The sequence below is a fragment of the Cornus florida genome, unplaced genomic scaffold (assembly GCF_030987335.1).
Source record: "Cornus florida cultivar Cherokee Brave unplaced genomic scaffold, ASM3098733v1 CherokeeBrave_3.0.0_Hap2_Chr03, whole genome shotgun sequence".
NCBI classification, from domain to species: domain Eukaryota; kingdom Viridiplantae; phylum Streptophyta; class Magnoliopsida; order Cornales; family Cornaceae; genus Cornus; species Cornus florida.
The window spans coordinates 17,916,811-17,988,899 of NW_026775573.1; the positions used below are offsets into that span (position 1 = coordinate 17,916,811).

General features: G+C 36.2%; 5 protein-coding genes, 1 non-coding gene and 1 pseudogene across 9 annotated transcripts; 2 read left to right on the forward strand and 5 right to left on the reverse strand.

Moving 5' to 3' along the window:
- Positions 1-23,275: 23,275 nt before the first annotated feature.
- Positions 23,276-28,597, reverse strand: LOC132299764 (sugar transporter ERD6-like 5). Of its 3 annotated transcripts, XM_059796580.1 has the most exons (19): positions 28,346-28,407; positions 28,178-28,250; positions 27,616-27,678; positions 26,764-26,853; positions 26,601-26,660; positions 26,084-26,149; positions 25,944-26,009; positions 25,797-25,872; positions 25,647-25,711; positions 25,330-25,422; positions 25,119-25,199; positions 24,944-25,028; positions 24,802-24,845; positions 24,674-24,736; positions 24,529-24,588; positions 24,397-24,450; positions 23,849-23,908; positions 23,624-23,738; positions 23,276-23,551 (listed from the first exon to the last, which is right to left on the reverse strand). In XM_059796580.1, exons 3-19 carry the CDS (start codon positions 27,643-27,645, stop codon positions 23,427-23,429), a joined length of 1,233 nt encoding a protein of 410 aa, XP_059652563.1. In that variant the 5' UTR covers positions 27,646-27,678; positions 28,178-28,250; positions 28,346-28,407; the 3' UTR covers positions 23,276-23,426. The 3 variants fall into 3 exon arrangements, with proteins under 3 accessions (XP_059652563.1, XP_059652561.1, XP_059652562.1); XM_059796578.1 differs by lacking the exon at positions 28,178-28,250 and having other exon boundaries at positions 28,346-28,597; XM_059796579.1 differs by lacking the exons at positions 24,529-24,588; positions 28,178-28,250 and having other exon boundaries at positions 28,346-28,597.
- A 5,872-nt stretch (positions 28,598-34,469) lies between these two features.
- On the reverse strand, positions 34,470-38,697 carry LOC132299763 (disease resistance protein SUMM2-like). Of its 2 annotated transcripts, none has more exons than XM_059796576.1 (2): positions 38,628-38,697; positions 34,470-36,411 (listed from the first exon to the last, which is right to left on the reverse strand). In XM_059796576.1, the coding sequence occupies exon 2, from the start codon at positions 36,404-36,406 to the stop codon at positions 34,610-34,612; it is 1,797 nt and encodes a 598-aa protein (XP_059652559.1). In that variant the 5' UTR covers positions 36,407-36,411; positions 38,628-38,697; the 3' UTR covers positions 34,470-34,609. The 2 variants fall into 2 exon arrangements, with proteins under 2 accessions (XP_059652559.1, XP_059652560.1); XM_059796577.1 differs by lacking the exon at positions 38,628-38,697 and adding an exon at positions 38,348-38,621.
- A 15,163-nt stretch (positions 38,698-53,860) lies between these two features.
- Positions 53,861-53,941, forward strand: TRNAL-AAG (transfer RNA leucine (anticodon AAG)). Its single transcript has one exon. It is a non-coding gene; the product is annotated as a tRNA-Leu (tRNA).
- Positions 53,942-56,503: 2,562 nt separating this feature from the next.
- On the forward strand, positions 56,504-58,456 carry LOC132301212 (probable LRR receptor-like serine/threonine-protein kinase RKF3). Its single transcript, XM_059798487.1, has one exon. The coding sequence runs from the start codon at positions 56,504-56,506 to the stop codon at positions 58,454-58,456; it is 1,953 nt and encodes a 650-aa protein (XP_059654470.1).
- Positions 58,457-58,962: 506 nt separating this feature from the next.
- Positions 58,963-60,941, reverse strand: LOC132301213 (probable LRR receptor-like serine/threonine-protein kinase RKF3). The gene has a single exon (XM_059798488.1). It carries the CDS (start codon positions 60,939-60,941, stop codon positions 59,196-59,198), a length of 1,746 nt encoding a protein of 581 aa, XP_059654471.1. The 3' UTR covers positions 58,963-59,195.
- Positions 60,942-62,465: 1,524 nt separating this feature from the next.
- LOC132299765 (probable LRR receptor-like serine/threonine-protein kinase RKF3) lies at positions 62,466-64,822 on the reverse strand (annotated as a pseudogene).
- An 851-nt stretch (positions 64,823-65,673) lies between these two features.
- Positions 65,674-66,603, reverse strand: LOC132301215 (uncharacterized). The gene is made up of 2 exons (XM_059798489.1): positions 66,108-66,603; positions 65,674-65,876 (listed from the first exon to the last, which is right to left on the reverse strand). Exons 1-2 carry the CDS (start codon positions 66,601-66,603, stop codon positions 65,674-65,676), a joined length of 699 nt encoding a protein of 232 aa, XP_059654472.1.
- Positions 66,604-72,089: the final 5,486 nt, after the last annotated feature.

Below are 72,089 nucleotides of genomic sequence, written 5' to 3' on the forward strand. Positions count from 1 at the left end.
CATAATCAGATAAACACGTAATCATATATACACATAAACATGCTTACAAGGCAAATAATAGATAAACATGTGTTGCCCAAGAATTGACTGTAGAGGGGGGGTGAATAGAGTCAATTGCAAACAATGGATAATTTTCGCAATAGAAAAGCAATTTCAAGTAAAGTACTTAACACAATTGTGCAACTATAAAGATATGAAATTAGCAATTAACTAGCACAATTATAAGAGAGAAAGAGAAGATAAATTGCAAACATTGACTCGGCAATTTTAGCGAGGTTCGGAAACTCCTACTCGTCGGCTCAAAACTCCTCTTGAGACTTCCCAATCCAGTATGGCTTCTCCTTACGGGTGGAGAACAAACTTTTACATGAAGCAAGACCTTGCTTCTTTTCCATGCTAGGAGAACACCCTTCTCTTAGGCTTCTTTTGGGTCACACCAACCCTTACAAGTTTGTAGAAAAGATTGTAATTGAAGTACAAGATTGAATCTCTCTCAAGATAGATATACAAGTGCAAGCTCACAAGAAATATCTCTCAAAGATTGATGTACAAACTTTAGCTCTCAACTAGAGTATATATGAATATCAATGAAGCTCAAACTCTATAAATGAAATGAATAAGAGAAGATAAAATATGTGAAGAATAAAAGCTCTAATGAACTCAATCAGATCTTTCAAGTGTAGAATAGAACAAAAGCTCTATGAAGATTCGAAATAGAGCAAAAGCCCTTTGAATTCTTAGTTAAATCTCTCAAGATTTGTATATGAGTGAATGAGAGAGATGAAGAGAAGATTGAGAACAAAAGCTCTCTTTAATGCAATGTGAAGGCTTTCAAATGATGTCTCTTGATTATTAAGACTTTCCCCACTCTATTTATAGAGTTTGCAAGCTCAATATAGCTATTAGGAGTTAAATGCACAAAGGTCAAGGAAATAGATCCATTGCATATTGAATTCTGCAGATCCGACAGGAACCGGTCGACGTATGGCATAAACCAGTCGACGTCTTTGCAAACCAGTCGACATCTCTTGCAAACCAGTCGACATCTTTGCAAACCAGTCGACATCTACTGAGTTCCATTTAGACATATGCTATTGCCTAGATACCGGTCGACATTTTCTGGTGCATTGACAGTTTTGACAGATGACAGGTTTATGCTTAGGACTTTCAGTTCAGGTTATGCACACAGCTTATTTCCATTGAAAACATTTAATTTACTTTAAGTTTACAATGTAAATAAGGAAGTACCCCCCATTTGGATTCAATAAAAAATAATAGAAAATTAAAATCCAACTAAATCAAAATGTAGAAATTCAGTTTTAGTACAAATTTGGATTTTCGACAGTTTTGGTAAAAATGAATCCTTATGTAGACCAATGTAGACTTGGTCAAAAATTCTGATAAAATCAGTTTAGGCTAGTTGAAGTATAAAGAGTTATTACCGGGAAAAATTATTTTGAAATAATCATTATTTCAAAAATTCATTTTTCACACTTAGCCAAAAACATAGTTTTTCATGACGCGCATTCTGAGGTCCTAATGTCCGTTACCAACACATGGTAATAAAAGCTTCTCATGCCTTAAATGTTGACCAACATGAATTTTATGATTGATGTGCATGGTCTTAGCATTTTAGCTCAAGTGTTGAATTCTTTTCAAAGCTTATACAAGCTTAAACTAACTCACTCTTTAGCAATGACTTCTTGTGTCAATTGTATATGAATGAAGTGCATAGTCTATTGCTAATGGTCATAGGAACTTATGAATGATGTAATGACATGCATAGTCCTATAGAGATGAGCTTCAAAGAGATTCATAAATACTTTGACATTTAATCCTAAACACTCACCATTCTATCTACCCCTTTCTTCACGCTTTGTTCATGATCTTTAGGCTTTAAGTTAGTCTTGCTTTCTTCCTTCCTTTGAGTTGCTTTCTTGCTCATTGTAGTCCAAGCTATCTTTCTTTGCAACTTCAACTCTTGATGTGATCTTGAATAATAGGATACTTGGAATGGTCTTTATGATCTTCATTGAGGTTCTTCTTTGAATATAAGTCATCTAAAACACTCAATGTGAACATTAGTCCTTAAACACCATTAATGGTTTGTTATCATCAAAACAACTAGATTGTCATTGGATGAAATCCTTAAGGTCAACAACATATAAGCACATAAAACAATGCAAACTCCTACACACACAGCTATAGACAGACCTCTACCCGTCGCCCTAGGTTATAGGAACCATGCTCTGATACCACTTCTGTCATGCCCCTAGACCATAGTCCGGATTGTGAACACAACAAACAAATAATCACAGTCTCAAAATCAAGAATATCCCTATAACCTATCTCAACCACACATCCACCTATCTATTTCCCTTTACAAAACAAGACTGAAAATAAATAGATACAATGCACATATTACAACTTTAAAGTTTTAAAGTCTGAAAAAACATTTATTACATGCCTGGGATATTCTAAGAAATATAATACAAAACATAGTCTATTATGCGGAACAAAAACACTACAACACCAGTCCCGACTCTATCTACAACTGAGGAGGAGCACCCTTCACACCATCCGTGCTATGACCTAAAAAAATGTGTATGAAATAGGAATGAGCAACTACAGCTCAATAGGAATTACTTAAAGTGCACACCTTAATACCTCCGTGAATCCAAATAAAGAATAGATAAAGGATAATAGGATCATATAAACTCGGGAAAGAAATGATGTCATGTAGGATAATAAAATGAAGTGCCATGCAATGCGAATGCTAATGCTAATGCCACTGACACTTCTCACTTTTCCAAAATCCCATTTCCATCACAAAAAGTTAATGTAATCCGCCCAAGGCTGCTCCCCAGTACCACGAGAAGAGAGTTGGTCATATATCCCTGATACAAGGCAACTCCTTGTAATCATTTGGGGCTCTAGTGACATAACTACGCATAGAGCCGCTCCCTACGTCTCCTCTAGATTCCCATTAACTGCACAGACAAGGTAACTCCTTATCCGATTTTGAAATCATTAATTCAATTCCCTTTTCTTTTCTAAACTCACGAATACAAGGCACCTCCTTGTTATCCAGTTGTCAAAACCATTTAATGAAACATTTGCACTTTCCTTTTTATTCTAATCGCCATGCTCATGTGAGATGTATGTACATTTGTATAACATGATGTACTAGTAATAAAATAAAAATTGAAATCTCAACTCATACACAATATCATGGTATTACATTTTATTCCACACACAAGCATGTTAAATTAACAATCTAACTAAGAACAATTGTAAAACACAGTAAAACATGTTTTATAGCTCACATTTTCCACATAACAACTTATCCAGTGCTTCATAACATTTAGAAAACAAGTACCCAACTTCCTATTTAAAGAAATACCCATTACAGTGTTAAGTTTCAATTTTCTATAGTGAAGGCTCGAGCTCCAGGAGTTAAGCTTGAGCTCCAAGCATAAGGCTCGAGCCCCAAAAGTCCGGCTCGAGCTCTGGAAGCGAAATTCCAGAATTTTAAAGAACAAGTAGCAGCCTATGTTTGAAGGGTTATAACTTTTTCCACAATTGGAATCTAAGGCTGAAATTGGTACCATTGGAAGGCTTCTTTCGAGCTAGTTAATTTAGACTCAAAAATCACCCAATTTGGATTTAAAATGAGTAACTTATGGTCCTTGAAGTTCAGGTCGCTGTGTAGAATTTTCTGCAGATTAAGGCTCGAGCCTTGGGACTGAGGCTCGAGCATGAAGAGCCCAGATTCATTTTTCAGCATTGTTTTATGCACAAAACACATAGAATTGATTCCTTAAAGGGAAAGGGTGTGAGAGTTAAGTAATCCTACCTCAAAGAAGCTTAAAAACCCTTGCAAGAACAATTTAAAGCAACCCAAATGATGAATCAAAGCTACCCAAGTTTGTAAAAAGATAAAGAACACCTCTTGAAATTCAACCAACCCTTTCCTTTTCAAATAAGATTTTACAGCCCTAGCAATGAAGAAATAATCACAACTTTGATACCAAAATGAAGCCCGTGAAAGTAGGAAACTTTTTCATTCACAAGACCTCCCCAAATTCTCGACACAAGCATCCTAAATTTGCAAGATAAGAAGGTGACTATATGACAAAGGAAAGAACGAAAATGGTATCTGCAGAATTCTGTTACTATATCTATCACATTTCAATTGCAAAATAATAAAAATGAAATACAAAACATCCTCATCACGCATCTAGGTGTCAAGCTCTCATGAAGTCAAAAAGCAAGACCTAGTGAAATGACTAAAATACCCTTCCTTCTTTACCAAATACCGAACATGCCATTTGCATGATAAAGGACCACAATACCCTTAAACAAATACCAAATGCCAAATATGCCATTTGAAATAATAAAAGTCAATAAAAACCCTTTATGAAATAAACAAATGACATTTAAATAATTTAACCACATTTGCAAAATAATCATAAATACGACAAGAAAAATAAAATGCATGCATGCCACCATGTGCGGGAAAAATGAGAAAAATGCAAGTCCTCACAGGTTAGAGGTGAGATAAGGGAGGCAACTGGCAAAGGATCATTCTCCTGAGCCTCAGCTGAGTTATCCACCAACACGGGTGTTTCCCTTCTTGAGACTATTCGCTATTCAGTGGAATTTTGAGCAGGCAAATCATAATGAGAAGGGGTTCCCTCTTTAACTGATGGGCAAATGGAAGAGGTATGTCCAACTTTCTTACAATAGGTATAGTACTTTGGTACACCTTGGTACTCTACCATAATTTGTCTAGTTTTTTCATCCCTTGTTTTCACTAGAAAGGACCTGATAAGTGTAGAATTAAGATCAATCTTAATGTATATCTTTGCAAATTTATGCTTTTTCCTAGTTTCAGTTATATGATCAGCATGCAGAGGCCTTCTAAGTGCACTAGCGATATGGCTAAGGCCCTTGGCTGTCCAAAATTACAAAGGAACATTGTAGGGTTTTACCCAAATATGCACTAAGTGACTATTTTGTTTATTATGTGACAGGTTTGAATGTCATTGCTGCAGCTGGATAGGCTTCCCTACAAAGAAATATGGCCCTGTGGCAAGAACTAAGTCCATAAAGGATTCACAAGCAAATTTGAAGTAGAAAAATCCACTCCCATCAGCATAAACCTGCTGTAATCCTTTCTCCCCCCATAACTTCATTGTTATTTACTGGACCACACTAAAGGCCAACTTTTTGGTGGAAAAAGACCCAGCCAAGAGTCCATTCCAATATGAATTACCCTCCTCCTCAACCTCTATTGGAGGGTCCACCAAAGCTCCTGTGTCAGTCTTTGTAGGCTCAAAGAATTCAAAAACCATTTTTTGTGAGGATGGATGTGGTAGAGGTTGCTTAGCTATGTTAGCCCACGGTCGCTTTAATGGCTAGTGGGGAGGGGGGTTGGTTGTTTAGTCCCATGGATAAAGGAGTGTTATAGTCCATATGACTCAAAGTGGGTAAAGGTGTATTCTTATCCTGACACTCAGTGGTGATAAGATTAGGGGATAGTGATGGTCGGTCGACGATCTCAATAATAATCAACCCTTTGCAATAGCACAAATCATTATAAAATAAAACTATTGTTCAGGTAAGTCGAACCACTGGAATTGCTAGTTTATGGCAACCAAGGTCATTAAAATCACTTAGTTTGATAAAGGGGGTGTAGAGTTTTGATTGGTTTGTCACTTAATACTTGGAATTAAATTGTGCTTAAAACAATAAATTGAAGGAAATTAAGAGGAAATAAATTTAGGTAGAGAGGACTAGGGAAGTGAATCAACTACCAACCCTATAAACTTGCTAAGACTGGAGTTAAGGTAATCATTTTTCTTCTAGAAATTGATCTTAGCTGTTGATATCTAAGGCATGACCTACAGAATAAATATGCATCCTGAAAGAGTGAAGGCCAAAAGAAACAACACTGAAGAATTTTAGCTGCGGTTTTCTTTGCACTGAAATGACCTCCACAAGCCAAACTGTGACAGAAGGTCAGAATACTATGAAACTCACTCTCAGGAACACATCTACGAATGATTTGATCAGCACAGTATTTAAATAGCTGAGGATCTTCCCAATAGTACATCCTAATTTGGGAAAAGAATCGATCTTTTTCATACTTTGACCAAGACAAAGGAATTTTGCCTATTGCGAGAAATTTCACAATATCAGTAAACCAAGGCAAATCCTTATGAGCAACCTCAAACAGTTGTTCATCCGGGAAGGAATTACAAACTGGAAGTGAAGTTGAAGTATCCTCAATTAGAATTCTAGAAAGATGGTCAGCTACAACATTCTCTAACCCTTTCTTATCTCAGATTTCATAATCAAACTCTTGAAGCAAGAGGATCCATCGAATCAACTGGGGTTTGATTTTCCTTTTTGGAAAGAAGATGTTTCAAAGCAGAATGATCAGAGTAGACTATAACTTTGGAACCTAAAAGATATGATCTGAATTTATCCAAAGCAAAGACAACTGCAAGTAACTCTTTTTCAGTAGTAGTATAATTCAACTGCGCATCTGAAAGAGTTTTATTAGCATAGTAGATAACATAAGGAAGTTTATCCACTCGTTGTCCCAAGACAGCACCCATAACATAATCAGATGTGTCACATATAATCTCAAATGGAAGAGCCCAATTTGGAGGATTCATGATAGGAGCTGAAGACAGGAGAGAGCGAAACTTCTGGAAAGATTCAAGACATGATTCATCAAAGACAAAAGGAGCGTCCTTTGCAAGTAGATTACACGAACGACAGAAAATTTTGCTAAAATCTTTAATGAAGCATTGATAGAACCTAACATGCCTAAGAAATGATCGCACTCCCCTTATGGAGGTAGGAGGAGGCAATTTGGAGATTAAATCTACTTTAGCTCTATTAACTTCAATACCTCTCTTTGAAATGATATGTCCTAAAACAATACCCTCTTGAACCATAAAATGGCTCTTCTCCCAACTAAGAATAAGATTCGTTTCCCTACAACGCTGAAGCACTAGGGAAAGATTTTGAAGACAGTTTTCAAATGTGGACCCAAAAATAGAGAAGTCATCCATAAAGACTTCGAGAAACTTTTCAACCATGTCCGAAAAGATAGACATTACACACCTCTGGAATGTTGCTGGCACATTACACAATCCAAAAGGCATCCGTCTATATACAAACATACCGAATGGACAAGTGAAAATAGTTTTCTCTTGATCCTTAGAATCAATGGCCACCTGATTATAGCCAGAATATCCGTCTAAAAAGCAATAATAGCTCTGGCCAGCCAAATGCTCTAGAATTTGATCAATGAATGGAAGTAGAAAATGATCTTTTCTAGTAGTAGAGTTGAGTTTCCGGTAATCAATACACACACGTCATCCAGTGGTGGTGCACTGTGGAACTAATTCACCCTCAAAATTCTTAACTACTGTAATACCTGTCTTTTTAGGTACTACCTGAGTAGGACTCACCCACTTACTATCTGAGATGGGATAGATTATTCCCGCATCTAGCAACTTCACAACTTCCTTCAACACTACCTCCTTCATATTAGAATTCAATCTTCGTTGGAGTTCCCGAGATGTTCGAGAATTCTCTCCAAATGAATCTGATGCATGCAAATTATAGGGCTAATTCCTTTCAAATCAGCCACACTCCACCCAATAGCCTCTTTATTTTGCTCAAGAACTTTTAAGAGACTACTTTCTTGGGAACTTGTAAGATTGGAAGCAATAATCACCGGGAGGGTGTCATTTAAACCCACGAAAGCATACTTGAGCTTTTCCGGTAGTGGCTTAAGCTCAAGCTTAGGTGGAGACTCTAAAGAAGGAATAGGCGGAGTACTAGAAAGTGGTGGAAATGGCTCTAACCTAGATTTCCATGGAGGAAAATCTGTGATAGGAGTGGAATCTAGGAAAGAATTCACTTCAGCTATTGAAGAATCAATATCAAAATCTTCATAATTGAAGTGATTCAGACAAGCTTCTAAAGGATCCTTGGAAAAAATAGTTGGGAGTGATTCCTCAACCAACTCATCAATAACATCAAGGAAGAAGCATTCACTATTATCGTGGGGATAATGAATAGCATTGAAGATATTTAGCTTGACTTTTATATTTCCAAAAGATAAATCCATGGCTCCAATCCTACAGTTAATATAAGCATTTGCTGTGGCTAAAAAAGGTTGCCCAAGAATGAGTGGAATATACTTTTTGGAATCGTGGATTGGCTCTGTATCAAGAACTAGGAAATCGACCGAAAAATAGAACTTGTCTACTTTTATGAATACATCTTCAACAATACCTCGTGGTTGTCTGACAGAACGGTCAGCAAGCTGTAGAACAACCGACGTAGGTTTTAAATCTCCCAAACCTAATTTCTCATACACCAAGTAAGGAATAAGATTAACACTCGCTCCAAGGTCAAGAAGTGCTCGCTCTATCACATTGTTTCCAATGGTGCAAGAAATTATAGGAGCCCCAGAATCTTTAACCTTTAGAGGAGTGTTGTAGAATAGCACTAACATGTTTGGTAAGATAAACTTTCTTAGGAACTTGGCTTCTGGATTTTCTCTTACGAGTGCACAAGTCCTTTAAAAATTTGAAATAGGCTAGAATTTGCTTTATAGCATCAAGTAAAGGAAGATTGATTTTGACCTGTTTAAAGACCTTCATTATAACTTGAATTTTCTCCTATTGTTTACCAAAGTGGGAGGGTTCCATGAGACATTCAGGATAAGGTGATTTTGGCTCATAAGTTGTCTCAAGGTTAGGAGCAGATAAAGAAGTGACTCTATCTTCAACTCCTTTTGTGGATTATGGAATAACACTTGAGGAAACATCCTTGGGATGTAGATTATGAATGATAGGAATTATGGGATTCCTAAGCCTTTCTTTTTCCTCTTGTCCTTTCTCAACTTGGTTGTCAACCACTCTACCACTCCTCAATGTAGTGATAGCTTGAACTTACTCATGATGAATACCTGAGGAATTGGTTCCATCAATTATATAAGTTTGCCCTTTTGGGTTGGTTATTAGCTGACTAGGCAGCTTTCTATCCTCTCTTCGAGATAGAGTACTCTATATTTACCCAACTTGTGCCTCTAGCTTTACTATAGCTTGAGAATGAGAATTAAGAAGTTGGGTGTTGGCTTTAATTTCACCAAGAGCATTGAGTATTTAATCCTCAAAAGCATATGAATACTTAGGAGGAGGTGGAAGATTAGGAGCTTGAGTGGGTTGATTCCTACACTGAGGTGGATGGTAAACACCAGATTGGTTGAAAGAATTATTTTGTGGCATAGGATTGGATGAATTTTGATACTGCCCCTAAGATTGGGGAACAATATTTCCTTGATTTGGATTTTGCCATGATAGATTGGGATGATCTCTCCAGTCAGGATTATATGTAGAAGAATATGGGTTATAAGATGGCCTAGAGAATGCAGCATTCACTTGTTCCTGTGGAATCTCAGATGATTGTCCTAGCATAGGGCAAGCATCAGCAAAATGGCTAGGATTAATACAGATGGAACAAACTTCCTTTGGTAAGGCAGTTTAATGATTAGCAACAGGAACAAAGCCAGGTGATAGGATTTGATCGAACCTACGGTTCAAGGCTTCTATTTGAGCAGCTAACTCACTAGATTTATCTACCTCAAAAACTTTTTCAAGTTTATGAATCCTAGGTGAAGACTTAGACCTAGAGGAAGAAACACATTGCACTGAGTTTTCACTTAGGGCCTCAAACAGTTCCCAAGCATCAGTCGGACTCTTACGCAGAAAAGCTTCATTACTGGAAGCATCAACCATATTTCTATAAGAGTCGGTAAGACTATCATAGAAATTCTGTATTAAGTGCGATTGAGCAATATCATGGTGTGGACACTTTCTTAAAAGATCATTATATCTTTCCCATGCATCATGGAGCTGTTCTCTCGGGATTTGGGAAAATACCATGATTTCTCTCCTCATTTGTGTGGTTTTACCCACAGTATAATATTTCTTCAAGAACTCCTATTGCAACATGTCCCATGAAGATATGGAATTTGTTGGAAGGGACTGTAACCAAGTTCTTACTTTATTTTTGAGAGAAAACTGGAAAAGACGCATTCTGAATGAATCATTGGATAGAGTGGTCAACTTGGTAGTTGAGCACAATTCCAAAAACACATCCAAATGCTTAGAAGGATCCTCTGTTGCAAACCCATGGAAAGTAGGAAGCATTTGGATCATAGCAGGCTTGATCTCAAAATGGGTTGCATCAGCATCCCGAAAAACAATACATGAAGGGGAAGTATATGTGGTGGGAATGAAATGATCCCTCAATTGTGGTTGTTGTGGAGGAATAAGTGGAACCCGTTCTCCATTACCATTACCACCCGGTGCATCACGTTGCTCAGCCATACTTTCAGAGGAACTATCAATGTTATTCAAGTGTTTTTTAAGCTTTCTTAATTGACTTAAAGTTCTCTCTATTTTAGGATCATGCACTAAAGGTCTTGACCTAGTTTGGCGAGTTAACATGCACTGGTTCCACTAATCCTAACAGTAGCAAAAATAAACTATTCCAAGCAACAAAAATAAAAAAACAATAAGAACTCACAGAAGGGTTTATTAAACCGAAGCTTTTTCTCCCTTAAGCGTCTTTGTCCTCACTGCTAATTTGTACCTGAAAAGAAAAAGAAATAAGGTGAGATATCAAAAAGTCCGAAGACCGGTAAACCAAAATAACTAATTAAAAACTAAACAAAAAACAATCTCCCCGGCAACGGTGCAAAAAATTGATGTGTTATCTCTCGCAATCATACGATATCGTGTAGGATATAGCTCTATGCAAAGAGGGTGTCGAACCCACAGAGAGATGTGATTTGTATTAGCCTTTAAATTAGTTGCATGGTTTACAGAAAACTTGGTTGTAGAGTTTGTTGGTTGTCACTATCTAACAAACTTGAATTAAACAAAATACTAAATTAAAACAAATTAAACTAAAGTGAATGATCAGAGAGGGAAAAATCTTAGGGCTTTGACTTCACCACAATCGTTATACTATGGTCAATTAAATCAACTCTGGGATTTTAACCAATTCTATTTTCAAATGAACTGAACTCAATAACATTCATTCAGTTCGCAGTTTAAAGAAAGATGTTTTACAAATTTCGCTAACTATAACCTATCTGCGGTTAGCGTGGACTATTCACCTACCTACTCTAGCTACTTTAATTACTGTGTGAATGAACCACCTTTCCTAAGCATAGATTATGAAAATGTTCTTTTACAAAATACATTGGAATACCATTATATGACCTTTATTCTTATGTCCGGCAGGGCTCCGCTAGATACCGTACAACAAGGTAGGTTGAGAATAGAATATAAATTATTATATCTAAGACAAGGTAATAACAATTTATAGTCTACTAGTACATGAAAAAACACTTGAGTGGTCTCAAATGCTCATAGTCATATAATCAAGAAAACATTTTATATTATTAAAATAAACCCAAAGTCAAAATAATCAAACCATAATATAACATTGGGTTATATCAGTGCCCTAAGAACGGGATTAGCTACTTATGACAAAGTTGGATAGCATCTTTGTTGAGTTCATTTCCTTCGTCATGGATGGCATCTCTCTTCCTAGGATCTGCACTTCTAAGGTTGTAGGAACCCTAAAAGCCACCACACCTTCAGCCTTCTAAATAACACTGTCAAAGAGATTGAAATTTTGGACCTCTTCTATCAAGGCTTACGCCTTCTTTTATAGAAAAAAATATATTTTTGGTGGCCTTTTAGGTCTTATGGCCCAACTGGGAAGAGATACGGTGGCTAAAGAAAGGAATCCGCATCTTTTAGTCTGATATGTTATGCATTGCTCGAGCTTCAGGGAAAAATGCTTGAGCTTTAGTACTCATGCTCGAGCTTCAGGAACAAATGCTTGAGTATTACTGGATGAATGCTCGAGCTTCAGTGGATGGTGCTCGATCACCACATTGACACTTCGCCAATTTCTTTAGACTAATTTTTCGAAGCGTCATTTCTTTTAACATCGCTCGATCACTAGGTACCATGCTCGAGCATCTAGGGCTTATTGCTCGAGCTTCAAGAAACAGATGTTTGATCCTTTGGTGATAGTGCTCGATCATGGAGGTAATCCACAAGACCTGGGAGCACAGCCTTCAATTCCAAAATTAACTCATTTATTTCTGACGCCTCATGCTCGAGCTTCTGGGTCAAGGCTCGAGCAGCTTTGGTTAAGGCTCGAGCAACCTTGCAGTATTGCTCGAGCATCTTTGCAGTAAAGCTCGAGCATTAAGGTACTGATGCTCGAGTATTTGGCCTTGTTGACTTTACTTTTATTCTTTGTTGTACTGATTGAACCTCAACACTTGGGCTCAAGCTCTAAGGCTTTAATTGTTTCAACCTTCACCAATTTAGCTCTCGGTTCACTCTGAATGACCGGCAACGACTCGGTAACTTTGATATCAACATAAAATCTCAATTTTAATCATATATCTAGGAAAGTTCCTGAAAACACACATTAAGCAGAAATTAGTTTAATAGTAGATAGAAGTATCACTTTAGGCCCTAACATGTACGTATTTAGGAGCTCAAATATGCATATATTTAGTGCTCATCAGTACCTCTCTAGAAGGTTTTGCATCGTCCTCCATATAAATGTGATGCATACAAATAGAAGGGTCGATTCCATTCAAATCAGCCACTGCCCAGCCAATAGCTTCTTTGTGCTCTTGTAGCACCGCTAAAAGGCTATTTTCTTAGTCCTTTAAAAGGTCCGATGCAATGATGACTGGAAGAGTTTTATTTGCACCAAGAAACATATACTTAAGGTAGGCCGGGAGCAACTTTAACTTAAGTGGTGGTGGGGATTTTAAGGAAGGGATCGGAGGAGTAGTGGAAAGTTGAGGAAGTGATTCTCTTGGAACTTTCGAAGGAGGAAAGTCCATGATAGCACCAATGTTGAGCAAATAATTCATTTCTTGGATGGATTGATCTATATCAAAGTTTTCAAAATCAAAGTAAGACATGCAAGTTTCAAGAGGATTCTTGCTTAGAATGAAGGGGAGAGATTCTTCGACCACTTCATCTACCACATCAATGAGAAAACAATCATCCTCTTCGGAAGGATGTTGAGTTGCATGGAAAATGTGGAGTTTGACTTGCATATTACCAAAGGCGATATCCATCACCCCGGTTCGGCGATTTATTGAAGCATTAGCTATAGCTAAGAAAAGCCTACCGAGGATCACGGGAATATGTTTCTTTGGATCATGGACCGGTTCCGTGTCAAGAACCACAAAGTCTACCAGGAAGTAAAATTTGTCCACTTTGATTATGACATCTTCAAGAATGCCTCGTGGGTGCTTGACCGATCTGTCGGCAAGCTGCAAGATCACAGAGGTTGGCTTAAGATCTCCCACCCCAAGTTGTAAGTAAACTGAATATGGAATCAAGTTCACACTTGCTCCTAAGTCAAGGAAGGCCCTTTCTATCTTGTTGTCACCGATGACACACGAGATTGTTAGGGCACCCGGATCCTTATAATTCAGAGGAGTACTGTGCTGAATGATCGCACTCACATTTTCAGTTAGTCTTACCTTCTTTGGTAAATGATTTTTGGAAGTGCGCTTTTGAGTACACAAGTCCTTGAGAAATTTTGCATAGGGAGGAATTTGCTTGATAGCATCCAAGAGAGGCAAGTTGATCTTTACTTGCTTAAAGACTTCCCACATGTCTTAAATTTTACAACTTTTGTTCCCAAAATGTGTCGACTCTTGGAGATGTTGAGGAAACGGAGCCTTAAGCTCATAAGAAGTCTCCACATTTAGGGTCACAAGCTTGGAATTTTTAGTTCTAGACTTTGGATTTTCAGGAGTGAGATTTGGATTAGATAAGCTAGAATTTGGAATTTTGGGAGGAAGAACTTTTTCATCTTTTTTTCCATTAACCTTGTTGTCCACAATTCAACCACTCCGAAGGGTGGTGATTGCTTGGACATGTTCATGAGTAGGCCCACTCGGAGGAGGGGCTTTGTCAATCACATGCATCCCTCTAGGATTCTTAAAGGTTTGAGCAAGAAGCTTTCCCTTATTTCTTTGAAGAAGTTGGTTCATTGAATTAGCTATTTGTCCCACTTGATTCTCAAGTTTAGCTATTGACTGAGTATCTGAATGAACCATTTGGAGAGTAGGCTACAATGATGTCAACAGTTGCTTGTTAGATTTTAACATTTGCTTGTTAAGAGATTCCATCATTTGCTTATTTGCAACGAGAATCTCATCAGTTGGAAACATAAGAGGTGGAGTAGAAACATTTGGATTATAGGGTGGACGATAACTTGAAGAGTCCTGACATTGCCTATTTGGAAATTGAGAAGAGGGCTGATTTTGATGCCCTTGATTTTGAAACATCAAATTTTGTGGGGCGGGTTGCCTCCATGAAAAATTCGAATGATCTCTCCATCCCAGATTATAGGTATTGGAATAAAGATTATTTCCAATCTTGGGAAACATAGCATTTTCTTGCTCTGGATTGTTACTAGGAAATTGCTCCGGTGTGGGGCAATCTTCTGAGAGATGGAATGGGCTAGTGCATGATGCGCACACCGCACTTACTGAATTTTGAGACACAGAGGGAGAAAGATGTAGTGCCATTAATTGATAGAATTTGTGAGCTATGGCATCCACTTGAGAAGACTTTTCCTTCATTGTCTTTGGTTAACATAGATTGGTGTTCTTTGTATTGGTTGAGGTTGGAGCCTTACGAGAATTATGCTGCAATGAGTTTTCACTCAAATTCTCAAGTAAGGTCTAAGCCTCATCCACATATTTAGACATGAACATCCCTCCATATGAAGAGTCAACCATGAGTCTATGTGGTTCGGTTAAACCATCATAGAAAGCTTGCACCAATTGCCATTTTGGAATTAGGTGGTGCGGACATTTCCTAAGGAGGTCTTGTAGTCTTTCCCAAGTCTTATAGAGTTGTTCCCCATCAATTTAAGAAAAGTTAAGAATGAGACGCCTCATTTGGTTGGTTTTACTCACCGGATAGTACTTTTTAAAGAATTCTTGTTGTAATTGAGCCCATGTAGTGATGGAATTTGCAATAAGGGAGTTCAACCAATATTTTGCCCTATCTTTTAAGGCGAATGGGAAAAGACGCAGATGGAGTGCATTTTCAGGACAGCCCCTCAACTTGAAGGTAGAACAGATTTTAAGGAACTCATCAAGGTACTTATAGGGGTCCTCATTTTCGAAGCCATGAAAGGATGGAAGCATTTGAATTGTGCTAGATTTGATTTCATATTGGGCTGCATCGATGTTTGGCATCACTATGCAAGAAGGAGAGGCATAAGTGGTAAGGATTGGTGCGTCTCGGGTCGTCAACCCCAAAACCCATGGTTTATGGTACCAAAAGATAATAGTGTAGAGCTATGATGAATGTGGCCACGTTTTAGATTTAGAAATTGCCACTACTACCTTTCACTAAAAATATAGTTAGGGTAAGTAGGGATCATCCCAAGGGATTGGTGGGTCGTACTAGATTGAGGAATCAAGATTAGGGTTAGTAGGTCGAGTGATCAAAAGATTGGTTGGTGGTTGAATTACACTAAGATGCAATTTAAACTATTGTAGGCAAATTAAATATAATGGAGAGAAAATAAGAGAGAAATCTTGGGGTTTAGAGATCACCACTAAGCATAGCTTTTCTACATCCTTAATAAATGATTAATGAGGGGAAAAACATGTATTGCAACATAGTGTGTGTGTATGGTTGTTTCAACAAACATGGATGACAAATTAAGCATATATTGTCTAAGCAACATGGTGGATAACACAACATATCAAATTAAGCCATTAATCCTTTCTTTAAGCTCACAATCCAAACACATCACAAGATTAGAGATATATGTTACTTGCTTTCATAAGTATGGAACATCAAACAACAAGCATGGATTGTCCTCCCATTTAACATCTAAACTACAATTACACTACAATTAAGCTAATGACATGAAATTAAAGTAATTAAACTAAGGGAGAGGTACAATCCATCAAGAAATGAGTATAAACCATCAAATAAACCACAAAAACATTCCATTAAGCACTACGCCTTGACAATCTCTAAATCTATAACATTAATACACATAAACATGCATCAATAATACAAGAAATAGAGACAAACAAATGAACATCTATTCTAGCATACATAGACATATGGATAGAATGAATTGATCAATTGGAAGCATTAAACCACATAAATCATTGAATAAACAAGATCTATATGTATAAAAGTGTCAAAACATGTATCACAATACAAATCCCCTCAAAAATACATAAATCAAGATGTAGAAAGCATGCTTAGGGCTAACTCTAGCCCCAAGAGGATGTCTAGCCACTCATGGATGGTGTCCTCTAACCCTCAAGGGCTAACTCCATGGTAGAGATTGCTCCTCTTCTTGGTTGATGGATGAATCCAAGTTTGTGTCTCTAGCCTCCTCCTTTCTTTTCTTCTTCCCTAAGATATGAAAATTGTGCCTTCAAGTATATCCAAAGTCTCTCATTCTCTCCTCTCAAAAAGTGGCTCATATTCTTTATATAGGTAGGTAAAAAATCACCAATGAGTTGGGCTCGTACACCAAATATTCCTCCAATGATTGGATATGAGACAACTTTTAATGAGCTAGAATTTGGATTTTCTCAGGATTTGGGAAGTTCGATCGATCGAACTTGTGGTGAGATTGATTGAACATGGCTGAGATCTATCGAATTGAAGCTGGATCGATCCTCTATGGCGGCGCTTTTTTGGATAAAAATAAATCTGAGATATTTTGAAGATATTTTTGGGAAAAGGACAAAAGTGGTTGGTAGGGTGGTACAGCTGGATAAGATCTAGCATGTGGATAAGGACAAGAAAATTTAATCGATTAGATAATCAAGTTGGATCGATCGAACTTTGAGATCTTTGAATAGGGACAAACATGGTTCAGATCCTTCTTGAAGTGCTGAGATTGATGAAAGTTGGATCGATCGAACTTTTCTTGAGATCGATCGAAGTTACTGAAATTCCACCCTTTGCTTCATTTTGCTCTATTTTGCTCTATTTTGCTCCTTTCTTTGATTCATCCCAAAACTGCTTCATTTCTGCTCTTATTTGGCTGAGTTAGCTTATTTTAGGGATAAGTACCTGAAAATGGAAATAATACAAAATCAATCTAAAGCGGGAAAATAAGATAGATAAAGGTTCTAGAATACCTGAGCTTAAGGGGTTTAAATGCGTACTTTTCAGCGTTTATCAGGGATGAAATGGTCCCTAAGAGTCATAGGTACCACATTTGGAATTTCAGCCTTATCATAATTGATTCCCTCATTCCCGACATTTTCTTCATTCCCGGCCATTGTATGAAATTCAAGTTCAATTTCTCTTGGATTTTCAGATTCCCTAAGGTTTCTTCTAAGAGTCCTTTCAAGTGAATTTATATCAATTGGGCTTCAAGAGTTGGCAATGATAATGACCTACGTCCCAACATCAACTGCACAATTCACAACAAGCACAACACTTCTTCGCCATAACCTCCACATACGATGTTTTCTTTCTCCTCAATTATTAACAAGACAGAAAATAAATGGCCACGACAAGGACCGACGCTCTGTAAAACAGTAAAGCAGGAATACCCTCGACAAGGGCTTCACAATCAAATATCACTAATTTAACCACATGCAAGATATTCACAATTTTGAAACTGGAACTTTGAAAAACTTACCTGAAGTCCTCTAGACTTATGATATTTTCAGTTTTCCCTCAGCAAGCCTTGAGTCCCTAGAGTCTCACAAGAAAACTTAGAACACAATGTCACCAAAACCAACAAGAATATATTCACAAGACACAATATTCACAATCAAACCAAAGTTAATCTTTGAACCTCGGTTACAAAACCGTTTGCAATCCCCGGCAACGGCGCCAAAAATTGATGGTCGGTCGACGACCTCAATAATAATCAACCCTTTGCAATAGCACAAATCATTGTAAAATAAGGTTATTGTTCGGGAAAGTTGAACCACTGGAATTACTAGTTTATGGCAACCAAGGTCATTAAAATCACTTAGTTTGATGAAGGGGGTGTAGAGTTTTGATTGGTTTGTCACTTGATACTTGGAATTAAATTGTGCTTAAAATAATAAATTGAAGGAAATTAAGAGGAAAGTAGAGAGAACTAGGGAAGTGAATCAACTACCAACCCTATAAGCATGTTAGCCTATGGTTAACTTGGGAAACAAATTAGATACATAGCAATGATATGTAACAATACAAGTTTGCTACATTATCTTCAAGAAGTTTATAGAATTAAGGATTAAGCATAATCCCTCAAAATTCCACATGCTTGACTACCTAAATTAGAGTGTAGCCATGACATGTTCACTAACCTAGGGACTATCAAACCCCTTAATAATTATGGTAATAGCATATGAAGTTAAGACTCAAGATTAATCCATCAAAAGGAGACCCTAAGCTATGGAGTAACAAGTTTCTCAAATACATGCCAATAAGAACATTTTCACAATCTCATTTCCATTGTCACTATGAAAAAGAAAGTAATATGATCATGAGTGGAAACAATCTAAGACAAGATAATCAACTCAAAATGATCATTTATAGACATTTAGGTCCATTACATCAAATGTAAAGCTCTAGATCATGAAAATACCATATATAAACTTCGTTTCCCAAAATTAAACCAAAATTAAGACATGCTTACAAGGAGGGGCTTCATCACCTCCCTAGAAAGGGAGCTAGTTACCCATGAATGCAAAGGAGGAGGAAATTGAAGTGAACTCACCCTCCATTTTCGCACTTAAGATAAGCTCCAACCCAAAACCTCTCTAGAGCAATATTTTTCTCTCTAAAAATATCCTATAATGTGTGATATCTCTTTCCATGATACAAGCCACCAAATATATCCTAAAAATCTTATCTATCTCCCCTAATTCGTGGCTCAGAAATCCCAAGAAAGAAGCCTAGCCATTCATTCAGTCAAAAGGGACAACTTGAGCAAAATCATGGAGTGGGTGAACAGCTTTTTGCAGATTGGCGGGCGCCTGCAGTGCAGGGCGAGCGCCCAGGTTGTGTCGCGAGGGAGAGTTGCTACACTTGGTGGGGGCCCGCATGCCATGGCAGGGCCCCGCAATTTCTGAATCATTTTGCCTCATTTGGCGGGCGCCTGCAAAGCTACAGCTTTGATTCTTCACTTTGCTTCTTGAAATGATCTCTGCTTGGCCTGATAGCGTGATCATCTTCCTTAATGCTTTTTGTAGGGATAACCATAAGTTTAATGGGTCATAGGCTTGACCAAAATGAAGGTCCCCGGCAATGGTGTGCTTTGATTCTTCAAGAACTCATCAAAGCATCTCTTTTAACTCTCTTTGGGGAACCAACCTAAAAATAAACAAAAGCATGCAAATGAAACTAATATATATATAATATGATCAACTAATGGACTTAACTAATGTAAATAAGGGCGCTTGAATATGCAATATTCAGCGCTTATCAGATGGGATGTGTACGCATACAAGAATGGGTATGGACATCAGAATATCAGTAGAAGCTTTCTCATTTGGTGTTGTTGGAGGGAATGTCAATATTGGATTTAAATTTTAATTTGAATCCTAACCCTGATTAGAACTTTGGCCAGTGGTGGCGACAACAGAATGGGACAGTAGCTCTTTGAGAATACCTGTTAACTCATCATGATTAGCATCAGCCTTCCTTATTATCTCCATAAATGTTCAGGCATCCACTTTGTGATGAGAGAAGTTTCCATGAGAACCGAGAGGAGGTTGTGCAGATGGAATCCGTTGATTAATGCCTTTCATTATTTCAAACTCCTCCTCAGCTGCCTTTAGTAGTATCCTTATCTTTGCCACTTCATCAATCAGATCAGCCTTGGATACGTCAATGATGGTGGCCTCTACACCTTCAGGTAAGTAATTGCCCTCAGTGACTGTCTTGTTGTTGAGGTTGAGGATCCTATCCAATTGTAATGCATTTCTGATCTGCTCCATTGTGTTGGAGGAAACCGATGGTGGTCTGGGATTATAATGTTATCGATTTTTCCTATTTTCCATTTTCTAGGTTATTTTCAATTTTTCTAGATTATTTTAATCCTTGCCTCGTTTTGCGTGCCATACGAGCCCCGAGGGACTTTTGTCATCTTTTTTTGAGCCGAGGGTTTTGAAAATTTATTTATTTATTTTTATCATTTTAAGTTAATTAGAAGTGACGGTATCATTTTTAGAATTTTGCGGAAGTCAGGACGATTTCTAGACTCGGGAACTTCTCTCGATTTTCTCATCTTAAGTGAGGGGCGTCATTGGTATTTCACATGCACACGCATGTGCGTGTGTGTATATATAGGTATATGTATTCATTAAGAAGATATTTTGGGGGCAGTCATGTCATTATAATGGAAGACCAAGGGCAAAGAGGTAACTTTGCCTAAATTTAGTAATTTACTTGGACAAGTGGCACCCTAAGGGCCAATTCTTCAATTGCAAGACTAAGCCCTCACTTTCTCTTCCTCATTTCGTGTATCTCTCTCCCTCTCTAGCTTTTCCCTCATTCTCTCACTATAACTATACACATATATGTTATATATCATTCAAGCTTTGATTTGGAGAGTTTAAGGTGGGATTTTGAGCATGAGTAAGAAGGGAAAGTTGGAGTGCTTGGCATGAGCTTCAAATTGAGGCCAATATTGCTAGGGTTTAGAAGGATTTCGAATTTTGGGAAGCTTAGGCCTTGTTTGGCTTGCTCCATTGAGGTAGGGAAAATTTAAATTACAAGTCCTATAGTTTTAGTGAGTTTCTATGTACTTTCTTACATGGAAATCTTGATGTTGTGAAGTATGCTTAGTTTGTAAATTTTGGTTGTGATGTTAAGCATAAGATAATGTTGATTAATTGTTTTGGGTTGAGAATATGATGGTTTCTTGTATTTGTGCCAAGCATGCTATTTTCATATGACAAAATGTGAAAGTATGAATTATATAATTGATTTTTATGTTTGGATGTTTTGATATAATGATTATGATGTAAATCATAATTTGTATATTGATGAATGGTAGTATAATATGCATATTCTTGGCATGGGGTGAGTTGAGAGGATGAAGGTTTGATGTGGAAGAGAAGGTTAGGAAGTGAGATGATGGGTTGTGTTATAAGTTAGGTGATGGTTATGAAGGTTTTGGTGAGGTTGGGTTAGAAAGGAAGAAGGGGGCATTTGCATTCCATGTATGATGGAATGGTTTGTGAATTTATGAAATTCATGTATGATGATATGCCTTATATTCCCATGATCCCCTTTCTTGAATCTCCTTTTATTTGGTTGTGGCTCACAGGATTTTTAGGAATGTAATTTAAGCTTTTTTTACTGAGCTGTTGAGCTCATCCTATGATTGTTAACATTTTTCAAGAATTTGGAGATGAGTCAGTGAATTATATGCATCCATGGATATTGTTGTAGTTAGGATTTCAATATTTTTTTAAAGCTATGTAATTTTGGCCATGGAGGCCTCATTCCTTGTATTTAATTCTTTAGAAATTGTATAAAATGATATTTATATAATTCGATCTTTAAATGATGTATTAGACTCGTATTCAGTTTAATTGAAGGCACAAGAGTTTAATTATGTTTTACACACTCTCAATTGCATGATTTGGACAAGTTTAGATCTTAAATGAATTCACCAAGGGACCAAAGGGGGTGTTCATGTGCACAAGTACTCAATTTTAGGCTTTTCTTGGCTAATTTTAAGGTCCTGGTCATCTTGAACCGATTCAGCCCCAAGTGATGAAAGAGCAACTGGCTCACCATTGCAAGAGGAGTTTAGCTGATAGCATAAGGTGGGGTCACCTTGGTTTCCATTTTGGTGTAAAGTCATATCTTCAGCATGTAAAGGAGGATGGTTAATGTTATCTTTGGATGAGACAACTGTTTTGTCTTTTGGGTGTGGCATTATTGGTACAGCATGTGGAGAGCATGTGATATTATTGCCTTTTTGGGTAAGCTGTGGAGGGAGAGCCTATGTAGATGTGTTGACCATACTAGGAAATTTGAAATTCAAATTTGAAACCAAACCTGGGGGATCCTCTGTGGCAGTGGAGGTTGGTGGTGGAGGATGGACATCTGCTGCTGTTGCTGTGGTGACGCTTGTGGTGGAGTTTGGTGGGGGTTGATCAGTGATTGGGGAGGATGGATGTGGTAGATCATGATGATGCTTTTGTGCTTTGAGTTCAGCCAGCTCAGCTCTCAGTTCAGAGATGGTTTTCTTGAGTGCATTGTACATGTCCATGGCTCTACCAAGGTTCTCATCTTTCCATTCAAGTTGCTCTTGCAGCCTGTCAATCTGATGAACTGGGGAGGAGTAGCGAAGAGGGTTGAAGTTCCTTGGTAAGTTGGGGTTAACAGGTGGAGAATTCTATGAGGTTTGATGTGAGTCATTTAAAGGTAGCCTTATAGGATTAATGGAAGCTGTGGGGAAGTGAAGGTGTGGTTGACCAGAATATGAGGAAGGGATAGGTGGATGGTAGATTTGTGTATGTAGGGAGGTGATGTGTGGTTTTTTGAGTATAGTTTTTTGGTTTGTCTGCTTAGGAGGTTCAGCTGGTGAGGGGTGTGGAGAGGTCTGTGGTTGTTGTTGTGTAGAGGGATGTTGTTTGGAGAGGTAGCTACTTGGTTTGTGCTAGAGTTAGGATGCTTCAGGTTAAAGGGGGGTTTGAGGTGGTTGGCAATGGGGTTGGCCGTTGATGGACATTGCTTGTGGTTAGAGGTTTTTGGTTTGAAGAGAGGTTTTCTCAGGGTAGCCATAGTTTATGTTACTAGCTTTGATATACAATGTAAATGGGCATTTCCATATCCACCTTTGCCTATTATGAGCTTCCTTGAGAAGTTCATTGTAGGACTTCTGATTTCTTGTGCAATATCCAATAAACAGAACTGCTATAACAACCCCTAAAAACCCAATAACACAACCACAAGTTCTGTAATTGCTATTGTTTTTTGTCCAGGATTCCAAAATTATAGAAATTTTGCCTACTTAATTTCTTTTAAATGTTCAGTGTAAGGCTTAAAAAACATATAAAATAATGGTTGTTTTTACACCAAGGTAACTAAATCACCTGAACATTCCACCATTATACTCTTAACCGAAAAAAAAAAAAATATCCCACCATTATAAGTTGCACTGCCATAATAAATAGAATTTTATTGATGCTAAATGCACAACTAGTGATAATATTTGGATGTTCACATGCAATTGGCCCAAGCAGGTTTATCATGGAAACCACAAAAAACATGGAAACCATATAACATTTATTTAGTTTTCGTAACAGTATCTCATTGAATGAGGTCAATCATGGATACTTGTATTTCTTCCAATGTTCGTCGTTTTGTCTCTGGCACCAGTCTTGCAACAAAGAGAACAATTAAACAGCAGATGGTTGCGAACATGAAGAATACCCCTAAACCAATGTGGTCTTATTAGTACCATGTGAAGAATACACAACACACACATACACACAAAGAGACCTCACCTGCTGAGCTCCATTCAAATATAAAGTTGAAAGTGTAGGAAACAATCCAAGAACCAATCCAGTTGACCAAAGTCACCAAGCTTCCAGCTGAACCCTTAATGTTGATAGGAAATATCTGAAATAGCAACACATATTTAAGCTATATCTGTGCTTTCTTGCCATATAAAACTCTGGTTAGCAATTCTATACAAGAAAATAGAGTTCGGGGCAACGAAGTTAAACTACCTCTGACATGATAACCCATGGTGTACCACCCAGGCCAGTCGAAAAAGCAGCAGAAAATAGCTTGTTGCAGAATCAGAAGATGTATGCACATAAACACATTCATATCTCAATTTGTTCCATCAAAATGTAATAATTTGGCTAAGACAAAATGGAAAGCAAATATTTTATTTTATTTTATTTTATTTTATCCTGTAAAGCAAATAAATGACTAACAAGCTTTGGGCTATTTTACTTTAAGTTTGACATGATGAAAAAAATATATATCACAAGAATTTATGTTAATGGCTATGGGAGTAACTGTGGTCATTCACAGCTTCACAAAGCAAGCACAGAGCATTGCATACACTCATTTGTACCCCAACATTATATTTATGGGGAGGTTGTGTGGGAATGTGAGAAAAAAGTGATCAAAACTATTTTTTTTTTTTTTTTTTTTTTTTTTTTGCTAGGTAAAAAAATAAATAATAATAAAAACTTCAATTAGAAATTTTCTGCTTTGATTTATATCAAAACAGAGGATAGAACTACCATTAGATTAGACAGCGTACCAGTATGCCACTAAGAATCAATATGGTAGTGAGCTCCGCCTGTTGATGAAAATCCTGGTGGTGATAAATCAATGTTTTAGGATATAACTCTCTTTGAACATAAAATAAAATGGTATATAGTTTCAAAGAAACCTGCAATAGGAATGCAAGTCCTGCAAGAAAGGTTCCTAAGCATGCTACAGATGCACTAACCTACAAAGATTTTGATCTATCAACTACATTAAAATACCAAAATAAATTAAAAAAAGAAGAAGAAATTTCTCTTTCACACACTAACCATCAGAAGTGGTCGTCGTCCAAATTTATCCATTGAGAGTACACCAAAAATAGAAAATGGAATCTGCAAAGACTATCAACATCATCTAAGAAGTGCCTCAAATAAAATACATGAAAAGAGTTAAGAACCTGAATAGCAGCCATTGCCGTAGTGCCAACACTACCCGAACAACCTGCCATAAACGAGACATAGGCTCAGATATTCATTCTTCAAACTAACTCTTTCAATTCATTAATTACTTAATGACACTACTAAAGATCCTTAATTTACCAGCAGCTTCAAAAATAGAACTTGCATAAAATGCAATTGGACCGTTCCCTCCAAATTGTACCAGTAACATTAGCCCGACTCCAACCTAATGCAATTTGTTGTACTCATGAGAGGTCCGAGAAGTTGTGGAAAAGGTAACAATACACAATTACTTTGGATTAATGTTGAGGCTTACAATGAGTGAGTGAGCATATCTCCTCTCAAACAGGTCTAAAATTCTGGAATGTGAGAGTTCTTGAAGATTTTTTGTGTAATCCTGTATAACAAGGACTTGTTTAGTTCATCGTTGCTGTTCTTGGAAATGGTAAAAAGAAAAAAAAGGAAAGCATGAATTTTCTTCTTCTAAACAGTGACTTTTGAATTAACATGTGAAGTTCAAATGTTACCTTGATTTCAGCTGCTTCTTGAGAAATATCACATTTTTCCCCCCTCAGACGTTGCAGAGTCGCTTCTGACTCTTTCTCTTTACCAATCTTTGCCTGCAAACAAAAAAACATTAAAAAAAAAAAGGTGTGTGTATATCAGTATATACAACCATTAGGATGAGTCATTTTTCGACTAAAAAAGCTTTAAAATAATTTCTTTTAACAAAAATTTGAGCACTCCATTTTTCTTTTCAATTTTACTTCACTCTTTTTGACGAAAAATTAACAATCCATTTAACACCACTTAAAAACACGATCAACTGTTGAACAGAACTTACCAACCATCTCGGAGACTCTGGTATGAAGAACAAACCAACAACTTGTACCAGACATGGTACAATACCTAAAATTGAAACAAAAAATGCAAGCTCATATTAATGGAACCACCTTCAGACCTTACAAAACGATACAAAAGTGAAGCAAGGTACCTATTAAAGCCAAAGAGCGCCAAGTAATGAGATTTCCAACGAAAAACATCAATGACATGCCACAAGATACTGATAACTGTAAAATTGCCAAAACATATAACAGAGGAGATGATTCTTTAATCCAAAGTTATGATAATTTTGATTTACCTGATTCATTGATGAACATCCTCCTCGAATATTCTTAGGTGCGATTTCTGCTATATATACGCTTACCTGTTTGGCAATGAGAATGTAAGCCAGATTATGCTGATACATGGACAAAGAAATCAATAATCTGCAACACTTACCACATAACAATTAATCCCAACTCCAACTCCCAATAAGAGTCTTCCAATGTCAAGCCACCAAGCTCCCTTTTGACGAACAAAAAATATCAATCATGCCATCCAAAAAAAATTGAAAAATAAAATACTGACTTGATTTAGATTGACTGATCTGTCACTCTCTTTCTTTCCCCTTTTTTTTTTTTTTTTTGATGCTCTTATGAACTGTCAAAATACATATAACTTAACATGTTTCTCAAGCAACTTCATAAAAAAGTTACTTACAATGCTGCTATTTTCTAGTTCTGTCATCTATTTAAAATGAAAAACAAGGTGAAGAGTGATCACAGCATGTAAGGTGAACCAAAAAAATTAAAAATTGAAAATAGGTTCACTTAGAAATTTTTCGTAATCGCACTTGGTTTCCCAGGAAGCCAATTCTTATGAAGTTGCTTTATGAACACCTCAATGCCTCTTGATTGCTAAGATGTGTGTGAACATATAACACTATGGTTGTGGGAAGGAAACAATCGTAATAAACCTTTGCGAAAATTATTGAAAGCCACCCCATGATGCAAAATATTTGCAAGAACCACATAGCCTGTATAACAACATCAACCAAAATAATAATAAAAAAAATTGTAGAGTGATTGCAACAAGAATTTATACTATGGGCAGAGGTCTGAAGGGTAGGAGGAAATTACTCCTTTCCGGCCAATGAGATCTGTGACTTTTCCACTTATTACTGCACCTAACATTCCTCCAAATGTCAATGTTGATCCGAAAACTGAGTACTGCACAAAGTGGAAAGAGAATAAACAAAATCGATCAAACAGAAAAGAATATAACTAGTATTGACATGAAAAAATCTATTGAGCTGATTGACTCCGTTGTCTCAACAAGTGTCTTCAATATCAATCGGCTTCATACAAGTGCTCAAATTCAAGTAGTTTGATAAATAGAGCTCCAACTTTAGTAAATTCACTTAACATGGAAATGGTGTAGCCCAGTGTAGTTGTTCTGTTCTGAACCCTTAACTATTTTCATTTTCTATAGACATTAAACAACATTGAATTTTCTATAAAACCCAAGTTAAAAATACATGAATACAATTATTATTAGTTAGATTAGTTGAATTTGGGATCTTCTGCTTATATTGTTACAATGTTCATCTGAAGTGTGTTACATTGCTTTTCACAGTCTCATTCTCACCTTGAGAAGCTACCGATAACAAATTTTCGTCCTAACAAATGACATGCATTCTTATTTAAATTCAGAAATGCACAAGGAATGACATACATTCAGTACCATGTTTCCTAAAATAAGAGATTGGTACACCCCAAATGTGATGTCCCGTCACTTGGAGGAGAAGTTGCTGACACTTATAAAAGAATGTCATTTTGAAAACTATGAAAACCATGAGCACAGTAAAGATGCAAAGGGGACAATATTTACGCGGTGTAGGACAGATCTAGCACTACAAAAAACTGACAGTATTTGCACAGTGGGGCGGGTCGCGACACAAAAAGAAAGGGAATTAAATGATAAGTACTTACTTCTGCCGTAGAGAGGCCCAGGTCAGTCATGATGCCAGACTCAGCAGGAGATGAATATCCAGCCTAAAAAGCAAGCATAAACCACAAACTAGTTAGATGTCAATTGATCAAGCACCTAGTGCTCAGCTCCATGAACATATACAATCATCAATTGTTAATTAGGTTATCCAAATCGATGGGCTGTTTTGTTTTCTGTTTCTTTTTCTCTTTAATGTCAAAAAAAATAAAATAAAATAAAAAAATAAAAAACTTTAAGAATTTAAATACAGTAAAAAATTTAATGATATTCTCTTGCTTGCCCATAAAAATAAATAAATAAATAATAATAATAAAATAATAAAAAAAAATTGATTTAAATAAATAATATAAGTTCAACCCATCTTGACTTGTATTGAATATTCCATAATGGGTTAAACTTTTTGCGCCTGGGCCCACTTTTTATTTAATTTTAGTACGTGGAAGTGATATTTCTTATTGTCAAAATTATAGTGTAAATAAAAAATAAATAAATAATTGTGTAGATACAATGTAAACTCAACAAAGTAGATACAAAATGACGAACTCATAACAATCATCATCCATCCTCCGTCTAGAGCCTCGATTCGGTTAAGTGGCTCATTTCGTACCAGAGAAGCCTACGTATGAACAAGGATTAAATGATGTGGAGATTGTGTAATGCTTATTCTCAAAGTATACAAACTCAACAATGGTTTAAATCCCATGCACTTACAGCACATCCATAGCCGAAAGAACCGGAGACAGCGACAAAGATGCTGAGGACGACCACCGCTGTGGTGGCGGAGGAAGCACTCACTTCTTCGCTGCCGCCACCGCCATTGCCGTTTAGTAACTCTTCTTCCATGCTTGCTCAGTTCTATGCTTCTCTGCTTGAAAACAGGACAGAAGAGGTGGCAAGGTTTGGTAGTAGTATTTAAACCAAAAAAAAACAAAAAAAAAAAAGGGTTTGGTAGTAGTAGTAGAGAGAGCATGTGCTTTTGGAAAAAAGTGAAATTAGTTAGTTGAGACTATAGAGTAGAGAATGGTAGTTAAATTGACATATTCAATGCCTTTTTTTGGGGCACACAAATTATTCACCTTTAATAAATTTGTGGAGTTGTTACTTTCCATCCAAATATCTATGGAAAAAAGCGTAGTCCACTTTGATCACTTGTCAATCAATTTTGATTTTATTCAAATTTCCCTCTTACATAACCTATATATATAAATAATTATTTTAAAACTTATTTAGAGCCAATGACCAAATATATTTGATTGGTCTTAATGTAAGAGATAAGATTTGTGGGGATTTACTTTCTTATACTTTGCATACATTAACCAATTGAACGCGTTGGGGTTTAAGAATTCTGTCTAATTCCACAGCTTTAAAATTATTTTTCATCAATAAATTCAGAAAAAAGTTCAAAGGTACATCATTGGATGAAATACAGCCTTGCAGTGATGCAATGATTTACCACGGAATTATAGAATTCGGTAATCTGTTATTGTTTTCTAACCGTCACAATTAAATCAACACTACTTTCTCGTTAAAAAAAGTGAAATGATTTAAAAGTTGATTAGTCTAACATATTTGTTTAAGAACGACTTTAAACAAATAATGACTTTAATGACTTTGACTCCATGAATGCCCTTGATTGTTTGGGCTCGATTTACACGGATGAACTGAAGAAAAATGCAATCCACCTACCACTAATTACAAATTTGACAATTAAATCAACACTTTTGTTTAAGCAATTAATAACCAATTGTATCGAAAACTGTTCAAAAACTTGATTAGCCTTTTTGTTTACCCAGTTCCACTAAACTACAGCTCTTGCTAGTAAAACCTTGCTTAGCATTTATAGGATGAAAATATCACTAAATTACAGTAGTCCTCGAAAATACAAACTTGCTTAGTATTTATTCGGCGAAATATTAGAAAGGGATTTTTTGATTGTATAATGTAGCTCCAACACCGCTAGGTTCGCCGTAGGAACAAAGTGTAGCCTAATAGTACTTCCTTGCCTTCTAAAATAGAAAGTCGAACGTTCAACGTGCCCAAATAACTGTGGTTGATCCAGCAATTAGGCTATTATATCACATTATATAGTATTTCTCATCACAAAATCTCGGTTTGACTGATATGTTCTTCACCTTCTTAAATAGCAGATTGACAATTCAATAATTACCCTATCAACAAGGAGAAAAGAATAAATAAAAAACAATAAAAACCCTTGTTAATAAATAATAATAATAATAAATACTAAAAACCTTTGAGCCAGCAAAAGACAATGTGAGACTCCTTTGTTATTATTATTTTTTTTCGAAAGATTAAGCTAATTGTATATATGAATGTATGTGTCGAAAATGAATTTCTGCAACCTTATAACATATAATTGCCACAGGTGCCTTTTGGTCATTCAATTAATAACCTGTAAAAGTATTAAGCAGTATAGACTGAGGCTAACAACATGTACAAAATGGGATATTAACTCTGAACTTGGAGTTCAAATTGCCATTATTTGGACCGGTACGACTTTTCCAACAGTATCGTTTTATTTCCCAGGCACTTGGATGGGTCCAGAAAAGTTGAACCGGTCCAACTTCTCCGGAACAACATCCCCCCATATGAATTCAAACCACAAATTCAACAAACAAACAAAAAAAAAAAAAAACACAATAAGACAACCTAATATAGCTCCAGAAAGCGCAATAATGTGTAGAATGAGATGAACTTTCACGAATGAGGAAAATGTTACCAAGGGTACGTAACATACAACACACAAATGCATTGATAAATAATGTCGAGAAAATCTCTTCACACCATTAAAAAGAAGCAGAAAAGTGCAATGCTGGGATTGAAACTTGTGAGCGAGAACTAGAAGACCGTAAACTATACATATTGTGGAAATAACAAGCCTACAGATTTGGATGGAAGGATAAAAGAAGAGTATATACATAAAAATACTAGGTTCCATCTCCATCCATTGTTTTGCATGCGAAAATTACTATGCTACAGTTTTATTTCTGTTTCTCAATTTCTAGAGGAGATCCTCGTTTATTCAGTATCGGACCATCCATAGCAGTTATAGCAATTTTACTAAGTTATTTAGTAATTCCTTTTGGCTATCGCCTTGTTCTAGCCGATCTCAGTATTGGTATTTTTTTTATGGATTGCTATTTCAAGTATTGCTCCTGTTGGGGACTTCTTATGTCGGGATATGGATCAAATAATAAATATTCCTTTTTAAGTGGTCTGCGAGCTGCTGCTCAATCAATTAGTTATGCCTTTTACAATCAATTATTACCTTAAGAGCTACACTGATGGAAGGAGAACAAGAGGAAATAATTGTAGAAGAGTATAATATTTCGGGCCTTGAAATGAAGTGGAGAAAAGTGAGCGAGCTGTCTAACATATCAGTATGCTCTAAGTACAAGAATTATATTCATCACTCGGGTGTGTTGTCATTGCTATTGTTTTTTGTCCAGGCTTCCTAAATTATAGAAATTTTGCCAACTTAATTTCTAATGTTCGGCGTAAGGCTTAAAAGACATATAAAATAATGGTTGTTTTTACTCCAAGCTAACTACTTAATCACCTCAATATACCACCACTATAAATTGAAACAAATGAACTTTTATTGATGCTAAATGGAAATCTAGTGATAATATTTGGATGCTCACAATTACCCCAAGTAGGCTTAGTATGGAAATCACTAAAATATGGAAATGTTATAACATTTATTTAGTTTTCGTAACAGTATCTCATTGGATGAGATCAATCATGGATGCTTGTATTTCTTCCAATGTTCGTCCTTTTGTCTCTGGCACCACTCTTGCAACAAATAGAACAATTAAACCGCAAATGGTTGCGAACATGAAGAATACTCCTAAAACAATGTGGCCTTATTAGTACCATGTGAATAATACACAACACACACACACACACACACACACACACACACACACACACACAGAGAGAGAGAGAGAGAGAGAGGCCTCACCTGCTGAGCTCCATTCAAATATAAAGTTAAAAGTGTAGGTAACAATCCAAGAACCGATCCAGTTGACCAAAGTCACCAAGCTTCCAGCTGAACCCTTAATGTTGATAGGAAATATCTGAAATAGCAACACATATTTAAGTTATAACTGTGCTTTCTTGCCATATTAAACTCTGGTTAGCAATTCTATAAAAGAAAATAGAGTTCAGGGCAACAAAGATAAACTACCTCTGGCATGATAACCCATGGTGTACCACCCAGGCCAGTCGAAAAAGCAGCAGAAAATACCTTGTTACAGAATCAGGACACGTATGCACATAAACACATACACATATCTCAATTTGTTCCATCAACATGTAATAATTTGGCCAAGACAAAACAGATAAATGACTAACAACAAGCTTTGGGCTATTTTACTTGAGTTCAAAGTGGTGAAAAAACAAAAACAAAATCATACGAATTTGTGCGAATGTCTACGGGAGTAATTGTGGTCATTCACAGTTTTACAAAGTAAGCACGGAGCGTTGCATGCACTCATTTGTTCCCCAACATTATATTCATGGAGAGGTTGTGTGGGAATGTGAGAAAAGGTGATAAAAACAATTTTTTTTTGCTAGGTAAAGTGAACATAAAAGTAAAACCAAAATCTTCAATTGGAATTTTTCTGCTTTGATATACATCAAAACAGAGGATAGAACCATCATTTGATTACACACCGTACCAGTATGCCACTCAGAATCAATATGGCAGTGAGCTCCTTCTGTTGATGAAAATCCTGGTGGTGGCAATTCAATGTTTTAGGAGATAACTATCTTTGAACATAGAAAAATAAAGGTATATAGTTTCAAAGAAACCTGCAATAGGAATGCAAATCCTGCAAGACGGGCTCCCAAGCATGCTACAGCTGCAGTAACCTACAAAGACTTCAGTGCTGGCTCATCTATCAACTACATTAAAATACCATAAAATAAAAAAAGAAAAAAGAAAATTCTCTTTTTCACACTCTAACCATCAGAAGTGGTGAGCATATCTCCATGAAGTTTTATATTAAAGGTTGTGCCTTTTATTCTAGATAAAACACCCAAAATCTTAAAAAAGAACAGTTAAGAATGCACCACTTACCATCAAATCCTGTTGATCTATCTTGGTCAAAAGTAGATGCAGTAACTTGAAGACGAATTTGAAGTAATGTAAATTTATGAGACTTTGAAGCGTACCCTAATGTCTGCCCTTACCATTTGAATTTTGACGAAACTCCTCAGCATACAAAAAAGTCTCTAAACTTCCGCCGTTAACAATATTGAAAAAAATTCCCTGAATACTATTAAATTGTTTGTAATATAGACTGACAAAAAATTGAAAGAAAGAGAGCATTCAATAATGAAAAACTGAATGCAAAATTTACAAGCATGTCAGTACTATTTATTAATTTGAAGAAAGTTTTTTAAGCTTTTAATGTGAGATTAATTTTTAATTCTTTACATTATCAATCTACTCAAAACTGTTGAATTTAGAAATCCCAGGTAGTTTCGAATCAAATCTATGGCAACAGAGTTTTAGCGTATTCATTACAAAGAAAAGAAAATTGTTTGAGCAATTAAAACGAATAAGAAAAGGTAGTTATATGAGGTGGCCGGAAGTATAGTTATTTGTAGATTAGAAGAAAAAAATTCAAATTGTGTGGTATCAGTGTAGTATTGTTACCTGCATGCAGGGACTACAACTTCATTGAAGGGTGCTAATATTAAACAGAATTGCAGTGTCGTATTGTTACCTGTATGGACTATAACGTCATTGGGAGGAATTGACGTCCATAGAATGATTGATCATTCATATATTTGGAAGAGAGGGGCGAATCGTGATTTAGTGGCATCATCTTCCCATTTTAATGCTTCCCACCATTCCAGATTTCCTTTAATCTTTCTCAAATGAGGTGCACTGTCGATGCCAAAAGGAAATATTTCCAGTTTTGAACATTTGTAAAAAGTAACCTCCTCTAAGGAGGGGCAATGCAAATACAGATGGTTCCTCTTCCTCTTGGAGAAGCCAACCAATTCTGGCATACCACGAAGAACCAAAAGCTTCAGTTTGGGTAGGTTCACGTGTTCAAGCCTCCTGTTTTCCTCCTCCCTCTCATCAAAATCAGCTGAAATTATCTCCTCCATTTTCGAACAAAACCTAATTTTCAATGATTCCAAATTAAGGAGTTGCGGAATCAATCCCCATGAGAACACCTTCTTCATCGATTTGCATCCAAAAATTTCCAAGTGCTTCAGTTTAGTGAAGCTATTGGTGGTGCTACTTAATTGCATTGGTAATTTGTCGCAGCAGATGCCCCTAAAATGATCTAAGCGAGTCAAATGAAGGTGTTCTAAGTTTTCACAAACATCCCCTCGCAATCCATCTTCATCTATCAAATATTCATGTTTACCAGAACGGACAGATAAACCTTTTAACCCACTAACTCTTTTGGCGCCCAATTCTGATAGTATTTGAAGGGTTTCACAACCCCTTAGGTAAAAAGACTCGAAACGTATGAGTACCTCTTTTATTTCTTCACAAGTTACTCCTCCATCATCCTCATACTCTGGCCCAAATGACAGGTACCTCTCAAATATTTTGGGAAGAAATGATGCACCCTTCAATTTTCCAACATAGAAGTGGAATTTCTGTATGGTACGATCTCTCCATGGTTGGCTGTTTTGGAGAAAGTGTTTCAGACAATTCCTTGTTGTGAAGTGGAATTTAAGTGAAGAGAGCCGTGTCAAGCTGCCAACCTCTTTTGCAAAAGTTTCCAAACTTTCTTCATCATCCCCTTCCATCCTTTTAATACTCAATTCTTGAAGCAGGGAAAGTCTGGATATGGTCACACTGCAAGGAACCATCTCATCTTTGTGGACTCTCAAAATTTCAAATTTCAACCTTTTAAGGCTGGTCAACTTCCAGATCTCACTAGGTTGATACTGCATATTGTACACATGGAGCACCTCAAGTCTCTAGAGCACACTTACTTCCTGAGGGAGAGCCTGTAAATGGTAGCATCCATTCAGAAGCAATGCTCGAAGGTTGACCAAATTTGAGATGGAAGATGGCAATGAGGAGATGCCACTTCTTGATAGATCCAAAACTCGAAGGTTCGGCATGTGATTGAAGAAACATTCAGGTATTGCCAGCTTGGGACATTTTGGCTGAAGCAGCAATGTTGACAGCTTGGGACATTTTGGCTTCTCTGGTAATTTGTATCCCTCGGCATCCATAAATGAAATCCTACATGCTTCTTCCCATTCCTTATCATCAGGTATTTCCTGCACGGACATGGGCAGTCCAGCTCTCACCATGAACCTGCTCTCCTCTCCTCCTGCAGAAGTCATCATCAGAACTAAATCTCGAACCACATCATGCATCTTTACATGTTTTTCATCCTCACAATTCTCCAATAGAGATGCGCCAATAAGGTCATGTAATTTCGCACACCCATCATCATAAGCATCTTTCAAAGTCCCTTTACTCCAAAGAAACCCCTCTGCTCTCCAATAAGTGATCAGCCAAGATTTTTTAATCTTTTTGTCTTCTGGATACAAGCCACAATACAGAAAACAATTCTTGATGCTGTCATCCTTCAACGCGTCGTAACTGACCTTCAATGACTTGAACACATCCTCATTCATATCTTCCATGTAAGACATAGCTGGTGAATTCAACTTGTTCAAAAAATTACGCCACACGCTTACATCTTCAACCATTCTCAACACCCCACCTGCTACTTTTAGTGCAAGAGGTAAGCCACCACACTTACTGACGATTTTTTCAGCAATCGGCTTGATGGTTGGGAGCAATGAGATTCCTCCCGCTTTTGAGTTAAACAATTTCCTTGCTTCACTTTGGGCTAAAACTTCCACTTTGATCTCCTTATCAGTAATCATTTTTCGACAAACTCGAATATCTCTGGTTGTCAGAACAATTTTGCAACCCTTCTCTTGACTTGTACTTGGTATACCCACTCTACTCAAATCCACTTCTTCCCAAACATCATCCAGAAGCAACAAATACTTCTTGCCCTTGAGTTTCTCAAACAACATTATTGATACTCTATAATCTGGTTTATCCTTTACATCCGGTAATGACAAGCGCAGTGCAACTTCATCTTGAATCTTCCTAATGCTCCAAGATTTTGAGACGGTTACCCATATTACAATATGAAACATAGTTTGAATTTCAGGCTCATTATTCAAGACATTCATTAAGGTTGTCTTTCCCACCCTACCCATGCCCCAAATTCCAATCTTTTGGACACCCTCGTCTCTTATGGAATCTCGTATCTTTTGCAAGGTGAGATTAGTTGAATTCCCCATTATCAAAGCATCAGCAGGCCTCTCCTCAACTATTTTTGGTGGCAAATCAATGACAAAACCATCTTCAAACCTGGATTCCTCTTGGAGCTCTTTAACCTGCTCGATCATTTCCACCACATGCTTACCGAGCTTCACACGAGAAATGACATCTGGAAACCATCCATTAAAACATCTTTTACCAATGAGCTGCTCATCTTCTTTCGCCTTCTTATCAATCTCATCCACCCTTTCAAGCCAGCCATTGCATTCTCTTGTGGGACCCTTTTGTAGCTTAACAAGGTCAATCTTATATATAATGTCATCCCTTCTATCGCATAATTTTTTTACTCTCCCGCTCAGCTCTGTGAAATTCTTTGACAGGTTTATCGCATAATCCACACGTCTACAAATGGGTGTGCACATGTTTTTTGCAATATCGTACAAAGGTTGAATCAACTCCATTGCCTCTGCGTGAATTTTGAATGCAACATAAGTAACATATATATATATATATATATGAAGTTGGATATGAAAATTTTGAAAAGTCTATTGCAATGGTTTGCAAGTGTAAGCTATAACCTATCTACTGACGAATTGATTTTATTGCAATTATGTAAGTTCTTAGTTTTTGTTTGTTTGATATTGCACTTGAATAGTTTAATTTCTTAATTCTGCGTTTATGCATTTATTTTTCACATCATGGGCCTCGGAGTGAAATGACATGATGATATAATGGGTTATATCTGAACTTAAAAAAATAAACAAAATAAAAATCTGAACTTATTACCTATCTGCATTTATGCATTTATTTTTCACATGACGGCCCCGGACTGACATGACATCATGATATAATGGGTTATATTTGAACTTATTAGGGCATATCTGTAACTATTTTATGGCCTAATTTTTTTTACACTCTAATAAATAGTAGTAACACATAGCTAAACTCAATAATTTTGTTTTTCAAATATTTATGGTTTATTACATTATTTTTCTTTTTTTTAATTTTTATGTGAAAAATAGTTTTATTATGTCTCATGTGATGGCATTCAAATTCTAAAATGTGTCCTCACTCACTTTAGGAAAATTATGAATATGTAGATGTCGAAAGACAAAGGCTTTTAGGAGTTGATCGAACACTAGCATGTGAGTTGTGTCCCAAAATTCAATGTGAGATTGTACACTTGTAGTTCGTTCAATGTGGTAGTTTGTCAATATCTCTTGCACCACTCACGAGACACCCGCCTACAAGGTCGCAACAATCACCCCCCACCTTCCTTAGAGGTCCAACGTCCCTATTGGCCATACTTTCATCTAGGTCGTTATAAATGGTATCAGAGCCTTACTTCCTTCTGGGTCGTTATAAATGGTATCAGAGCCTGACCCAATCGGAAGTGTGGCCAACGTGGACATTGGGCTCTTAAGGGGGGTGATTTTGGGGACCTCGTGGGCGGGTGCAAGAGGCACCGATTGGCTACCATACTGGGCGAGTTACAGGTGCACAATCTCACATTGCCTGTGTATGGAAAGGAAAAATGTATATATAGGATTTTTACACTCCAATTGGTACGGCCTTTTAGGGTAAAACCCAAGAGTAAAATCATAAGAGCTCGGATACACAATGTGGACAATATCATACTATGTGGTGGGGTGAATCGTAACATAAAATATGTAGAATTTTTATTTTTATTTTTCATAATGATATGTATCTTAGAGTTGTGGACTAAGAGCGCCACTGAAGCAGGCCATTCAATGTCTTTTAGAATCCAAATTTAATAGAAGTTATGATTTGTGTATCTTGTGATCATCAAATTAAAATAGAGTTTAAGCATGATATATATATATTTTTCATGTTTAAGCATGATTTTTTTTTTTTTTTTTTTTTTTTTTCTTCATGTTTAAGCATGATCGTTTGAGATCTTTGAATCTTGAATTGAATATAAATTATGATTTTATGAAGTTTAAAGAAAGTTAGGCGCTGTTTAGTAAAATTAAAAATTACGCGTCCAAAATTTTTAGGAGCTAAATTTCAAGTGCTGAAATTTTAAATTTTAGTTATAAATTATGATTGGCCTAGGAAGTTGTTGGAGTCTTTTCCTGAACAGGTGGGCTGGGCCGGATCCGGCCCAGTGGGATTTTTTTGTCCCTTCAACTACCCATTTATGAAAATAAGACAGGAGGATATAAAAAGTTGTACTATATTATGGTATTAAATTAATAAATCATACTGTTGAACAAGCGGTAAGACTAAAATAAATAAATAAATAAAACATTTAATACTGTCTGAACATATATAGATACATACATATATATATATATATATATATATATATATATATTGTAATGAAAAGATAAAGTCACACATGAACACTAATATTTTAACAACAAATTTTTAATACACACCTTATATTAATTCAAATTACTTCACAGCACCAAAGGAATTAAGTGACTGAAATTGTGACAAATTTTTTATCTGCCAACATACATGATTACTTTATTAGCATTAAATTAATAAATCATAATATTAAATAATAGTGGTAAAAGCAAAAATAAAAATAAATAAATAAAAATTAACATTATATGACACATACACACACACACATATATACATGTGTATATTGTGAGGGAAATATATTGTAACACATGAACAGTAACACCTTAATAGAAAATTTTAAATACACACCTTATTTCAATTCAAATAACTTCACAGTATCAAAGGAATTGAGTGGCTGGAATTGTGACAAAAAAAATTTCTGCCAACATACATAATTACTTGATTAGCATGAAATTAATAAATCATACCATTAAATAATAGTGGTAAAAGCAAAAAAAAAAATTTATGTGCGTAATATATATATGTGTGTGTGTGTGTGTGTGTGTATTGTAAGGGAAAGATATTGTAACACATGTACAGTAATATCTTAATAGAAAATTTCAAATTCATACCTTATTTCAATGCAAATAACTTCAATGCACCAAAGGAATTGAGTAGCTGGAATTGCGACAAATTTTTTATCTGCCAACATATATAATTACTTGATCACTATTATACTAATAAATAAATCATACTATTGAACACTAGTGCTAAAAGGAAAAAACAACAATTTAACATTGTTTATATATATATATAACATGTGTATGTATATAGTGCAATAGAAAGATATTGTAACACATATAAATTACTTGATTGAACCAAATGATCATTCTAACGAATAAAAGTATACACAAGGAAATTGCATGCACAAATTACATTGCTTACCTAAATGTTGCCCTGGTGGACAGCTTTACGGAAATATGGATTGAAGCGTTAAAATTATGATTTATTTGACGGAAGAAAGCTGCAAACCGGAGTTCAAGAGTAATATACTTTCTTGCATACACAAACTTACTTATATATGTATCTATTGATTTAGGGAGAGAGACTAAAGAAAGGAATAATTCATGAGTTGCATCTTCTTTTCTTGGGATTGTTTGTATTTCACAAGGAAGCAATATAACAAAAGGTGCTTTTCTTGGCCTGTGAACACTCATGAAAAAGATGAATTAAATATGAAACATTAAAAAATCAATTTTGATTTCTTTTGCATTTTCACCAAAAGCTATGGTAACATATAAAGTCTTTTAGGGTAAAATGTGATATTTCTTTGGTCAGGTCCACAGCTCAGGAAGAATGGAGCTAAAGTGGCATGGTTCACTGCTTGTCTTCCAAAGAATGCAGGTGGTCTGGGAATCCCTAATCTTCGCACATGGGTCAAATGGATCAACACATACCTCGTAAGAGACAGATGCATTTGCGAGATCACTGTTCCTGGTCAATGCCCATGGAACTGAAAGAAACTACTTCAGCTTCGACCAGCCATCAAACCTCTTGTCAAGCTTGAAATTGGTAATGGACTACTTTCCAATTTTTGGTTTGACAATTGTTGCTCACTTGGTCCATTCTCTTCACTGTCCCCACCTTCCATTCCCAAACACAATTTCATTTTGTGGATGGCATGTCACACTTCATTTTGTGGATGGCATGTCACACTCGATTATCTACTTTGGACCGCAAACCTATGGCTCATAGAAGTCCACCCAACCTCTGTAAGCTACATGCAAGCTTACCTGAATCTCATGACCACCTTTTCTTTCAATGCTCTTATGTTAGCCCCTTTGGGTCATTTTTACAAATAGGTTGTGCCTTCTACACTCTTCCCTCCTAGTGGATGGCAATGGTAAATTGGGGAAGATCAAACAAATGAATTACAGGGCTGTTGACTCTAAATTGTGCTTCGCTACGGTTGTTTATCATATCTGGTCTGAAAGGAATCGAAGGGCTATGAAGGGCAAATCAAGACTTGCATCCACAGTTCTTAGGCTCACTCTTGACACTGTAAGACTAAAACTGATGTCTTGTTCCTTCTATCAATCTGCTACAGCTAGGCACATCCGTCTCGGAATGGGAATTGCCGGCTTCAGCTCTTCGATCTCCACCTAAGCCCCCGGATTGATAGCTGTGCAGGGGATGCCCTGTTCGTTGTTCTGAGAATCTGTCTGATTTATATGGCCAAGTACCAACGGTCATGTTTTTAAATTTGGGGCTGGGCTTCTAGCTGGGTTGGGCTATTTGCCATTTTGTCTTCGATTGGGTCTTCTGGACCTTCCCATTAATGGGCTTTGTACTTATTACTTTTATATACACACACACACACTTGAAATTAGCCTTTCAAAAAAAAAAAAAAAAAAATGCTTTTCTTGGCCTGAGAACAAGCATGCAAAAGATGAATATCGAACATTAATTTTCCGAAGTTATATTTTAAAACTACAGCAATCATATGAAGCAAGAAAATTATATGTACTACCAAGATATATGGTTTAATGGTATTTTCCCACTCCTTCCAAAATAAAAAGCATTTTGAGTTCAAATTTTTTCCAAGAGTATTATGTGAATTATTTGGTTGGAAAAAGAGAGAAAAAAAAGTTGTTTTATAACAGCAGTTGTTGCATTGACTTCAATCAAAGCCTTGTTAGGCTGAGTAACACCTACAATTGAAGCATTTTCTGATTCAACACCATCCGTGCCTCATTCAACTGTTCCATTGATTCCCATCTTCTGCAATGCTGTCAGAAGACTGCAAGCAGAAAATAATAGTGTTTGCTCATTTCCAGGAGAAATAGGCATGACACACTCTTTTTTTTTTTCCCCAATTTTTGGAAGAGAAAATTATGAATTTTGGAATGTAAAAGCGAGGACCAGCTGATGAAAGCCAATTCTCGGATGACGAACAATAACCTCCGGTTTCTTTTGATGTTTCTACTTTAGTAAAAATCGCATTTTGCTTGCAAAATTTTTAAAGCTTGAAGCACTAGCAAGATTACTAGTGGTTATACAATTAAACCTACACAAATATTGTTCAAGAACAAAACCAGAGCAGCTTCATTCACAAATATGCAACCAATCCTGAGGGATGCTCTTGTTGCTTCTACTAAATGTTGTTAAAACTGCCACAGATGACATCAGAAACGAGGGAGGCTAAATTGTCATCCGAAGTGCTAATATCGATACTCATTGCTTTGACTTCAACAAAGCCTTATTAGGATCAAGAGAACATAAAATAGCAGTATTTTCTGATTCAGAATCACTTGTAATATATAAATTTTTGTAACAGATCTCTAAAGCTTGGTATGGCCCCCTGTTCATTTTCAGGGTAATGAGTGAATGAGAATTGATTTGCCACTTCAAATTTGTGTATCTTCGAAGATTAACAGAGAGCAATACCAATTGGTGAGGCTTCAGAATTCACATTCAATGTCAAGTTATCCAATATAAAGTTACGTATTCTTTTTCCGGATAAAAATCATGCACTAGAGAGAGAGAGAGTTCACAATTTTCACAATAGTTTATAACACTTCACAATTTTCATAATATCAGCAGTCACAAACTCTGCTTACACAGATTTTGTTGATGAATAAAGTACATAAAATAATAACAAAACATAGAGGTCTTTAGCTACTGGTCAGCTCATCGATTACATGAAATGATATAAATGGGATGAGCTCAAATCAAACAACCTTAAGACAATATATACAAATATAAGTTATGAAGAACAAACCAACCACTTGTAACAGACATGGTAAAATTCCTAAAATTGAAACCACAAATGCAAGCTCATATTAATTGAACTACCTTCAGACCATACTAAACAATACAAAAGTGAAGCAAGGTACCTATTAAAGCCAAGAAGCGCCAAGTAATGACATTTCCAATGAAAAACATCAGTGACGTGCCAAAACATACTGATAACTGTAGAATTGCCAAAACATATAACAGAAGAATTGATTCTTTAATCCAAAATTATGATAATTTTGATCTATGTTAATTTTAATTTACCTGATTCATTGATGAACATCCTCCTCTAATATTCTTAGGTGTGATTTCTGCTATATATACGCTTACCTGTTTGGCAATGAGAATGTAAGCCAGATGATGCTGATACATGGACAAAGAAATCAATAATCTGCAACACTTACCACATAACAATTAATCCCAACTCCAACTCCCAATAAGAGTCTTCCAATGTCAAGCCACCAAGCTCCCTTTTGACAAGAACTGAACAATTAATGTCAATCATGCCATCCAACAAAATGAAAAATAAAATTCTCCTGACTTCATTTACATTGACTGGTCTGTCACTCTCTCTTTCTTTTGCTGTGGGTTTTGGGGGGGGGGGGGGGGGGGGGAGGGGGGGCCCTCTCTTATGAACAGTCAAAATACTTTTAATTAATATCTTTCTCGAGCAACTTCATAGAAAAGTTACTAATAATGTTGTGGAAAACAAGGTAAAGATTGATCCCAGCGTGTAAGTTGAACAAAACAAGAATGAAAATAGGTTCACTTAGAAGTTTTTCGTAATTGCACTTGATTTCCCAGGGAAGTAAATTCCTATGAAGTTGCTTTATGGACACCTTAATGCCCCTTGATTGGTAAGATGTGTGTGAACATATAACATTTGCAGTAGGGAAACAAGCTTAATATACCTTTGCGAAAATTATTGAAAGCCACCCCATGATGCAAAATATTTGCAAGAACCACATAGCCTGTATAACAACATCAACCAAAATAAAAGAATTTATACTATGCCCAGAGGCATCTGAAGGGTAGGGGGAAAAATAAGTAAAAAAATTTACTCCTTTCCGGCCAATGAGATCTGTGACTTTTCCACTTATTACTGCACCTAACGTTCCTCCAATTGTCAATGTTGATCCGAAAACTGAGTACTGCACAAAGTGGAAAGAGAATAAACAAAAATTGATCAAACAGAAAAGAATATAACTAGCATTGACATGAAACAATCTAATGCACTGCTTGACTCTGTTGTCTCAACGAGTGTCTTCAATATCAATTGGCTCCTTACATGTACTCAAATTCAAGTAGTATGATAAATAGAGCTCTAACTTTTTAGTAAATTCACTTAACATGGTGTAGCCCAGTGTAGTTGTTCTGTTCCAAACCCTTAACTTTGTTCATGTCCTATAGACATTATTAAACAGCACATTTCTTATCCTTAGCCCCGCCCTCCATATATATATATTTGAATTTTCTATAAAACCCAAGTTAAAAAAAGTTTTTTTTATTTTTTATTTTTTTTATCATACAGCTATTAGTAGACCCCAAACACCCTAAGAAAAGGAAAATGATTAGTACTTACTTCTGCAGTAGAGAGCCCCAGGTCACTCATGATACCAGACTCAGCAGGAGATGAAAATCCAGCCTACAAAGCAAACATAAACCACTAACTAGTCAGAAGCCAACTGATAAAACACCTAGCTCTTCTGTTTTAAATTTCTCTGTTCTCTTTGGTGTCAAAAAAACAAGAGCGGAAAAGAAAAACAAAAGCAAAGGCAACAAATTTGAGAGTTTAAGACAGTAAACAAAGTTCTCTTCAAGCAGAAACTCCAAATCAAGAGGGACAGACATTCTACCAGAATCAGTATATATACATATATAGGTTCAAATTCAAATTGAATTCATAGGAAGGAACACATCAATAGAAACCACCATGCTCTCTTCCTCCCCCCTCCTCCCCTCCATAATCAACTAATCCTTGACAACACTGCTATCTCCCAGCAAAGCATTGAGGCCTGGGAGAACAGCGATGGAAACAAAGCCTTAGCCATTGCAAAGAAGGTACTTGCTGATGCCCCTGCAAGGTCATTGGCTAATGGTAGAATTGAGCTTTTAGTTGCTAGAGAAAGGATAGTTAATCTTGAATTTGCTCTCCAACAAAAGCAAACCAACCATAAACCAGATGAACCGAGCTCACACTCTGAGTACAAACAACAGAGAAGCAACATCCCATCATCTCATCGGGGAAGGGGTAGAGGTCACACAAACCCAGGCAGAGGAAGAGGCAACGATAGCCACTCATCTCAAGCTCATCCTATCCAGACTCACGCGCCTACAGCGAGTGAAGGTCGTCAAGCAGGTGAATGGGATTCTCAGAAGGTTTCTTTGGGCTGGTCCAGAGCTCAAATATACAGGTGCTAAAGTGAACTGGGTCCTTATTTGTAACCCTAGGGACTATGGAGGTCTTGGCATCCCCAACCTGTCCAACTTGAACAGGTTGTCCATCCTAAAGCATATCTGGAATCTTTTCTCTGATGGACGGCAATCCCTATGGCATGATTGGGTACACACTACTCTCATAAAAAATAAAAATTAAAAAGCTTTTGGTGCATCAAGCCTAGTCATGGAATTGGCGTATGATCCTTAAGCTGCGTGGTTTAGCGAGGCCATTCATCAAACACATGATAGGTGATGGCAAAACATTTCTCTGTGGTATGATTTCTGGTTGCCTATAGGTCCTCAATTTGGATGCACTTTCAACACAAATGCGGTATTTATAGTGGCGATTACAATCTCCATGGGCAGTTCAATTGGATTGGCACTCTCTGGAGGGAGGAGCCTAAATCGATCAAAGTTATTACCTTCAAGCTCTGCCTCACTGGATGAATCTACCACCTCTGGAAAGAGAGGAACATCCGGATCTTTTCCGGGAAGAAGACTGGCCGGCCATGGTCAAGTGCAGAAAATGATTGCATCCGCAACTGGTTAATGTCCATCACCTTCCATGATTACAAAGACTCTAGAGATGTTGCAGACGCTTGGATCCTCTCTAGCTTCCATGTTTGAATCTGTTGCCCCAACCTTCGCTTTTAAAAGTTGGTTGGTTCAACAGTCTTGTTTTTGGGTTGCTTTGGGTTTGGCCTTGGGTATGCTGGTTCTGGGCCAGTTGTTTTGCCTTTGGGCTTTGTGGAGCTTGCGTCCTATCCTTTGTACAGTTTTTCTTTTTAATGACATATGACTTACCCAAAAAAAACACAAAAAAAAAAAATTGAATTCTGTTTGGGTTTGGATTTAGGTATTGCTATATATTAATGTGTATATATAATTGTGGTAACAGGTCCGACTACAATGAATAGTGGACAAAGATTTGGGGTCTAGACTTCTAGCCGTTAACCTGTTTAAAATGAATTTAATCCAATTTTTTACGCTATGTTTGGAACCCAAGATTTCATAGTAGAGGTTGGCCCGGTGGCAAGGTTACTTGGCTGTGGTCCCTATAAAGTGTATCTGTTGACACCCTTTTTGGGTATAAATTGACACGTGAAAAAGGTATATTAATGACATAACAACCAATTAGGGTATAAATTGACACGTAAAAAAGGTTACAAAAACTACATTCAGAAGCAAAGGAAATTGAAACATTTGAATTATTTAATGGATAGGGATTATAATTTTAATATTTATCTTTTAGCTGATGTAAGTTAAATATTTATATTTATCTTTAAGATTAGTTTATTTTAAACTTATAATTAATTGGGTTATCTATAGGATTAGTTTATTTTGAATTTATTGTTAATTGTGATAGAGTTGTAATGCAAGTAAAGTGCTTGTGTGTAGGAGTTTGTTTTACGTAATTTTTTATAAATAATTAAAGAGGTATGTTGTGATAAAGGTCCAGCACCCTCAGAATCCTTATATTATTTTGTTTGCTTTCTCAAGCACTTTCCCCAAATAGTATCCTTGCTATCTCTATCTATCTCCCTCTCTATTTCAGTTTCGTTCTATTTCTCTCCCTATATCTCTCTCTATTTCTTTCTATATCTATATTTTCTCCCATTTCTATTGTCAAATTATTACTATATATTATTTACTGATAAAGTCATTTTAATTAAGGCAATTAGAATTCAAAGAGAAATTATATTTGTTCTCTTTCTCCTCGCATCGCCTGAAGTCAACCATCCCTAAGAGACTGCAAGTTGACAATTTACACTCGGACCATATATTTGGTTCTGGCACGCCCGCAACATCTCAATTTAAGATCGGCTCTAACCAACCGATTTTAGCGTCAACATTCTCGGCACGCCTAGTAGGACATCAATTCCGAATTGGATCTAAGGAGCCAATTTTAGCTTCAACATTCTTGGCACGCCCAGTGAGACCCCACTAGGTGAGTGATTTATAGTAAAAAATATGCAGTCGGCTTCTCAGTCGATGTACCAGTATTCTAATCAGCCATATGGTTGGCCAGTCGATTATCGACAAACGCCACCAGTCGCTGATTATCAACGTGTTCCAACAGCCGCTGATTATCGACACGTTCCAGCAACCGATTATCGGCATATTCCAGTAGTCAATTATCAGTAACTAGTCCCTGATTATCAGCATGTTCCAGCAGCCGATTATCAGCAAGTGGCAAATCAACAAATGGGAGAAATAAGATCCCAAATAAATTCCCAAATGGGAGAATTTAATCAGAAGGTATTTGCGGATTTGAAAGTAATGAAGGCTCAGATATCGACTATCCAAAGTAGTATTCAAGCTGAAAACTCGGCATCTCAACGAGCTCATGAATCATTTTTCAACGTATTTTTTTTACCATTGACAAACATTTCTCAAGGACCACAAACAACTACGGCAGGAATTGTCCCGCTGAACACAACTCTTGGTATACCCATCGGCAATCTGCCGATAATAACAGAAATACCATTGATGCCGATTGAGCCGAATGGAAAATCGACAAAGGTTATTCTACAACGCCCACCAGTTATGCCAATTCCCCCTTAGAAAGAACATCGAGAAATCGGAGAGATTAATCAGGAGATTAAAGAATTGATGGCTCAGTTTATCCAGGCTGAGGTAGCTCAAGGGCGTAAACGTGCTCAGCCTGTGTACAGAAAACCTTATCCTAACTAGGTGATAAATCAGCATGTCACCCCTGTATCACAACCTCTGTTACCTGAGGGGCTGCCGATAACCAGTATCGAAATTGGCTAACCTTGCCGATCTCGGCAGGAAATTTTACCAGAAAATCGGCAGCAAAGTTAGCCAGAATATTATCAGTCACCAATTGCTGATTATCGGCAAGTTCCAATAGTCGAGTATCAACAGGTGGTAAATCAGTCGGTTGCTCCTGTAAATCAAGACGGAAAGATAGAGCAAACCCAACTTGCTCCCATTCAACATAGTTGCCATGAATGGAAGGATACAAATCGGCTGAAAGTAAAGCGGCTGATGTACCAGAATTCTTTGCCAATATTGACATCTAATAATCGGCAAAAACAATCATTAGCTGAAAGAATCGTTTTAGCTCGCTGTCTTCAGCCTAACTTCAAGAAACGAAGAAAAAGACTAGCTGATGTTAATTTCAAAACGGTACTTAGAGATTAGTTGAGAAAATTGGCTGAGGCAAAATCTGCTGAAAGAAAATCAGCTAAAAAACCAACGGCTACAGGGGGGCATGTGATTGCAAACCTCCAACAAAAGTTAGTTGATCCATACGCTCCACTTCAGCATGCTGATTATAATGAGGCTATGCTTGCTGATCAATGGACTTTTGGGCATGATGCAGTCCTGTCGATTGAACCGAATGAATTAGCAAAGGTTATTCTACGACATATCTCGACTCCTGCCGATTATAGTGAGGTCATGTTTGCCGATCAATGGACTTTTAGGCATGATGCAGTCCTGCCGATTAAATCGAAGGAATCGGCAAAAGTTATTCTACAACATATCTCGACTCCTGCCGATTATAATGAGGTCATGTTTGCCAATAAATGGACTTTTGGGTATGATATAGTCCTGCCGATGGAGCTGAATGCGAAATCGGCAGAAAGGAAATCAGCTAAGAAAACTCCGTCCTAGCATAATGTCATAGAAATAATAGGCAGATCGACTAGAATGATGTTTCACAACAATTTAATCCCTGCCGATCATTATCATGATTTGCTAATGGAGTTAGAAAAGGCATGGGGGCCAAGTCCTTCCTGGGTTTATGGGCTGGCAATATCGGCAAACTATCTGAAAATCTAGGAAGAAGCCTAAATCGGCAGATTTGGCTAATATGAAATAAAGATCATCTTAGAGGTGATTCAGAAGAAATAAAGCTTTGGAACTCGTTGATTTGCAATCTGATTCCAAGTGACTAGCGCAACCTTTGTTCAAAATTTCCTTCCAATGTACTTTAAATTTCAAATATCTTATTGGCTTGAGCGGCCGACAGCCGATAAGACATTTAAAATTGGGGGGCATTGTTGACCCCCGGCCTTTTTGGTAAATTTTGTATTAATGACATGGCAACCAATTTGGGTATAAATTGACACGTGAAAAAGGTTACAGAAGCTACATTCAGAAGCAAAGGAGATTAAATCATTTGAATTATTTAATGGATAAGGATTATAATTTTAGTATTTTTCTTTTAGTTGATGTAAGTTAAATATTTATGTTTATCTTTAGGATTAGTTTATTTTAAACTTATAGTTAGTTGGGTTATCTATAGGATTAGTTTATTTTGAATTTATTGTTAGTTGTGATAGAGTTATAATGCAAGTAAAGTGTTTGTGTGTAGGAGTTTGTTTTACGTAATTTTCTATAAATAATTAAAGAGGTATGCTGTGATAGAGGTCCAGCACCCTCAGAATCCTTATATTATTTTGTTTGCTTTCTCAAGAACTTTCCCCATATAGCATCCTTGTTATCTTTATCTCTATCCCTCTCTATTTTAGTCTTGCTCTATTTCTCTCCCTATATCTCTCTGTATCCCTTCTCCCTATCACTTTCTATATCTATATTTTTTTCCCTTTTTATTCTCAAATTATTACTATATATTATTCACTGATAAAGTCTTTTTAATTAAGGCAATTAGAACTCAAAGAGGAATTATATTTGTTCTCTTTCTCCTCGCATTACCTAAAGTCAACCATCCCTAAGAGACTGCAAGTTGACAATTCACACTCGGACCATATATTTAGTTCTGGCACGCCCGCAACATCTCAATTTAAGATCGGCTCTAACCAGTCGATTTTAGCGTCAACAGTTTTAGGTCTGACTCTCACTGGGTGCAAACAATTCCTTGGAGTTATGCCTCAGCATTCATACTTCCCGACTTACCTAACTCGGGGTGGGGAGACGTCCTTTCTGGGTCCTTAGGAATTAATCGGAGTTGCCATACTCCGCGACTTACCCAATTGAAGTGTTTTTACTGAATCCTTGGAGATTAGTAGGCTCGGAATGGGGAGATGCCCTTACTGGCTCTTTGAGAATTGATCGGTTCATTTAATAAGATTTCATAGAAATTTGATTTTAAACAGAAAATTTATAACACTCCTCTATTTGAAGTGATTTGGAAAGTAATGCCAAAATTATACTTCTTGTTTGCTTATCCTACAAACCTCTTTCACAACTGTCTCTATATCCTACAACCCTCTCTCATAATTGTCACATCCCTATGTCCTAAAATGGTACAAATTTTATTTTTTTTTCAAAATGTTCTCTTCTTCTTCTTCTTCTTCTTCTTCTTCTTTTTTTTTTATTTATTTATTTTTTATTATATAATGTATTATTATTATTTTAATGAGTAGACCACTTATACCGGGTTTAGATCCTCGACTATATGTTTTATGCATACTTAAATCTTGTTTCATGACATTTGTCATTTTAAATTTCAACACATAGAACATTTATTAAAATTTAAAACAATAATTGTGTTAAAACACGATTTAAATACTTTAAATTTTTTTGTTTCCAAGAGACATAATATACAATTTCTCTTCAGGCTTTCTCCATTCGATTGAGTAGGTATTAGGTAATTACACGAATTTGAATGGCAAGTATAGTTTAAATTTTGAAAAATAAAATAAATAAACAGTCATTGTATTAGGGGATGAAAAAAGAGTTGACCTTTCTTGAACCCAGGCACGGACCTGGTTGAAATTTTTTTTATTTACACTATTACCTATACTTTTTGTTAAAATTTTTAAAAATGCCTCCCTCAATTTGCAAAAGTACCACACTTTACAAAAGATAATCATCTCTTTTTCACTCTCTTCAGCCCGCCACATTCATGATTCTCTCTCACACATTTTATATTTTCACTTAATTTTTAAAAAAATCCACTATATATTTTTGTGTTTTAGTTTTAGATTCAAAAGAAAGTAAAGAAAATCAGCTTTCTTATTTCTTCACATCCTACATCTATGGTAATCTAGAAACTACGGACAAGGTTAAAAGATCAAAGAATTTAAATCAGAGAATACATAAAAAATATATATATAAATAAAATAAATAAATAAATTTAAATTAAATTCTTATATTTATTATTTTATTTAAAAAATATCTTCAAATTTTTTATTTTTTTTTCTTCAACCCTCAAAAAAATTTCTGATCATGTTAGACTCAGCAACACTCAACAATTCCTTAATAGCACTTACAAGAAAGTAGATATAAAATCACAAACTCATAAAGAATATCCCTACATGCATCAAATAAGTATAGAAACTCAACAATGGTACGTTTAAATCCCACTTACAGCACACCCATAAGTGAAAGAACCGGAGGCGGCGACAAGGACGCTGAGGACAACCACCGCTGTGGTGGCGGAGGAACCACTCTCTTCTTTGCTGCCGCCACAGTTTTCTTCAAGAATCAAAGACCTTGTTAGTACTTCTTCTTCCATGTTGCTGTGCTTGAAGACAGGACATAAATGGAAGGAAGCTAGGTTGAGAAAAAAGAGTTTAGCATAGAGGGAGAGTGTATGCTTTTTTATACAGAAATGAAACTAGGAAACCTAGTTGAGATTTGAAGGGTAGATAATTGCTGTTCATTGCTTTTTTTTGGCCATTGAAGTCACCTTCAATAAAGTTCCGATCCGTAGGGCAGATCTCATATCTTGAATGTTTCAATCTGTCCGTACATATATATATTTTTTTGGCTCCACCAATAAGAAAAAAGACACCGATCTAAAGTCATATTGTACTCAATTGTTGTAATGAGTGGGAAAATTATATTGTAATCAATTGTAGTAATGAGTGGCTTTAAAAGCTTAAACTGTTGTTGGGCTTTAAAAGTTTAAACTGTTCTTCGGTAGTGCTGCATATTTATTTATTTAATTTTTTATCTAAATTTGATGTGGCACAAGTATTCCTTGTAATATTCTTTCCCTACCCGAACTTGCTACGCCTTCGTTGCGGTCTTGCCACCCTGCCTACCTGAGTGATTCACTTGGACGTCTTTCGGGCCGAACGATTAAAGATAGGGTCTGATTCTAATACCAACTGTAACGAGTGAACATTTTTTCATTTACCCAAAAGTTTAAGTTATTGTGTAATGTTGTATATCCACCCGTTTATACTTCTTTCACTTTCTATTCAAATTCGATATGAGATAAGTACCCTTATAACAATTGCCCTAGTGAATCCAAAAATTATTATATAACTCCAAATTAATTACTTGCGGGCACATAAATAAATATATCAATTCAGTTTTATCTTACTTTTTGCTAATGCCGTTAACTTCAGGTTCAGGGTTTTCTTCTTCCATGCATGCTTGCTTAGTTCTATGCTCTCTTTTTTATATAGAAATGAAACTAGGAAACTTAGTTGAGATTTGAATGGTAGATAATTAATGTTCAATGCTGTGAGGATTTTAGTTTGATGCTTTTTAAACAACTGATCTGCTTTTAAAATGTTGGCCTATTTGACTTGACCACGTGTCAATTTTGCACATCAACACATATTTACCCTTCATTGTGTTTTGCAGAGGCCCCAAATAAGTTGATAATCTTGGACCACTCCATTATTCAATTTGGGCTTAGTTTCAATCCTGTTAATTTGGATGTAAAATATCTTTTAAGTAATATTTTTATTTTTATTTTTTGATGTTTGATTGTCAAATATTTAATAAAATATTTATTAAGTAAAATATTTTATTAAAATTTAATAAAAATAATTTATTCCATCAATTTTTGGCAAATTTAATTTACACACTTAATTCATTAACTTGACCTTTACAAAACACAAAAATATAAAAATAAAAATAAAATATATTTTATTATAAATAATATATTTTTTATAAGATATTTTATGTCGAAACGAGCAAACGGTGTCTTTTGACCGGCCCAAATTGGACTCTTCAAAGTTTTCCTAAAGAAAGGGAATGAGTAAAAAGTTTAGAGATATATGTTCAAAGTTGATTACTAGCCCAAACCGTTGAGAAGCCTGTGACTGCACTACAGTTACTTTGGGCCTGGTTAGTTGGCAAATCACCCGTAACTAAAGAAATTTATTTATTTAATTATTTTTTCTTTTCCTGGCAAGATTGTAGGGTTTACTCCCGGACATAAGAAAAAATTTAACTACTCAGATAATACGGTACTTGCATAACTAAAAAAAATTATATTGACGAAAATGTTATGAGTTAGGAGTATTATTATTATTATTATTATTTTTGCACTAAAGGTAACGGACAAAAAAAAATGTATTACAATAATTTGCAAAAACATATTTTCACGTGAAGTTAAAAACCTTTTGCCATATCAGCATTAATCATCTTTGCCCATTTGTAAAATTGACAATAGGGATTAGTTTGTTATATATATATATATATATATAAATAGACATATATGGTAAAATTTCATTGACTTTTCTTCTAAAAGCACAGTGCTCCCTCTTCGAAAATACAGGACAATGTGATGATTACAACAGTTTTAATTCCAAAGAATATAGCTCAATTAATCTTAACTTTCAATAGTGATTTTCTATCACAAGAATATGCAATTTGCTCTTTCTCGATACATATAAAAAGAAGCAACTCGCAACCTATCAGAACTATTTAGTGGCATTTTTAATAAGTAAATTTACAAGGTGATTCTTTTACGGACTCATAATATTATTTAGTGTATTCAACAAATGAGAACGTAAGTTCACCTACAAAACGCCCCTCGTTATAATATTTTCTTTTTAAATATGTAACTATGAGGTATTAAAATAAAAGTGTTGATAGTTAGAGAGACAATTAAAATATAAAAAATAAAATTAAAAAAATTTAGTGACTAAAATTAAACAAAATTAATTTAAAATAACCTCAAAGTCAAGAACATATAATTTTGTCAAATAATTTAATTATTTACCCAAAATTAATAAAATAATCAATTAGGAAAATTAAATTTCAGTAGTGACTGAAAGAGAGAGAATCTGTCTTGAGACAAGCTCACTCCCTTAGTTGTGGAACTTGCTAACTTTCTGATCTGATCAAATGACTACGAAGCCGTAGACCTTTACTCTAAAACAAATCATGAAATCCTCAATCTCCTCCTAATTTGATGATCGAGTAAGCGAGCAACTATGTTGTGTTTTGGGTCACCTCAGAAAATGATTCGGCTAAAAAAAAAGGCGAATCCGACGGCAATGGAGGGTACCTATACCGAGTCCCACCGATATATCGGTGAGACAAAATTCACTGTCGACTAAGCCAGTTCTCTGCCGACTCGGCCTATTGTTATTGTTGAAGAAGAGGACTGATTCTCCGTTGGATCTTCTTCATTTATAGGTTGGATAATTTTTTCATTTTTACAAAAATAAAATTCAAAGCAAGAAGTTGAGATGGCCGAGTTGGTCTAAGGCGCCAGATTAAGGTTCTGGTCCGAAAGGGCGTGGGTTCAAATCCCACTCTCAACAACTAATGTTTTTTTTTTTTTTTTGCAAAATGGAAAAAATAGAGGAAAAAGTTAGGGTTTTAATTTTTAATATGGAAAGAAAGGGGAAAAAAAAAAGTTAGGCATACCTTTGAAAAATATGCCTTCTTTGCGATTTCCAATCAATTTCAGGTTATAAAATGATTTGTCTAATTTTCAAGTCAAAAACCTGGCCGGAGTTGTTAGGTGGTTGGGCTTTTTTTATTTTTTATTTTTTTTAAGGGGGCGACAATTGGAAACAAGCAAATGAAATGGAGTGTCCTCAACTTTATGTCAAATATAAAAATTCAACTTCTCCTATTCATAATTACAAAAAGGTGCTTAAATATAATTCACCTTTAACTTCCATACATAATGTATTGTATGTCATAAATTATTAAATTTTACTTATTTCGAAGTTTAACTTCATTTTTACTCATTAGTTTAATATTAAATATAAATTATTCAATGTTAGAATAACGAGAATGCGGCTTAAAATTCATTAATATGTCAAAACTTGGTGTAAAAATATTTTATAAAAATTACAAAAATTCATCAAAAATTCAACTTTATCTAATTATGTTATACACATTATGTATTTTATGTCTTAAATTTTATTTATTTCAATTTAACTTCATTTTTACTTGTAGGGGTATAAAGGTCCTTAAAGTGAGGTATTCTCGAAGATGACTTAAGGCATAGAAAGGAAAAAAATAAAAAATAAAAAAAAAGAATAGAAAAGCAAAAAAAATAAAATAAAAAAAATAAAAAGCCCTTTATTCAATCCGCAATGTCTCAGAATAATTTTTCTCACTCTTTGTCTTTTAGCTCCTCGGGCATCAAACTTAAAGCTGAGCTCCCAAGCAATGATACATTATATGCAAGTGCTAACACTTTTCAGACATGATTCGTCGTATGGACCGATACGTATCGGACTTTTTCTAGTCTTTATATCAGTCAATTTACATTAATTTTATCTAAATTCGTTACACTGCGACCGTAATCGATATTGCGAACTATATTTTCAGGTAATGATTTAGTGTAACGTGTTGTAAATCATGTTTTTACTTTTTGATACTACCCCTGCCACTACAACTACCATGCCTGGGTGCGCATTGCCATGTTTATGTTTTTTTGATACTTGGCAACCCCGGACTATAAGATTAATCTTGTGTTCTTATGACATGTGCAGTGTGTACTTCGCATATCATAATCCATAGTCTCATTTTGAGACTTTAATTATGTCATATTTTTTGGAAGCCACTGTTTAAGAGGCATTCGCCCTAAGTCACACAATCCTTCTCAACAAAATATCGTTTTCACGCTCTGAACACGCTCTTGTTCTTACGTTTCACGCGCACTTTCTCGCTTAAATTCTTACTACTTATGACTTAATTCTACCGCTTTTACACTTTCGCTCTTACTCCTACTCTCACTTTATGTGACTTAGCATCAAGAGTATTTCCTAAGAAAAATAGGCTCACAACCTTTACAAGTGTCATTCTAAAATTATAATATCCCAAATAAGAGATAATGAATGATTTATATGAAGAGTATGAATAATATCCACCATATATATAATTTAAGTTATATAATAATATTCATCATTATAAATATAATAAATAATTATATTAAATATTATTTATATTCCTACTAAAATATTCATAACATTGCATTTAATAACTTACACGAATAATTACATTTGAGAACACAAACTGACTAGCATAGGTTATTTATAATTTCAGAACTGTTTGGATCACCAGAAGACCAAACGGACATGCTAGCACAATTTTTCTGAAATAGTTTTGACGAATTCATTTTAACCTTTATTATGATTGGAATCGGTTCAACTCACAAAAGTCAGCAGATGATGTTCTTAGGCCAAATTATATCGTTTAGGGTTCACGAATAGTGTTTTTTCAATTTTGAATCATCTTAAATTTTTGTATTCAATAGTTTTAGTAAATATGTTTATTAATCTATTTTTATGTCATTTTTTTAGAGAAACTTGAATTTTGAACGGTTTCTATATACTGTTACTTTCCTTTCCTTTTGATGGTAGATTTTATTATGTTTTTAGATAGAGTATATTATTCCTTCAATTATCAATAACACCTCACATTTCTCTACAGCTTTCTCTTAATTTTATGGTGTGAAAATTAATTCTTCATTCTTTGCGAACATCATTTACTCAATTCTGATTATTGAATATACTCAGATATTAATTTCCGGGAAAAAAATACTCTATTTTTTAAATAAATAAAAAATAATAACCTATCTATCATTAAAAAAATAGTCTAATTTTGTTGGAGTGAACATGTGGTGCGGTTTTCGTAAGTCGGCTGCCAATCCTCACGCTGTCACGCAGCCTACAAATGGCGGGTAAGTACTCAAGAAAGTCACATTCCAAAATCAATTGACAACTTCCAAGTTGCTTCCCTCCATTTATTCAACTGTCAAAACAAACAATATATTTCATAATAACTGATATGTCAAAACCTTCAACTAAATCAAACCAACCCAAATGTTCTTAAGCAAACATTGCTTGAAAGCCCTCGAACTCAAAATGTCCCTCTTTCTGTTCATGTTCCTTGGATTTGGTGTTGGGTTTTCTAGCATTACCTGTTCCGAATCTGCTGGCAATGCTTTAAAACCAAGAAAACTAGCTGCTGATTCTCTCTGTCCATTCAACTTTGATGATGTTAGAAAACTGGTCAAGAAAAGCTCATCAGGGCTGAACCGCAAGTTCATTGATGTCCCAACAGAATGCTATTACCTTCTTCAAGGATTTCGAATACATCGATCCCAATACCTTCGAAGCACCGGCTTTTTTACTGTCTCTCCTAACGCCTCTTATGCTTGTTGGGATTCATATCAGATGGTCATTAATGAAGATCTTGCAGTGTTCGATGTAAGGTCCAATTGTGGTGTTCAAACTAGTTGGATTTCGAATAGTTGTGTGAATATCTCAACTGAGGCAGAGTTTGAGGGCTTAATTTCTGAGCCCCAATTGCAGGAAGTTAGGCGTTTGTGCAATCAATCCCTCGGGGACAGCTCACATTGCGAAACGTGTGTAGCTAGCTTGTCAAGTATCCAAGAGGCCTATTTTCATGGCAGTGGAATTGGGAATGTCACAGATTGTTTTGGGTACCCATTCATGTATGCTGCAGCTCTTGCTAATCAGTTTGGGCCGGTTGATTTAGGGACCATCAAGTGTTTGTTCTCGATTGATCTCACTTCAGCTGTTAAAAGTACCAAGAAGCACAAGATTTTGCCTAGAGGGGTTGTGATAGGATGTGTTTTTAGCTTCTCGGGGGTAGTTGCTTTGGTATGGTTTCTTTGGAGATGGCACAAGGAGAGGAGGATGAAGAAAGTACATGTTGATAGAAGCACAATAAGTTCAGCTTTAGGTTTGGGATTCATTGGTGAAAGTATTACTTTGGTCAAGTTCACAATTGAGGAAATGAAAGAGGCTACTAGAAATTTCTCTTGGGGGAATCTAATTGGAAAAGGAGGATATGGGAATGTTTATAGAGGCGTTTTAGCAGATGGGTCTGAAGTTGCATTGAAAAGGTTCAAAAATTGTTCCATTTCTGGGGATGCAGTGTTTACACACGAAGTAGAGGTGATTGCTAGTGTTAGGCATGTTAACCTTGTTGCATTCCGAGGGTATTGCACCGCAACGGATCCTCTAGAAGGGCACCGGAGAATAATTGTGTGTGATTTGATGCGTAATGGAAGCCTCTATGACCATCTTTTTGGATCACAATTAACAAGGCTTAGTTGGCCAATTCGAAGAAAGGTTGCACTTGGAACAGCACGCGGATTGGCTTATTTACACAATTCTGCTCAGCCGGCTATCATCCATAGAGATGTTAAAGCCAGTAACATACTTTTGGATGACACATTTGAACCAAAACTTGCAGATTTTGGCTTGGCAAAGTTCACTCCAGATGGATTGTCACATTTGAGTACTAAAGTGGCTGGAACCCTTGGTTATGTTTCCCCGGAATATGCTTTGTTTGGGCAATTGACAGAGAGAAGTGATGTATTCAGTTTTGGGGTTGTGCTTCTTGAGCTGTTGAGTGGGAAAAATGCTGTTTTGTCTGTTGATGGTGGTCAAGCTCAGCTTTTGACAGATTGGGCTTGGTCACAAGTGAGGGAGGGTAGAGTGATGGATGTTATTGAGAAAGGTATTCATGAGTTGGGCTTGCCTGAAGTAATGGAAAATTATGTTCTGATTGCTGTTCTGTGCACTCATTCGCAGTTATATGCTAGGCCAACTATGGAACAGGTTGTAAAGATACTGGAAAGTAACCATCCTATGGTTGCTCGGAATCCAGATCGCCCACTATCCTTTATAGCAGAAATAAGTGATATTGAGAGATCACTGACATGTACTCGCTCGGGTTCTTCCTGTAGCTTGGTTGATCAGCAGCCATTTAAATTTGACAACCTGCATTCCAGTTTGGACCACAGGGAAGATGAGGAAGCTAGCATGCAGTGTAAACTACTTTGAGGTTGGTTCTTCTTTTGGTAATTGATGGATTTTCTTCAGCATGGTACGCTTAGGTCATGCCCCCAATTTATTTATGTATTAGATTTCTTGTTCCTATTTTAACCATAAGATTCAACTATTTTATTGCAGAGAATTATAACTTGTATTATAGACATTTTTTTTTTCTCTATACCATGGCCTAATTGTACCAATATAATTTGATCCAAAACTTGTAAGTTAAACAGGTTGTAACTGTAGATCCTGTCATATGTATCAGAGATGGCATGTTCAATGTCATAGACAAAACCTTACGGTTTCACATAATTTCTCCTGCCTACATTCAAAACTTCTGCATATACCTATATGTATTTATGAATCTAAAAATAAACTTCTTCCTTAAACCTTATAATCGCCACAGGTGCCGTTGGTCAGTAATTTTTTAAGTTCATGAACGGCTTAAATCATTAATAGAAACCTAAAAAGAAAAATACAATGCAGGAACACTCTACATTAAAAAAATCCGTCATTTTACATTATACATTGGAGGCCAAGAAAATTTAAAACTAATAAGCAGTATAGACTCAGCATACAAGAGGGAGAAGTAATTGGTTCATGTGTAACAACATTTACAAGTGTTCTTCAGCTTCCTAATTCTTATTTTTGGCTACAAATGGGATATTAACTCTGAACTTGAAGTCAAATTGCCACTGATAAAGAAGTAATTATATAGCACAAGATAGTACTGCTCACCATTCATTCACTATCGGTAATCTTTGTCCAACAGCTTCACAATTTGATCCATACTTGGCCTAACATCTAACTCTGGATGACAACAAAGAACAGCAACAAGAACATACTGCTCCATTGCTCGTGGCAATCCCATTTCAGGCATATTTTCTTCAATAACATCCAACGCCCTCCCTCTGCTCACCAACGACCATGCCCAATCCGTCAAGAGAGTAGTTTTCCCCTCAGATATAGAAAGTAAAGCTTTTTTCCCACTCAAAAGCTCAAGCAGAACAACCCCAAAGCTATAAACATCACTTCCTTCCGTTAACTTCCCATACAAAGCATACTCTGGGGCAACATAGCCGAGAGTCCCAGCCACCCTTGTGCTCAAATGTGTCATCCCCATTGGATTGAACTTTGCCAGGCCAAAGTCCGCCACTTTTGGCTCAAATGACTCATCCAAAAGTATGTTACTAGATTTGATATCCCTGTGGATGATAGCTGGCAGTGCCCCATTATGTAAATAGGCCAACCCGCGCGCTGTTCCCAGCGCAATCTTCTGACGAATTGGCCAACTAAGCTTCTTCATCTCTGATCCAAAAAGATGATCATGAAGGCTTCCGTTGTGCATCAAATCACAAACAATCATTCTCTGGTGGCCTTCTAGAGGAACTGTCGCGGTGCAATAGCCTCTTAAACCAACAAGATTGATATGTTTGACACTCGCAATGACCTCTATTTCGTGTGCAAAAGTTGCATCCCCGGACACAGAGCAGTTCTTGAACCTTTTCACAGCAACTTCAGATCCGTCTTGTAGTATCCCCTTGTAGACATTCCCATATCCACCTTTGCCTATTATATGCTTCCTTGAGAAGTTCATTGTAGCACTTCTGATTTCTTCAAAATTATATCTAACCAGATTGGTACTTCCCCTAATTGATCCAAACTGGGCAACAAAACCATCTTCAATTTTAGAGAGAGTCTTCTTCTCTCTCCTATTTCTTGTGCGAGATCCAATAAACATAACTGCAATAGTAGCCCCTAAAAACCCAATAACACAGCCTAATACAGCCCCAAAAAGTGCAATAGTGTGTCGCTTCTTGTTGGGAGCCCCTGATGAAAATTGAAGCGAAAACAAACACTTCATGGTTGCAAAATCAGTTGGTCCAAACTGATTAATGAAAGCAGCAGCATATATAGATGGATAGCCAAAACAATCCGAGAAATTCCCATTTTCAGGCTCATGAAGGTAGGCACGGAGACTTGACAAGCTATTAGTACACAATGCACACTGAGAACTATTTTCAAGTGACTGATTACAATTGTGCCAAACCTCCTCCAAGTTGGATTCTGGGATTAATCTTTCAAACTGTGATCGAGAAGTAACATTCATACAACCTTGAGCAATCCATTCAAGATGATAACCACACGAAGATTTGATGTCAAAATCTTGTACAAGTTCCATAATTAAGCTCCTGTATGAACCCCAACAAGCCTCAGAAGACTCTGAAGGGGGCAGAAAGTAACCGTGTGTTTGAAGATACACTGACCTAATCAGACGGATTGCTTCAAGAACATACTGACATTGTCTCTGAACATCAATAAATGCACGAGGCGCACCATTTTCTTTGACCAGTTTTCGAAGAACATTAAAGTTTAATGGACAAGAAGGGGCAGCAGGATTTTCATGCGAAAATTTATTGCCATTGGCAATTGAAAAGCTGAACAAGTAGAATCCTAACACTAGTACAATTGAATTGGATAAAGAGAGGGACATTTGGGAGCTAGGCTTACATGTGTGTGTGTTTGTGTGTGTGTGTGTGTGTGTGAGAGAGAGAGAGAGAGAGAGAGAGAGAGAGCTTTGCCTTTGATGGCATCGGAGGACTATTTGCCAGTTAGTGTAGATTGGGACGGCAGCTAAAGACTTTGAAGTGGTCATAACTAACTTTTAAAATGGGCAGTCTCGGATGTAAGTACTCAAACATGTATAAGCTACAAGCACTCTCTTTGGAGCATATTTGGATTCATCTTATATTCTTAACCTTCAGATTGACCTTAATTAATTATCATACCAAATGTTTCATCAGTTTGTGCCCTCAAATCATGTACCAAGTCTCTAAATACCATATACAAGCAATTCCCTAAGAAAAAAAATTAAATAGAAGAATAATATAATCAGACACAAATGAGCAGTTCTATATCTAGTTACCTACCTTTCATAGAAAAAAAAAATACAAGAATTATATAATGGAAAATATTCTCATAGCATATGGGAACAATGGATGTTCCATTAAAGCAAAGCCATCTGTGTACTTCCAGGAGCAATATTCTCTTGGAAACTTCATTTTATCTTGCTTTTATGGATAATACCAGTTGGTTTCTCCCATTTAATTACAATATTTTTATGTGTATGGTACAAAACGTCGAGTGTCACGGATTCATATTGCCGTCCCTTCTCTCTGTCATTTTCTGCATAACTAGTTGTTTAATCACTGAGAAAATCCTTCCAAGGATCATAGGAGCCAATCAAACTATACCGTGTTGAATATTTCAAAGCTGAGTGGGAGTGTGGCATTGATGGTTGAACATGTAAGCTTTAGAAGATCGAGATGAACATAATTTAATCTACTTAATTCTATCAAGTATTAGGAGTATAAAATTTCAAATTTAAAATTTCTGACACATAAGCTGATGCAGAAGTAAAGGACTTGTAGGGCAGCCCACAACTCTAATGGAGCACTTTAACAATTATCATCTGTTACATATACCTTCAATTTTACCAAGATTATAAAAATCTCCAAGAGTTGTATTCTTGTAAAGAGGTCTTATAAGTAACTAAATCATAAGCAAGAGAGAAAGGAGAATATATATTTCCGAAAAATTCTTAAATTTGGCTGAATAACACATGCAGATCAAAAGAAGTATACACTTTTTAACCTAATCAAGAGAAAGACCATCTCATTGTAAAGCAAATGAACATAAGTTACAACATTTTAATGGCGGATCAGTTGTTTAAAAGCATCTAAATGAGAAGCAACAGACTAACTTTTTCCAATGTTCATGTTCCGGCAATTCTGTGAAAGATCATTTGTGTTTAACATCATTCATTGAATGAATACCTCTTGTTGAAACTTTAATGGTTTCAGTGTCAAGAGGAAAATCCGGCAATTCTCACAGGAATGAAGTAAAACATATATGCATACAAGCAACTGTTTCCAAGGTTCTACATAATTTTCCATATGTTGATTCATTATTTGTAGATTATTAATTATCCTTGCCTTTATCCCAAAGAGTGACTACAAAAAAAGGTTCATCCTGCATTGATCACTAGGATATTGAGCATTGCCTTTATGCAGTTACAAGCTATTTAACATACAAATTCGGGATCAAATCATATTCGTACAATTAAGCAGTAGTATAGGAAAAAACAATAACTATAATACAAGCTCTAATTCTCTGCAATAAAATAGTTGACTAATTTTGTGTATTATTAAAATGGGAACAAGAATTCTAATATATAAATCAATTGGGGGCCATGACCTAAGTGTACCATGCAGAAGAAAATCCGTGAATTACACTGCATGTGTGAGTGTGGATTCCTCATCTTCCCTGTGATCAAAACTGGAATGCAGGTTGTCAAAGTGAAATGGCTGCTGATCAACCAAGCTACAGGAAGAACCCGAACGAGTACATGTAAGTGATCTCTCAATATCACTAATTTCTGCTATAAAGGAGAGTGGGCGATCTGGATTCCGGGGAACCATAGCATGGTTACTTTCCAATATCTTTACAATCTGTTCCATAGTTGGCCTAGCATATAACTGCGGATGAGTGGACAAAACAGCAATCAGAACATAATTTTCCATTACTTCAGGCAAGCCCAACTCAGGAATACCTTTCTCAATAACATCCATCAGTCTACCTTCCCTCACTTGTGACCAAGCCCAATCTGTCAAAAGCTGAGCTTGACCCCCATCAAAAGACAAAACAGCATTTTTCCCACTCAACAGCTCGAGAAGCACAACCCCAAAACTGTATACGTCACTTCTCTCTGTTAATTGCCCATACAAAGCATATTCCGGGGCAACATAGCCAAGGGTTCCAGCCACTCTAGTACTCAAGTGTGACAATCCATCTTGAGTGAACTTTGCCAAACCAAAATCTGCAAGTTTTGGTTCAAATGTCTCATCCAAAAGAATGTTACCGGCTTTAACATCTCTATGGATGATAATCGGCTGAGCAGCATTGTGTAAATAAGCCAATCCGCGTGCAGTTCCAAGTGCAATCTTTCTACGAATCGGCCAACTAAGCCCTGTTTCCTGTGATCCGAAAAGATGGTCATAGAGGCTTCCGTAACGCATCAAATCACACACAATTATTCTCTGGTGCCCTTCCAGAGGATCTGTTGCAGTGCAATACCCTCTCAATGCAACAAGGTTAACATGTCTCACACTAGCAATGACCTCTACTTCATGTGTAAACACTGCATCCCCAGAAATAGAACAATTTTTGAACCTTTTCAATGCAACTTCAGATCCATCTGCTAATATGCCTCTATAAACATTCCCATATCCTCCTTTTCCAATTAGATTCCTCCTAGAGAAACTTCTAGTAGCCTCTTTCATCTCCTCAATTGTGAACTTGACCAAAGCAATACTTTCACCAGTCAATCCCAAAGCTGAAGCTGAACTTTTCGCGCTTCTATGAACATGTTTTTTCTTTGTCCTTCTTTGCTTGTGCCATCTCCAAAGAAACCATAATGCAGCAACTAACCCCAAGATGCTAATAACACATCCTATCACAACCCCTCGAAGCAAAGTCTTGTGCTTCTTGGTACTTTTAACAGCTGAAGTGAGATCAAGCGAGAACAAACACTTGTTGGTGCCTAAATCAGTCGGCCCAAACTGATTAGCAAAAGCTGCAGTATACATGAATGGGTATCCAATACAATCTGTGACATTTCCAATTCCAGTGGCATGAAAATAGGCCTTTTGGATACTTGAAAAGCTAGCTACACATGACGCGCAAGAAGAATTGTCCCCAAGGGATTCATTGCACAAATGCCTAATTTCTTGCAATTGGGATTCAGAAATTAAGGCTTCAAACTCTGCCAGATATTCATACAAGTATTTGAAATCCAACCAGTTTGAACCCCACAATTGGATCTCACATCGAACCCACCAATGTATTCGTTAATGAGGATCTCAAATGAGTCCCAACACGCATCAGTGGCGTTAGGAGGAATAGTAAAAAAGCCAGTGCTTCGAAGGTACTGGGATCGAACTATGCGAAATGATTCAAGAAGTTGATAGCACTCTGTTGGGACATCGACAAACTTGAGCCCTGAGTGGCTTTTCTTGGCCATTTCTCTAAGATCATCAAAGTTCAATGGACAAAGAGAATCAGAGGCTAGTTTTCTTGGTTTTAAAGCATTGGCAGCAGATTCAGAACAGCTAATGCTAGAAAACCCAACACCAAATCCAAGTAACAAGAACAAAAAGAGGGACATTTTGAGTTCTAGGGCTTTCAAACAATATTTGCTCAAGAACCCATTTTGGTTGGCTTGATTTAGTTGAAGGTTTTTGACATAAATTTTTCTTTTTCTTTTTCTTTCTCTATTTTTCAGTTGACTATTTTAGAATATGTTTTGTGTTTTGACACTTGACATATAATCATGAACTAATGAATGACCTATAATTAGTTATGACGTGTGGTTCTGCTAGATTGGCGTAGGGGATACGCATCTGGATCCGAGCTTTTTTTTTTTTTTTTTTTTTTTCTTTTTCTTTCTCTATTTTTCAGTTGACTATTTCAAAATATTATTTGGGCCAAAAATAAATTCAAAAAGCTCTTTTTTTTTTTTTTTTTTTGGTTTTTTTTCCTTAAAATTTTTTTTATATTTTTTTTTTGCTTTAAATTGTAATCCTTATTTTCTTATTCCAATTCATTATTTTTAATCCTTATTTTGTAATCCTTAAAAAAAATTATTTGGGCCAAAAATAAATTCAAAAACCTTTTGTTTTTTTCCTTAAAATTTATCTTTTTTGTTTATTTTTTTTTTGTTTTAAATTGTAATCTTTATTTTCTTATTCCAATTGATTATTTTTAATCCTTATTTTGTATTACTTATTTTGTAATCCTTAAAGTTGAAATTTATTTGGGCCAAAAATAAATTCAAAAAGCTTTTGTTTTGTATTTTTTTTTTTTTTTTTTTTTTGCTTTAAATTGTAATCCTTATTTTCTTATTCCAATTCATTATTTTTAATCCTTATTTTGTAATCCTTATTTATTTGGGCCAAAAATAAATAAATAAAACTTTTTTTTTAACACTTTTTGTAAAAAAAAAAAATTTAAAATTACAAATTCATCTACTTATTCCCATAGAATTTTCTAATACTTATTTTCTTATTCCAATTCATTATTTTTAATCTTAAAAAAGTATTACATAATAAAAATTCTAGTATACGAAATGTCATAACATCTTAAAAGCAAACAAAATGTAACATAAATTAAATATCTTCATCAGCACAACGGTTCCACAAATTTTCCATCAAATCATTCCTCAACCGCGTATTTGTCTCTCTGTTGCGAATTTGAAGTTGGCAAGAGGATATGTGTGCCGCTAAAACTGATGGGCATCGACTTAAAGTGGGAATCGGGATTGCATCCTCCGGTGGCGGAGTCCATCTTCCAATATTTGCGTGACGCTCATCTTCAATGATCATATTGTGAAGGATGATGCACGTTTTCATTATGAGGCGCAAGTCATCTTTCTCCCAATAACGCACTGGTCCTTACGTTATTGCCCACTTGATCTGCAATACCTCAAAAGCCCGTTCCACACCTTTTTTTGCTGCCTCTTGTCGTTGAGCAAATAATTTTTCTTTTATAGTGGTTGGGTGCGGGATGGTCTACATCAAAGTTGCCCACTTAGGGTATATACCATCAGACAGGTAATACCCCATTCTATAGTGATGTCCATTCGCTACATAATTAACTGGAGGTAATTGGCCATTGATGATGCCGTTGAATATCGAGGAATGATCCAACACATTTATATCATTATGTGAACCCGGCATTCCGAAGAATGCATGCCAGATCCACCAATCTTGTGAGGTAACTGCTTCCAATATGAGAGTATTCTTACCAGATTGTCCCCTATATATGCCTTGCCACTCCACTGGGCAATTCTTCCACTCCCAGTGCATACAGTCGATAGAACCAAGCATACCTGGAAAACCTCTCTGCTCCCCTTCTTCAAGTAGCCGTGCTATGTAGGCTTCATTGGGTGGGCGCATATACTCCTCTACATACACAGCAACAATAGCATTACAAAATGCCTTCAACCATTTAATGGCAGTGCTCTCGCCGATTTTAATATACTCATCATAGTGATCGGCTGCACAACCATATGCGAGTATACGAACTGCAGTTGTCATCTTTTGTATAGAAGACAACCCTAGATGACCAGTTGCATCCCTTTTTTTTGGACAAAGTAGTCATCATAAGCTTTGACATCATTAAGGATACGAAGAAAAAGTTCTCGTCGCATCCTGAATCGCATGTGAAAGTACTTCGGTGGATATGTGCAATTCTCGTTGAAGTAGTCTTTCATTAGCTAATAGTGGCTTCCCTCTCGGTCACGATGAATTTACCGCTTCTTTTTACGGACTTGAAATACTTGCTCAACTATCTCTGGCCTCACTGAATTTATAATCTCATAGAATTCGTCTTAATCCTATTGAATCAACGCCCCAAAAGGATCACCTTCCAAAGAAGATGACGAGGAAGATGAAGAATTAAAGTCTGCCAAAGGAAAAGCTTGTGATGACAAAGCCATTTGAATTTCGAAATTGAAAACGATGGATGATGATATTTTGCTATAATGGAGAGAGATGAATATAGTGATGATTTTCAAATGAGCAAATGAGTTTTATTATATAAGATAAAAAATATAGCCGTTTAAAATTCAAATTTTAAAAATATAGCCATTAAAAATTCAAAATTTAAAAATATAGCCGTTAAAAATATAGTCGTTAAAAATATAGCCGTTAAAAATTCAAATTTTAAAAATATAGTTGTTAACAATATAGCCGTTACAAATATAGCCGTTTAGGAAAAGTTAAGAAAAAAAAAAAATTTAATTTTAATTTTTTTTAATTATTTTTTTTGGAGAGCGAAAATTCGGAGAGCCTGATAGAGTGCATGTTTCTGGAGAGCGAAAACTGCTGACGTGGCTCTTGAAATTGCTGATGTGGCTCTTGAAATTGCTGATGTGGCTCTTGAAATTGCTGATGTGGCTCTTGGAAAAGCTGATGTGGTGTTGTTGGTGTGTCAAAATTCGGAGAGGCTGGTGCAGATGGCCTTAAGGAAGTCATGGTAAGGGCCCCACTGTAAGCAAGGAATATCATCATCAAAAAAAATCTGGGTACACATCAGGCATATTATATCTTCTGAAATGTCACAAAATTATGACTTGTAGAGACCCTTGTCATGTGTACGATTGTCAACCACACAAAAAGATGACTAAAATATGATATTTTTAATACTATGGTTAAGTTAATCTAACTAAAATAGTTACTGCAATGGTTACAACACATTAACCTCAACATTATAAACCAAAAGTTTCTGTATTGCTAATTGTTTAATCACAAATAAAATTTTTAGGAGGATCATAGTAACCGATAAAACTGAGTAGATACCAAGTTCTATATCAATAATTTTATAAATAGATGAGCTAATTTTTTTTAGGGTAAAGTATAGAAATATGACTTGAGATTTGTTAAAAGGACACTCAAATGAAAGTTTGTTTATTTTGGGATGATCAAACCCCCTTGTAAAATTTGTCATCCAAACGGGACCTTAAAACATGTGAAAATTTCATTTTACCCTTCACTATTTTATTAATTTTAATTATAAAATATCAAAATACTTAAATGGCCAAATTACACTCAGCACCCAATCAATCCTACAATCTGCAACTACTGTAATGTTACCGATTTTCTCCATTTTTTATTTTCGGGAATTTATTTGATTTTTTTGGATTATTTTAATTTTTACCTCGTTTTGCTTGCCACACGGGCCCCAACGGGCGTTTTGGTCATTTTTTTGAGCTGAGGGTTTTAACAGTGTATTTAAAATCATTTTAAGTCAATTAGAAGTGACGGTTTCATTTTTAGAATTTTTCGGAAGTCAGGACAATTTTCGGACTTTGGAACTTCCCCTAATTTTCTCACCTTAAGTGAAGGGCGTCATCGACATTTCACATGTGTGTGTGTGTGTTTATATACATGTATGTATGTTGTATTAGTGGTATTAAATGGAGGGTGATATTTTATGGCATTGTTGAGGTTATAAAGAAGTTTAAGGGGCATTTTGTTATTTAGGTTTCATGGACCAACCTAGAGAATTCTAGAAGCCAAAGACTTGGCTTCATTTTCTTTTGGTCCACTCATACTCCCCCCATTTTCTGACCACACTTTCCCTTCATCTCTCACTTCTCTTTCTCTCTCTATATTCCTCTCTCCCTTTTCTCTAGAATTTCTTCATACTAGAAGAATATATGGTTAAGCCGGAGTTAGCAAATTATAGATCGTTGCAAAGGTTACGTTTTGGTACCGATATTACAAGCTTTTGGTGGGATTCGAGTTTGGAGCTTGTAGTTTGGTTTGCTATCTTGAGGTAGGAAAAGTCTAAATTACGAATTTCCTATGATTTTAGTGAGTTCTATATATTTGTAGGAATGTACTTTAGGCTTTTTCTACTGAGTTATTGAGCTCGCCCTATTATCATTAACATTTTTCAAGAACTCGGAGATGAGCCGGTGAATGATAGGCACCCATGGTTATTGATGTAGTTAGGATTTAATTTCATTGTTATTAAAACTATGTAATTTTGGCCATGGAGGCCTCATTCCTTGTATTTGATTCATTTGAATTTGTATAAAATGAGATTTGTGTAAATTCGGCCTTTAAATGATGTATTGGACTGGTATTCGGTTTAATTGAAGGTACAGGAGTTTAATTGTATTTTATACACTGTCAGATGTATTATTTGGGACAAGATTAGACTTTAAATAAAGTCATCAAGGGACCAAGGGAGTAACCATGTACACAAGTGTTTAAATTTAAGCTTTTCTGGGCAATTTCAAGGTTCTGGACTTCTGGAACCAGTTCAGCTTTCAGGGAACAGGTTCAAGGGGTATTTTGTATCACGTTTGGGCATTTTGCCCATGTGGAACCTGTTTCAAAAATTGGGAACCGGTTCAAGTCCTCCAGTGGGCTTTTTGCGCTTCACAGTCTTATCAGCTTTGATCACTTAATTTTGGACGGTCATAACTTCTTTGTTCCAAACCCAAATAGGGTTATTCTTGAGTCCATTTTTACGGATTTTGAGTTAGCTTTCTAATGAGACCAACCACATCTTCGAATTCCATTCATGTTGAGAGTTATGATTGTTTTAGTGGAATAGTGTCGGAATTTCTCTTGAACCGGGTAAGCGTACTTTTGGGAAATCATAACCGATGACCATAGAACTTCACTGAGCATCATTGAAAGACTAGAATAATTGTTTTAAACTTCATTTGACCAGTTTAAGGTTTTATTACCCTCTCATATTGTAAAATGACCATTTTACCCCTAGTGTGTCCTCGGATTTGGTTAAGGACCCGGTTAGCGATTTGGACCCCTGGGTTCGGGTCGTTACAACTATATTCTGGTGCCGCCACCATATATTTACTGGTAGTACTAGTTTAACATCATCATCATCAACAAATACAAGTTCACCATCGTATGGATCTCAGTTTTCTTCAATTTTTACTAACTTTTTCCCAAATTCAACCAAATAAGACCACAACGTTACTTCTCTGCCACCCCAAACTAATATTTCTAAATCTCAAAACACTATATTACAATCACCCAATTTGCCTCCAAAACCATCAATTCCCAAAAAATAGACTCGAGATAAAGTTGAAGTCTTGAAGCAAAACCATAGCACGATTGTGGCACCAACAACTTCAGTGACGACGAATTTACCACCAAGTTAAACCAGAACATAATTGTGGCACCAACAACTCCGGTGACTGCAAATCACACTACAAATTCATTACCAAAGTCAGACTAGAACCCAATGGCTGCACCAAAAGCACCGGTGATAGGCAAATCAAATTGGGAATTCACCACTATTCGAATCATACATCTTCTTTGACGAAGAAGCCAAATAATGGGACTAATTTGGGTGCAAATCTGAAACAAAGGACTAATAATTTGGTTAATATTGCTCTCCGCCGTCACCCTCATCTGAGCTGCCGCCGATTCATCCACGGTTGAACCAGTCCGTCTCCACCGACCGAGTTTCCCTTGCCTGCACAGTGAACCATCCTTGTCTACCGCGAACCAGCCTATTGCCATCATCTCTACCATCGCCCATCACGGCCGAACCAACCAGTCGCAATCATCTTTGCCATCGCCCATTACGGCCGAGCCATCCACCGGCTGAACCATCGCTGCAGTTATCTCATCAGCGACTATGGGTCTTAATGGGTCATTAGAATCGAAGGTGGGCCGCGGATCTAGAGTCGGCCACGTCGGACTCAAAGGATCTAGAGTCAGCCAGTGAGACTCCTCCGTCGCCGCCTTGTGTGTGTGTGTGTGTATATATGTGTGGGTGTGACTGTATGTGTATGTGTGTAACAGTATGTGTGTGTTGGTGTTGGGGCAGAGGAAGAGAGTAGAAAAAGAAAGAAATGGTTATTGGTATGAGGTTAGAAAGGTCATTTCAATATTCAAATTGGTCAATATGAAAGTTAAAGGATAAAAATGTCAATTTATTACCATTGGGGTGTCTTTGGTAGCTGTATCAAACTTGAGGGGGTGTCATTGTCCCAAAATAGGTAAAGTTTTATATGAGTGTCCTTTTAGCAAACCTCAGGGGGTGTTGCTGTACTTTACCCTTTAAAAAAAAAAAAATTAATAATGCATTATTATTGGTCGGGTATATCAATGACTTGGTATATCTGTCACATCGAAAATTTACTTGATAAAACTATACTGTGTTTTATCGAGTCTTTGAGGTCTCGCTTTTGAACTGCACTCTTGACTTGAATGGTGTGTGTGTTGTGAGGCCGATACACGTGCTATAAGAAGGAAAAAAACTACACAGTATTGAATCGTTTAAAGCTGAGTGGGAGTGTGGCGTTGATGGTTGAACATGTAAGCTTCGGAAGATAAAGATAAACTTAAGTTAACCTATTATGAATTTTTCAAGTGATTGGGAGTTCAAAATTTTCAATAAAAATTTCTGATAAATAAGCTGATATGGAGTAAATGACTTATAGATACAACTTCCAGAGCAACACACTACTCTAATGGAGCACTTTAACAATTATCATCTGTTACATATACCTGCAATTTTACAAATATTTTATTCTAGTAGTGGGGTTTTATTACAATAAGAGAGAAGAGAATATATATTCCTGAAAACTTCTTAAAGTTCACTTAAAACACAAGTAGATCAATAGAATGGTTTTGTGGAATGTCTTAGGCACCTCCTACTGAGCCGTTGTGCTCACCCCTTATATTACCATTTTCAAGTCATGGGAAAAGAAGTGGCGGACGACGTTCCACCACAAGCTTAGGTGGACTAGTGGACCGTTTTGTTATATTTTGTAATTGGAATCCCACCTTTTGTAAAGTATTAGTATGACATGTATAACTTTGTAACTCATGGCCTTGTAATTGTAACTATAAATCTTTTGTACTAATTTTGATGTAACTCAGACTATTTTGTAAATGGCCATTAAATTATGTAAAGAACTATGTTGGTACATTTGGGATGAATTGTGATACCCCTCGATTCTAGAGCCATGGGTGATCAAGTCCGAGCATAGATACGAGATATACCAAACAATTAAATATATAAACAAGCA

What these genes read in the sequence shown, in the direction of transcription:
- LOC132301213 (XM_059798488.1), bottom strand. Translation starts at nt 60,941, where the DNA reads ATGTCCCTCTCTTTATCCAATTCAATTGTACTAGTGTTAGGATTCTAC.
- LOC132299764 (XM_059796578.1), bottom strand. Translation starts at nt 28,477, where the DNA reads ATGGAAGAAGAGTTACTAAACGGCAATGGCGGTGGCGGCAGCGAAGAA. An exon ending in CTTTCGGCTATGGATGTGCT is followed by an intron (nt 27,679 to 28,345) that starts GTAAGTGCATGG and finishes CTTGCTTTTTAG; the next exon opens with GCTGGATATTCATCTCCTGC. An exon ending in AAGAAGCAGCTGAAATCAAG is followed by an intron (nt 25,200 to 25,329) that starts GTAACATTTGAA and finishes CTTGTTATACAG; the next exon opens with GATTACACAAAAAATCTTCA.
- LOC132301212 (XM_059798487.1), top strand. Translation starts at nt 56,504, where the DNA reads ATGTCCCTCTTTCTGTTCATGTTCCTTGGATTTGGTGTTGGGTTTTCT.
- LOC132299763 (XM_059796576.1), bottom strand. Translation starts at nt 36,406, where the DNA reads ATGGAGTTGATTCAACCTTTGTACGATATTGCAAAAAACATGTGCACA.
- LOC132301215 (XM_059798489.1), bottom strand. Translation starts at nt 66,603, where the DNA reads ATGACAACTGCAGTTCGTATACTCGCATATGGTTGTGCAGCCGATCAC. An exon ending in GGGGTATTACCTGTCTGATG is followed by an intron (nt 65,877 to 66,107) that starts GTATATACCCTA and finishes TGATCATTGAAG; the next exon opens with ATGAGCGTCACGCAAATATT.